The 53,522-nt window shown below is 64.8% G+C and overlaps 2 protein-coding genes across 2 annotated transcripts; one reads left to right on the top strand and one right to left on the bottom strand.

The window, feature by feature from the left end:
* Positions 1-5,262: 5,262 nt before the first annotated feature.
* On the top strand, positions 5,263-31,605 carry POLR2A (RNA polymerase II subunit A). The gene is made up of 29 exons (XM_074982942.1): positions 5,263-5,516; positions 10,521-10,653; positions 11,908-12,044; positions 13,293-13,466; positions 13,537-13,818; positions 15,259-15,420; positions 15,927-16,147; positions 16,230-16,362; positions 16,540-16,664; positions 16,766-16,976; positions 17,903-18,112; positions 18,205-18,373; positions 19,108-19,202; positions 19,449-19,652; positions 20,235-20,457; positions 21,293-21,476; positions 21,932-22,103; positions 22,576-22,681; positions 22,796-23,001; positions 25,213-25,437; positions 25,641-25,887; positions 26,280-26,380; positions 26,700-26,804; positions 27,277-27,459; positions 27,890-28,093; positions 28,200-28,386; positions 29,298-29,411; positions 29,631-29,780; positions 29,861-31,605. The coding sequence occupies exons 1-29, from the start codon at positions 5,427-5,429 to the stop codon at positions 31,015-31,017; spliced, it is 5,910 nt and encodes a 1,969-aa protein (XP_074839043.1). The 5' UTR covers positions 5,263-5,426; the 3' UTR covers positions 31,018-31,605.
* Positions 31,606-40,794: 9,189 nt separating this feature from the next.
* On the bottom strand, positions 40,795-53,352 carry LOC142005718 (uncharacterized). The gene is made up of 3 exons (XM_074983062.1): positions 52,113-53,352; positions 45,420-45,782; positions 40,795-40,920 (listed from the first exon to the last, which is right to left on the bottom strand). The coding sequence occupies exons 1-3, from the start codon at positions 52,326-52,328 to the stop codon at positions 40,795-40,797; spliced, it is 705 nt and encodes a 234-aa protein (XP_074839163.1). The 5' UTR covers positions 52,329-53,352.
* Between the last annotated feature and the right edge of the window lie 170 nt (positions 53,353-53,522).

Below are 53,522 nucleotides of genomic sequence, written 5' to 3'. Positions count from 1 at the left end.
CTGCCCCCCGCCCACCCCAACAACCCCCCGCTACAGCCCAACAGCCTCCACCCCTGGTACAGCCCAACCACCCCAACAACCCCCCACTATAGCCCAAGTGCTACACCCCGCCCGCCCCAACAACCCCCTGCTACAGCCCAACCGCCCGAACAGCTGCACCCCGCCCCCGCACAACCGTGTCACCCCCCGCTACAGCCCGCCCGCCTCCACCCCTGCTACAGCCCGCCTGCCCCAACACCCCCCGCTACAGCCCAACTGCCCCAACAGCCCTCTGCAACAGCGCGCCCACCCCAACAACCCGCTACACCCTGCCCCGACGCTAGTCTGCCTCCACACCCTGCTACAGTACACCCATCCCAACAACCCCCTGCTATAGCGCACCCTCCCCAACAACCCGCTACACCGTGCCCCGACACTACAGTCCGCCCTGACACCGCGCTACAGCAGACCCACCCCAACAACCCCCTGCACCCTACCACAACGCTACAGTCTGCCTTGACACCTGACTACAGCCCAGCCACCCCAACAACCCCCTGCTACAGCCTACCCCCCAACAACCCCCTGCACCCTGCCATTACACTAGTCTGCCTCAACATCCCGCTACAGCCCAGCCACCCCAACAATCCCCTGCTACAGCCCACCCCACAACCCCCTACACCCTGCCCTGACGCTACAGTCTGCCTCTCGACACCCCACTGCAGCCCACCAGCCTGCTACAGCCCTCCCCACAACCACCCTCGCTACTACAGCTTGCCCCATGAGAGCCCCCTGCAACACCCCATTACAGCCTGCCCTGCAACAGCACTCCCCCCTACACACACTTCAGCCCACCCTGCAACTCTGCCCCATTACACCCTACTGGGCTCCTACAGCCTGCCCTACAACACCACCCCCCATAACCTGCTACACCCTGTCAGGCAGTTAGTTATACTCTGCCCCACTACAGACTGCCCCATAGCATCCTACCGGCCAGCTACACCCAACTCAATGACACCCTGGTAGGCCACTACACCTTGCCAGCCACTACACCCCACCCAGCAACACCTGCTGGGCCACTACACCCCACCACTTACTACACCTTGTCAGGCCGCAACAGCCCACTGCCCACTACAGTCTGCTGAGCCACTACACCCACTACACCCTGGCCACTGTGCCCCACTGGCTAGCAACACCCCACAGCTCCCCATCCCGCAACACCCAGCTGGCCTGCCACATCACCACCCTACAACACCCCACCATAACACCTTGGCGGGTCACTGCATCCTGCCCAGCAGCACCCCACTACTTCTGGGCCACTACAACCCACCCCATAACATTCCTGTGCTGGGCTAGATCCCCGCCCAGTGACACCCCACACAGCAACGCTCCCACCACTGGCCCCTACACCCTACCCCACATCATTCCTCCAGACAGCTACACCCGCAACCCGCAACCTCCCGCCGGCCCACGGCAGCCTGCCCCACAACACCATGCCAGTCCAGCTACACCCCACCTCATGACACTGCGGCAGTACAGCTACGTGCCACTGGTCCAGCTACACCCCACTCCATGACACACCACTCATCTGTTACACTCAGCCCTGAAGGTCCTGGCTCTGGGCCAAACCTTCCCCTGTCCTGTCCCACCCCGCTCCACTACACCCTGCCAATCTGTTACCCCCCACTCCACAACACCCCACCCTGCATTGCCCCTCAGGACCACTACACCCTGCCCTGCACACCCTGCCATTCTGGCTGCACCCCACTTTGGGAACCACACCCTGCTCGACTACATCCCACCGGGCCAGCTGTACTCTGCCCTGCAACACCCCACTCCATGCCCAGTTACACCCCTCCTCCCAACACCCCACCGATCCAGCTACACCCCGTCTCACAACACCCCACTTGGCCGCTACATTCCTTCCCTACAAAACCCTGCTGTTGTGGCTACACCCTGTCCCACAACACCCTGCTCCAGGGCCCAGCTACAATGCACCTCCCAACGTCCTGCCAGGTCAGTTTCACACTGGCCTGCAACAACCTGCCAGTCTGGCTACACCCCAGGCCACAACACCCCACTGGCCAGCTACACCCTGCTGCATGACACCCAAGTGTTCTGCTACACTTGGCCCCACAACACACCACTCCAGGCCTAACCACACCCTGTCCCATCACACCCACCTCTGCTACACCCTGTACGCTACACCTCACCACACAATGCCCCATGACACTCTGCTCCAGGCCTGTTTACACTGCTCCCTGCAACAATCCACTGGTCCAGCAACACCCTACCCCGCAACACCCCATTGGCCTGGCTACCCCCTGCTGCGCAACACACACGGGCCTGGCTCAAACACATACATGCCGACGTGAGCACACCCCCACCCGCCCACCCAGAGAGACCTAGAGCATGCCCAGACGTGGACAAGTGCAAAGGCTCACACATCTGTGATCTAGACCTACTTGTGTGCGCTTGCGTCCACACGACTGCAACACACACGGCCGTTTCTCACACACACAAAGAAGCACACTCGAAAAGGGCTAGCATTCTCCCACGGACGCCTTGCAGACAGGTTTTTTCCCCCGTCTCGCACACAGGCGGAGCTCTCTCTTCCACACACACCCCGGCCCAGAACTCACGCGCACACCACAGACCCGCTTCCCCCACACGGCCTCGCTCACTGGTGCACCCCCAAGTCTGACACAAACACAGGTCTAACGCACCCGGCCCTGGTGAGTGCGGTGCCACAGGCTAGGGTGGGGGTGACTCTGGCCGTGCCGCACAGCGCCTTGCACGAGGCCATCATGGTCTCTGACGTCATGGGGGCCCCCTGGAGGAGGCGGCAGGGAGGGGAGCTGAGTTAGGACCTTCTGTGTCTCCCATAGGCCAGCAGGAAACCCTGGGGACCTTCTGCCCCATGGACACACCTGGAGGGGACCTGGGTTCTCTCGCCAGCGCTGGGAGGGCAGTGGGGGCTGGTGGTTAGAGCAGGGGCTGGGAGCCAGGACGCCTGGGTTCTCTCCCTGGCACTGGGAGGGCAGTGGGGGCTGGTGGTTAGAGCAGGGGGCCGGGAGCCAGGACTCCTGGGTTCTTTCCCCAGCGCTGGGAGGGCAGTGGGGGCTGGTGGTTAGAGCAGGGGGTGGGAGCCAGGACTCCTGGGTTCTCTCCCCGGCACTGGGAGGACAGTGGGGGCTGGGATCCAGGACCCCAGGGGTCTCTCCCCTGAGGCTTTTTCTGAGGCAGGGGAGCCGGTGAGGCCGTCTGTTCAGCCTGGCCTCAGTTTGCAGGTGCGGGGAGTGGGTGACCGGTCGGGCAACAGGATCCTGGGCTGGAGGGAGCTTCGGGCTGACCGGCTGAGGCTCAGGCAGTCTGCAGGCCGAAGGTCTGGGGGCTGCGTGGGGGGAGGAGGGGAGACACACACATCCCCCACCCTGGAGAGGGCAGGCAGGCAGGCAAACCCCTGCTGTAGGGCTGATGGGGTGCAGGGCCCCCAAGCCAACCTGGCCCAGACCCCACCCTGCCGCTTGCTCAGCGGTCCCCCCCCCCACATCTTATCCACCAGGGCCGCCCAGTTCCCTGCTGTCCTCCCTGCCCCAGACCAGCCCCCGCACTGCCCCCCCTGCCCCAGACCAGCCCCCCACAGCTCCCCCTGCCCTCACTGGCCCCCCACTCCTCCCCCTGCCCCAGACCAGTCTGCCACTGCCCCCCCGACTGCTCCCCCCGCCCCAGGCCAGTCCCCTCCCTGTCCCCCCAAGTCCAGGCCAGTCTCCTCACTGCCCCCCCACTCCTCCCCCCACCACAGACCAGCCCCCTCACAAGCCCCCATCCCAGGCCAGCCCCCCACTGCTCCCCTGCCCAATGCCAGCCCTCCCACTGCCGCCCCCCATCCAGGCCAACCCCCCCACTGGTCCCCTGTCCCTCACTGCCCCCCCATATCCAGACCAGCCCCCCCACTGCCCCCCACTCCTCCCCCTGCCCCAGACCAGCCCCCATCCCAGGATAGCCCCCCACTGCTCCCCTGTCCCTCACTGCCCCCCCATATCCAAGCCAGCCCCTCCACTGCCCCCCACCCCACACCAGCCCCCCCACTGCTCCCATCCAGGCCAGCCCCCTACTGCTCCCCTGTCCCTCACTGCCCCCCCATATCCAGGCCAGCCCCTCCACTGCCCCCTGCCCCAGACCAACCTCCCACTGCCCCCCACTCCTCCCCCTGCCCCAGAGCAGCCCCCCACTGCGCCCCCATCCAGACCAGCCCCCCACTGCTCCCCCTGCCCCAGACCAGCCCCCCACTGCCCCCCACTCCTCCCCCCGCCCCAGACCAGCCCCCCCACTGCCCCCTGCCCCAGACCAGCCCCCCACTGCCCCCCACTCCTCCCCCTGCCCCAGACCAGCCCCCCCACTGCCCCCCACTCCTCCCCCTGCCCCAGACCAGCCCCCCCACTGCCCCCCGTCCAGACCAGCCCCCCCACTGCCCCCCACTCCTCCCCCTGCCCCAGACCAGCCCCCCCACTGCCCCCCACTCCTCCCCCCGCCCCAGACCAGCCCCCCACAGCTCCCCCGCCCCAGTCCAGCCCCCCCCGCCGGGCTCCAGGAGCAGGCCCGAGCCGCGGCCTTTCCCAGCGCCGCCCGCCCGGCCCCGGGGCGCCTCTGCCGGCCGGCGGCTCACGCCAGGCCCCGGCTCCGCAGGCCCCGCCCGGCTCTGCCTCCCCTCCCCCGCCCCCACCGCCCGGCGCGTTCGGCCATCTTCGGCTCTTTCCGGCGCGGCCCGCCGCCGCCGCTCATGCCTATGCACGACGCCTCATTTGCCTATTCATGAGCAGGAGGGAGGGGGAGGGGGAGCGGCCGAGGGGGCGAGTCGCTCGCCGTGAGGACCGTACCATTCTGCCAGGAATGGGGGGGGGACGGTTTCATATAAAGCCGGTGGGAGGCTTATGGATCGTCCCGCCCCGCTTCGCCACTTTCCCCTTCAGGTTCAACAGGCTTTAAAGAAACCCCCTTCGCGCCTCCGCCCCAACCTCTCACACGCGGGGCCGCCCGCAAAAACGGGCTCCCCCCTCCCCCGCCGCAGTTGGTTCGGTCCAACGGCCGGGGCGGGCCCCAGGCCATGGCCACGCCCCCTCGCCGTGCGTGCGGGCCCCTGCCGCCCGGCACGGTCCTCCCCGCGGCGGGGGTGGGCGGGGCTGGGGGGAAGCGAGGCTATATAAGGCGGTGCCCGGCCGCTCGCCTCTCAGTCGCGCCGGGGCGCGCGGAGGGGCTGGATCGGAGAGGGGGAGGGGCCGCGGCGGTGCGTCGCGGGGGCGCGCGCGAGCGAGGGCGCGCCTGTGACGTATAGGGGTCACCCCCCCGGTGCGAAAGAAAAAGGGGGGGGGGGGGCCGGTGAGGGAGGGGGAGACGGTTCCTGCCGCCGGAGGCCGCCGCCGGGGCGCGGCCGCGTCACGTGACCCGCCATGCACGGGGGGCCGCCCTCCGGGGACAGCGCGTGCCCGCTGCGCACCATCAAGCGCGTGCAGTTCGGCATCCTCAGCCCCGACGAGATGGTGCGTGCCCGGGGGCGAAGGCCGCGCGGGGGGGCCTGGGGGCGGGGCGTGCTTGGGGGTGCATTGCACGGGGGGGTGCATCGCACGCGTGTGCTTGGGGGTGCATTGCACGGGGGGTGCATCGCACGCGTGTGCTTGGGGGTGCATTGCACGGGGCACAGTTGCATGTGGGGGCGCATTGCACTAGGGCTGCATTGCACGGGGCACGGGTGTTTTTGCAGGTGCATTGCACGGGGGCACGTTGCACGGGGCACAGTTGCATTTGGAGGTGCGTTGCACTGGGGCACAGGTGAGTTTGGAGGTGCATTGCACAAGGGGGTGCGTTGCACGGGGCCCAGTAGCATGTCAGGCGGATTGCACTGGGGTTCCATTGCACAGGGTGCCGGTGAGTTTGGAGGTGCGTTGCACAAGAGGGTGCGTTGCACGGGGCCCGGTAGCATGTCAGGCGGATTGCACTGGGGTTCCATTGCACGGGGTGCCGGTGAGTTTGGAGGTGCGTTGCACAAGAGGGTGCGTTGCACGGGGCACTGTTGCGTGTGGGGCGGATTGCACTGGGATTGCATTGCACGGGGTGCGTATGAATTTGGAGGTGCGTTGCACAGGGCACGGTTGCATTTGGAGGTGCATTGCCATGGGGTGCATTGCACAGGGCGCAGGTGAGTTTGGAGTTGCGTCGCATAAGAGGGTGCGTTGCACGGGGCACCGTTGCGTTTGGAGGCACACTGCACCGGGGGTGCATTGTAGGGGGCGTGGATGGGTTTGGAGGTGTGTTGCACTAGGGGGCCCATTGCACGGGGCATGGGTGTGCTCGGAGGTGTGTCACGCTAGGGGGTCCGTTGCATGGGGTGTGGGTGAGTTTGGAGGTGTGTTCTGTGGGGTGCGGATGAGTTTAGAGATGTTGCACAGGGCACAGGTGTATGGTGGATGTGTTGCGTGAGCTGCAGGTGTGTTTGGAGGCGCATTGCTCTGCAGGTGCATTGCACGGTGTGTGGGTGTGTTTAGCAGTGTGTTGCACTAAGAGGTGACTAGCAAGGGTTGCGGGTGTGTTGCGTGGGGTACAGGTGTCTAGCCGTGGGTCAGGTTGCATTACACTAGCAGGTGCGTTGTACAGTGGAAGGGTGTTGTGTAACGTTGCCTACAGGTGTGATCACAGTGCATTGCACTAGAGGGTGCATGATGTGCTGGTGTGCCTTGCACTAGAAAGGGGATTGCCTGGCGTAACGGTGGCTAAGAGTTTGTTGAGGGGGTGTGGCGTTGTGGAAAGTGACTTGGGGTCTCTTGGGCGTGATCGGTGTGCGTTGCACAACGCTTAGTGATGTGTTGGTGTGGTGTTGCCTTTTGGGAAGCGCATCACACTGACCGGGGGTCGGGGGGGGTTGTGACCTGTTGCAGGAGGCAGTGGGTGGAGCCATGCACAGGGGGAGGGGCTCACCTGGGGCTCTTCTCCCTTGCAAGGGCAGGGTAGAGGTGGCAAGATTGCATTGTGGGTCAGCAACGCCCCTTGGCCGCTCCAGTTGTCCCACCCCCCCCTTTGTGACTTCGGCTGCCTTCCGTGGAGGCTGGAAATCTATTGGGGTGCGTTTCCAAGAGTGGTCCACGCATCCCAGTGCAAATAAAATTTATTCCGCCCTTGGAAGCCTTGCCGGGCGCTTAATCAAATTAAAACTCTGGTCAGGGGCAAAGACTGCCCTGACCCGAGTTTTCGGAAGCCCAGGTTGCAAACTGGGGGAATTGATGTAAGAGCTTCACGTCCAGCTTGGAAAATGGTATAGCTGGACTCGGCGTATCGTAAATCGATTTTGGGTGATGGGCGAAACTCTCCTAATACTTTCAGGCTTGGGCTCTGTTGATGGAACGCAGCCTTGCTGGGCAGAGGGTCTCCTGCTGAAAAAAGCCCGTGTGTAATGCTCAAAAGTTGATTTAAAAGAATTTGGTTTGTCAGGATCAGAAGTCCGGTGGCACCTTAGTGACTCAGGTTTACTGGAGCGTAATTTCTTATTTTTGCCCTTACAGGCTCCCCTTTTGCTAGGTTTTTCAGGTGTCTTATTTTGCAAAGAAGGAGAAAGAAATCGCCTGAATGGACAAGTCAGGTCCTGCTAGGACGGTTAGCAACCCCAGAATGAAGTCTTAAAATTAAGTACAAACCCAAACCAAAATCTCAATCTAACAGCTGCAAGAAGAATAAAGTAAATAGGGAAACAGGAAAGCAAATAGGATGTTAGGAATAATTAAAAAAGGGATAGACCGTGAGACGAAGCGTATCTTATTTTCCCTATATAAAACTATGGTGCTCCCACATCTTGAGTACTGCGTGCAGATGGGGTCTCCTGACCTCAAAAAAGATATACTGGCGTTAGAAAAGGTTCAGAAAAGGGCGACTAAAACGATGAAGGGTTTGCAACGGGTCCCAGATGAGGAGAGGCTGGAGAGACTGGGACTTTTTGGTTTAGAAAAGAGGAGTTTGAGGGGCGATATGATAGAGGTATATAAAATCGTGAATGATGTGGAGAAAGCGAATACAGAAAAGTTATTTATTTGTTCCCATAACAGTACTAGAGGACACCAAATGAAATTAATGGGTAGCAGGTTCAAAAGTAATAAAAGAAAGTTTTTCCTCACACAGCGCACAGTCGACCTGCGGAACTCCTTGCCGGAGGACGCTGTGAAGGCCAGGACTCTAACAGAGTTTAAAAAAGAGCTCGGTAATATTTGGAGGTTAGGTCCATAGATGGCCATTAGCAAGGGGTAAGGTATGGTGCCGAGCCTTTTGCCGATGGCAGGAGACAAATCACTTGATCGTTGTCTTCAGTTCACCACCTCTGGGGCACCTGGCACTGGCTACTGTCGGCAGACAGAATACTGGGCTAGATGGACCTTTGGTCTGACCCAGTATGGCCGTTTTTATGTTCTTAATGGTTTATGGTATTCTTTTGTATAATAATAGGACAATTTGGCTCTGAAAAAGTCAGTCGTTCCTTGGCGCTTAAACATTTTTATGAAAAAGGAACGTAAAACTAATTGGGCATGGCAAAAGATTTTCTGATCTTGCGGTTTTATAAATTAGTAATTTTTGCCGAAAAGTGTTGAGGAATAAAAATAACGTTGCCGGGGTATTTTTCAGGGGAAGAGGGCTTTAGCAGCTTTCGATCGCAAATCTGCTTCATATAAGGAACGATACTGGGGTGCTGGGTCCTCGTAGCTTCAGTATCAGGTTGATTTTTGTGAACCTGACTTGCGTCAACGCAATTCGAATCGACTGTTTCGGGACGAGTTGCTTGAAAGCTGTGCTATCATGAATGAACTGTAAATACTAATACACGCAAAGTTCCTAGCTAATTTTCGGACGCGCACAATTTCAGTCTAAGTACGTGAGTATTTTTGGTATGTGGAGAATTTCAATCGAAGTACCTTGGTATTTTTGAGAGAGGCAATTTCAGTCCAACTATCGTGAGTATTTTTGGTGTACACAGAATTTCAATCGAAGTATCTCAGTATTTTTCAGATACAATTTCAATCGAACTACCTGAGTGTTTTGGTAGACGCACAGTTTCAACCGAAGTTCCTGAGTGTTTTATAGACACTCACAATTTCAATCTAAGTGCTTTAAGCTGTTTGACACACACGCAATTTTTGTCTAAGTTCCTGGGTACAATTTCAATCAAAGTACATGAGTACTTTTGATATACGCACAAAATTTCAATCCTGGTATCTGAGTGTTTTAGCGCACACACAATTTCAGCCTAAGCACCCGGCTATTTTGATACACACACAATTTCAGTTTAAGTACCCAGGTATTTTTTTTTGGGTACACATATAATTTCAGTCTAAAAACCTGTGAGTGTTTTTGGTACACACACAATTTCAGTCAAAAACCCAGGTATTTTTTGGCACATGCATAATTTCAGTCTAAGCACCCAGGTATTTTTTTGGTACGCTCATAATTGCAGTGTAAGAACCTGGGTATTTTTTTTTCCTATGCTCATAATTTCAGTGTAAGGACCCGGGTATTTTTTTTGGTACATGCATAATTTCAGTCTAAGAAGCTGAGTGTTTTTTTTGTGTACACACAATTTTGGTCTAAGAACCCGGCTATTGTTGTTTTTGGTACACACATTATTTCGGTCTAAGAACCCCGGTATGTTTTTGGTAGAGTCATAATTTCAGTCAAAGCACCCAGGTATTTTTTTGGTACGCTCATAATTTCAGTCTAAGAACCCGGGGTTTTTTTGGTACACACATAATTTCAGTCTAAGAGCACAGGTATTTTTTTTTTGTACACTCATAATTTCAGTTTAAGAACCTGGGTATTTCTATTTGGTGTACACATAATATCAGTCAAAGAACCCGGGTATTGTTTTTTTTGGTGTACACGCAATTTGTCTAAGAACCCGAGTATTTTTTTTGGAACATTCATAATTTCAGTCGGAGTACCCGGGTATTTTTTTTGGTACATGCACAATTTCAGCCTAAGCACCTGAGCATCTTTGGTACAGGTACAATTTCATAGCTAATATTTTAGCAGGAAAATTACCGCCGGCACCAGCTTTTTTCCGTGGCACACCTATTCCCTCCAGTGTTGAACGGGCTGCAGTGGGCAAAACGCTTCTGTAAGTGGTGTGGAAGTTACCCGCTTTCTGCCTCCGCCAGAGCGGCTTCGTGTGGCTTTCCGAGAGGGCCCTGGAACAGCTGTGGTGCGTGAGGGCCCCCGGCAGGGTTAGCGCAGGGAACTCATCCCGGTTTGGGGCTGAGCGGAGGGAGAGGATCTGAGGACACAGCAACATCTGCGGAACTCGGTGCTGCAGGAAACTGGCTGAGCCTCAGTTGCACAAGCTGGGAAATGGGCGCATTGTTTGGGGGCACTGCTGGAATTTAAGAAACTAGCCTGCTGGGGCAGTGCAGCCATAAGCCCCTGTGGGCATGTCACCTGGCGGCCATCTTGAGGCCTGCCTCAGTTTACCCCCTTGTCCCTCACTGACCCTTGGTCTGCTTTGCCCCCCTTGCTAGAAACGGATGTCGGTGACAGAGGGGGGGATCAAGTACCCCGAGACAACGGAAGGGGGCCGCCCCAAGTTGGGCGGCTTGATGGACCCCCGGCAGGGAGTGATTGAGAAGACAGGCCGGTGCCAGACGTGTGCAGGTGAGAAGGGAAAGGATCTGCTGGGGGCCGAGACCCTGGGGTGGGGTTGGGGGGACTCTGGGCTGCCTAGAGGGGCCAGGCCCTGCCCCATTCCCTGCCCCTGAGCCGGCCAGTCCTGCCCTGGGCCAGGGGGAGCCGGCGCCCCTAGAGGGGCCAGGCCCTGCCCCATTCCCTGCCCCTGAGCCAGCCAGTCCTGCCCTGGGCCGGGGGGAGCCGGCGCCCCTAGAGGGGCCAGGCCCTGCCCCATTCCCTGCCCCTGAGCCGGGGGAGCCGGCGCCCCTAGAGGGGCCAGGCCCTGCCCCATTCCCTGCCCCTGAGCCGGGGGAGCCGGCGCCCCTAGAGGGGCCAGGCCCTGCCCCATTCCCTGCCCCTGAGCCAGCCAGTCCTGCCCTGGGCCGGGGGGAGCTGGCGCCGCTAGAGGGGCCAGGCCCTGCCCTATTCCCACCCCCTGAGCCAGCCAGTCCTGCCCTGGGCTGGGGGGAGCTGGCGCCGGCGCCCCTAGAGGGGCCAGGCCCTGCCCCTGAGCCAGCCAGTCCTGCCCTGGGCCGGGGGGAGCCGGCGCCCCTAGAGGGGCCAGGCCCTGCCCCATTCCCTGCCCCTGAGCCAGCCAGTCCTGCCCTGGGCCGGGGGGAGCCGGCGCCCCTAGAGGGGCCAGGCCCTGCCCCATTCCCTGCCCCTGAGCCGGCCAGTCCTGCCCTGGGCTGGGGGGAGCCGGCGCCCCTGGAGGGGCCAGGCCCTGCCCCATTCCCTGCCCCTCAGCCAGCCAGTCCTGCCCTGGGCCGGGGGAGCCGGCACCCCTGGAGGGGCCAGGCCCTGCCCCATTCCCTGCCCCTGAGCCGGCCAGTCCTGCCCTGGGCCGGGGGGAGCCGGCGCCCCTGGAGGGGCCAGGCCCTGCCCCATTCCCTGCCCCTGAGCCGGCCAGTCCTGCCCTGGGCCGGGGGGAGCCGGCGCCCCTGGAGGGGCCAGGCCCTGCCCCATTCCCTGCCCCTGAGCCGGCCAGTCCTGCCCTGGGCCGGGGGGAGCCGGCGCCCCTGGAGGGGCCAGGCCCTGCCCCATTCCCTGCCCCTGAGCCGGCCAGTCCTGCCCTGGGCCGGGGGGAGCCGGCGCCCCTGGAGGGGCCAGGCCCTGCCCCATTCCCTGCCCCTGAGCCGGCCAGTCCTGCCCTGGGCTGGGGGGAGCCGGCGCCCCTGGAGGGGCCAGGCCCTGCCCCGGCCCCGGCCCCATGCGGCAGGCTCAGGGCGGCTCTCCCCGCAGGGAACATGACGGAGTGCCCGGGGCACTTTGGGCACATCGAGCTGGCCAAACCCGTCTTCCACGTGGGCTTCCTGGGCAAGACCATGAAAGTTCTGCGTTGCGTCTGCTTCTTCTGCTCCAAGCTGCTGGTGGACGCGGTGAGCTGGGCCTGGGCCTGGGGTGCAGGGGGTAAGGGCGGCTGGGGCTGGGCGGGAGCTGCAGAGGGGGTAAGGGAGGCCAGGCCAAGCTTGGGCTACAGGGCGGAGCTACAGTACAGTGGGGGCGTGGCCATATGTGGGGGGCGTGGCCACAGCAAATGTGGGGGGGGAAAGAGTGGGTCTGTGTCCCCCCTTCCCAGTATTCTCTGTCCAGGGCGGAGCTGCATTAAAGCTGGGGGGCGTGGCCATATCAGGGGGCGTGGCCATATCAGGGGGCGTGGCCACAGCTGACCTGGGGCAATGGTGGGCCTGGGTCCCCCCTTCTGTATCCAGGGCGGAGCTTTATTAAAGGTGGGGGGCGTGGCCATATCAGGGGGCGTGGCCACAGCTGACCTGGGGCAAGGGTGTGCCTGGGTCCCCTGCTTCTGTATTCAGGGCGGAGCTTTATTAAAGGTGGGGGGTGTGGCCATATCAGGGGGCGTGGCCACAGCTGACCTGGGGCAATGGTGGGCCTGGGTCCCCCCTTCTGTATCCAGGGCGGAGCTTTATTAAAGGTGGGGGGCGTGGCCTTATCAGGGGGCGTGGCCACAGCTGACCTGGGGCAATGGTGGGCCTGGGTCCCCCCTTCTGTATCCAGGGTGGAGCTTTATTAAAGGTGGGGGGCGTGGCCTTATCAGGGGGCGTGGCCACAGCTGACCTGGGGCAATGGTGAGCCTGGGTCCCCCCTTCTGTATCCAGGGGGGAGCTTTATTAAAGGTGGGGGGCGTGGCCATATCAGGGGGCGTGGCCACAGCTGACCTGGGGCAATGGTGGGCCTGGGTCCCCCCTTCTGTATCCAGGGCGGAGCTTTATTAAAGGTGGGGGGCGTGGCCATATCAGGGGGCGTGGCCACAGCTGACCTGGGGCAATGGTGGGCCTGGGTCCCCCCTTCTGTATCCAGGGCGGAGCTTTATTAAAGGTGGGGGGCGTGGCCATATCAGGGGGCGTGGCCACAGCTGACCTGGGGCAATGGTGGGCCTGGGTCCCCCCTTCTGTATCCAGGGCGGAGCTTTATTAAAGGTGGGGGCCGTGGCCATATCAGGGGGCGTGGCCACAGCTGACCTGGGGCAATGGTGGGCCTGGGTCCCCCCTTCTGTATCCAGGGCGGAGCTTTATTAAAGGTGGGGGGCGTGGCCGCAGCTGCCCTGAAGGGGGGGAGGGAGGGCCTGGCTGCCCCCCTTAGCTCACCGCCTGCCCCCCGCCCCGCAGAACAACCCCAAGATCAAGGACATCCTGGGGAAGTCGAAGGGGCAGCCCAAGAAGCGCCTGACCCACGTCTACGACCTGTGCAAGGGGAAGAACATCTGCGAGGGCGGGGAGGAGATGGACCACAAGTTCGGGGTGGAGCAGCCCGAGGGGGACGAGGACCTGACCAAGGAGAAGGTAAGGGGGGCGGGCCGGGCGGGGGGCCGGGCCGGGCCGGGCCTGAGCTGACCGGGGCTCCCCGCCGCAGGGCCACGGGGGCTGCGGGCGTTACCAGCCCCGCATCCGGCGCACGGGGCTGGAGCTCTACGCCGAGTGGAAGCACGTCAACGAGGACTCGCAGGAGAAGAAAATCCTGCTCAGCCCCGAGCGGGTGCACGAGATTTTCAAGCGCATCTCGGACGAGGAGTGTTTCATCCTCGGCATGGACCCCAAGTTCGCCCGGCCCGAGTGGATGATCTGCACCGTCCTGCCCGTCCCGCCCCTCTCCGTCCGGCCCGCTGTGGTCATGCAGGGCTCCGCCCGCAACCAGGTGGGGCTCGCGGGGGGGCAGGACGCCTGGGGTCTCTCCCCGGCAGCGGGGTTGGTGGGTAGAGCAGGGGTGGGAGCCAGGACTCCTGGGTTCTCTCCCCGGTGCTGGGAGGGCAGTGGGGGCTGGCGGTTATAGCAGGGGCTGGGAGCCAGGACTCCTGGGTTCTCTCCCCGGCGCTGGGAGGGCAGTGGGGGCTGGCGGTTATAGCAGGGGCTGGGAGCCAAGACTCCTGGGTTCTCTCCCTGGCGCTGGGAGGGCAGTGGGGGCTGGTGGTTAGAGCAGGGGCTGGGAGCCAGGACTCCTGGGTTCTCTCCCTGACGCTGGGAGGGCAGTGGGGGCTGGTGGTTAGAGCAGGGGCTGGGAGCCAGGACTCCTGGGTTCTCTCCCCGGTGCTGGGAGGGCAGTGGGGGCTGGTGGTTAGAGCAGGGGGGTGGGAGCCAGGACTCCTGGGTTCTCTCCCGGGTGCTGGGAGGGCAGTGGGGGCTGGTGGTTAGAGCAGGGGCCGGGAGCCAGGACTCCTGGGTTCTCTCCCTGGTGCTGGGAGGGCAGTGGGGGCTGGTGGTTAGAGCAGGGGCCGGGAGCCAGGACTCCTGGGTTCTCTCCCTGGTGCTGGGAGGGCAGTGGGGGCTGGTGGGTAGAGCAGGGGGTGGGAGCCAGGACTCCTGGGTTCTCTCCCCGGCGCTGGGAGGGCAGTGGGGGCTGGTGGTTAGAGCAGGGGGGTGGGAGCCAGGACTCCTGGGTTCTCTCCCCGGTGCTGGGAGGGCAGTGGGGGCTGGTGGTTAGAGCAGGGGCTGGGAGCCAGGACTCCTGGGTTCTCTCCCTGGTGCTGGGAGGGCAGTGGGGGCTGGTGGTTAGAGCAGGGGGTGGGAGCCAGGACTCCTGGGTTCTCTCCCTGGCGCTGGGAGGGCAGTGGGGGCTGGTGGTTAGAGCAGGGGCCGGGAGCCAGGACTCCTGGGTTCTCTCCCTGGTGCTGGGAGGGCAGTGGGGGCTGGTGGGTAGAGCAGGGGGTGGGAGCCAGGACTCCTGGGTTCTCTCCCTGGCGCTGGGAGGGCAGTGGGGGCTGGTGGGTAGAGCAGGGGGTGGGAGCCAGGACTCCTGGGTTCTCTCCCTGGTGCTGGGAGGGCAGTGGGGGCTGGTGGGTAGAGCAGGGGGTGGGAGCCAGGACTCCTGGGTTCTCTCCCTGGTGCTGGGAGGGCAGTGGGGGCTGGCGGTTATAGCAGGGGGGCCGGGAGCCAGGACTCCTGGGTTCTCTCCCTGGTGCTGGGAGGGCAGTGGGGGCTGGCGGTTATAGCAGGGGGGCTGGGAGCCAGGACTCCTGGGTTCTCTCCCTGGTGCTGGGAGGGCAGTGGGGGCTGGTGGGTAGAGCAGGGGGCGGGGGGCCAGGACTCCTGGATTCCCCCGGGAGTGACAGCCCCCCCCGTCTCCGGCTGCCCCCCGCAGGATGACCTGACCCACAAGCTGGCGGATGTGGTGAAGATCAACAACCAGCTGCGGCGGAACGAGCAGAACGGGGCGGCCGCCCACGTCATCGCCGAGGACGTGAAGCTGCTTCAGTTCCACGTGGCCACCATGGTGGACAACGAGCTGCCCGGCCTGCCCCGGGTGAGCGCCGCCTCGGCAGCACGGCATGCTGGGAAGGGCCCTTCTCCCCTGGCGTGCTCCCCCACCCCCCATGCCAGGGCAGGTCCTCCCTGGGGGCTAGATCGGTGCCTCCAGTGCAGCAGTGCATGCTGGGATACGGGTGGGCCACTTGGGCTCCTGGTGTCATGTTGCATGCTGGGAGAAGCAACTGGGGCCTGTCCCTGGTGGGCTCTAGGGGCAGTGATGCATGCTGGGAGTTGTAGTCCGTGGCTGGCCGGGGGGGGTTTCCATGTTGCATGCTGGGAGTTGTAGTCCCTGGCTGGGCTGGGGGGGGTTTACATGTTGCATGCTGGGAGTTGTAGTCCCTGGCTGGCCGGGGGGGGTGTCCATGTTGCATTCTGGGAGTTGTAGTCCCTGGCTGGGTTTGTGGCATGCTGGGATTTGTAGTCCTTGGTTCTGCGCCTGGCTGGCCGGGGCGTGGGGTCCCCCCCTAACGCCCCTCCCCTCTCCTCCTCCCCTCCCCGCAGGCCATGCAGAAGTCGGGGCGGCCCCTCAAGTCCCTGAAGCAGCGGCTGAAGGGGAAGGAGGGGCGCGTGCGGGGGAACCTGATGGGCAAGCGGGTGGACTTCTCGGCCCGGACGGTCATCACCCCGGACCCCAACCTCTCCATCGACCAGGTGGGGGTGCCCCGTTCCATTGCCGCCAACATGACCTTCGCCGAGATCGTCACGCCCTTCAACATCGACAGGTGGGGGGGGCGCCGCTGCCCGGCGGGGGGGGTCTGGGGGCAATTGTGCCCCCCCCCCCGCAGCTAATCCTCTCCCCCCCAGGCTGCAGGAGCTGGTGCGCCGCGGTAACAGCCAGTACCCGGGAGCCAAGTACATCATCCGGGACAACGGGGACCGGATCGACCTGCGGTTCCACCCCAAGCCCAGCGACCTCCACCTGCAGATCGGCTACAAGGTGAGGGGCTGCCCCCTTGCCCCCCCGTGGCAGAGCTGGGGGGGATCCCGGTGCCGGCCGGGGAGGGGGGTTACAACCGAGGGAGCGTTCGGGAGGCTGCCGATGGGGGGTGGGGGCTGGGCTCTGTGGGGCTGCCCCCCCCCCCCCCCCCCGGCTCACCCCTGCTCCCCCACCCAGGTGGAACGCCACATGTGCGACGGCGACATCGTCATTTTCAACCGCCAGCCCACTCTGCACAAGATGTCCATGATGGGCCACCGGGTCCGAATCCTGCCCTGGTCCACCTTCCGCCTCAACCTCAGGTGAGGGGCCGGGGCTGGTGCTTCCCCCCGCCGCCGGGGGTCGGGTCCCAGCACCCCCGGATCTGTCACATGGGCTCTGTCCTCTCCCCCCCTCACCGCAGCGTCACCACCCCCTACAACGCCGACTTCGACGGGGACGAGATGAACCTCCACCTGCCCCAGTCGCTGGAGACCCGGGCCGAGATCCAGGAGCTGGCCATGGTGCCCCGCATGATCGTCACCCCCCAGTCCAACCGGCCTGTCATGGGGATCGTCCAGGACACGCTCACGGCCGTCCGGAAGTTCACCAAGCGGGACGTCTTCCTGGAGAGGGTGAGCCGGAGCTGGGACGGGGCCTCAGGAGGTCGGCGGGTCCGGCCCCCTGCCCAGAGCAGGAGCAACCCAGCTCCACCTCTAGGGCTGGAGATCCCCCCCACCGCTCTGGGGACCCCGCCCCAGTGCCTCACCGCCCTCCTGGGGGGAGACTTTTTCCTCCTCTCCGACCCCCACCTCCCCCACCGCGACGTGAGCCCATCACTCCTCGTCCTGCCCCCCGGCACCCCCGAGAACAGCCCCTTCCCGGCCTCGTCAGAGCCCCTGCAGGGAGGTGAAGGCGGCCATCAAACCCCCTCGCTCTTCTCTTTTGCCAACTCACCACGCCCCAGTCCCTCGGCCTCTCCTCGCCGGCCACCTGCTCCAGCCCCCGGCGCATTTTGGTTGCCCTTCGCCGGCCCCTCTCCAACGCCCCCACGTCCCTTCCGCACTGGGGGGCCCAGAACCGGACACAACCCTCCAGCGCCGAGGAGAGGGGACCAACCACTTCTCCAGCGCTGCTGGAAATGCTCCTCCGGACGCAGCCCCATGCGCCGGTCGCCTTCTCGGCTACAGGGCCCCACTGGGGGCTCCTCTCCGGCCCCTCACCCACCGCGACCCCCAGGGCCTTCTCTGCCGCCCGGCTCCTTAGCCCTGGTGCCCCTGCACCTTCCCGCTGGGCGTGGGGGGGAGCTCAGGGGACAAGCCCCCAGCGGAGCCCTGTGGGGGTCCAGAATTGGTACCCTGTCAAAGATCCTCCCTGTTCTGGGTCTGAAACCGGTGTCCCCCAAGAGGAGGGGCGCGTCCCTGGGCCTCACTGGGGAAGGAGGGGGGGTCTCTCGCTGCGGGGGGTTGGGGGCATGTTGGCCGAGGGGTCTGGAGATGCGGTGGGGCTGTTAGAGGGTCCGGCTGGGTAGTGGGTATTTCTCACCCCCGGCTCCCGGCAGGGCGAGGTGATGAACCTGCTCATGTTCCTGTCCACCTGGGACGGGAAGGTGCCCCAGCCGGCCATCCTGAAGCCGCGCCCGCTGTGGACCGGCAAACAGATCTTCTCGCTCATCATCCCCGGCCACATCAACTGCATCCGCACCCACAGCACCCACCCCGACGACGAGGACAGCGGCCCCTACAAGCACATCTCGCCCGGCGACACCAAGGTACCGGGGGCGCGCGCGTGCGTCCGTCCGTCTCTCTCTCTCTCTCTCTCTCCCCACACCGGCCTGACCGCCGCCTCTGCCTCCGCCGCCAGGTCATCGTGGAGAACGGGGAGCTGATCATGGGGATCCTCTGCAAGAAGTCGCTGGGCACCTCGGCCGGCTCCCTCGTGCACATCTCGTACCTGGAGATGGGTCATGACACCACCCGGCTTTTCTACAGCAACATCCAGACAGTCATCAACAACTGGCTGCTCATCGAGGGTGAGGCCCCCTGCTCCAACCCCAGCCCCCACTGCCCTCCCAGTGCAGGGAGAGAACCCAGGAGTCCTGGCTCCCGCCCCCTGCTCCAACCCCAGCCCCCACTGCCCTCCCAGCGCTGGGGAGAGAACCCAGGAGTCCTGGCTCCCACCCCCTGCTCCAACCCCAGCCCCCACTGCCCTCCCAGTGCTGGGGAGAGAACCCAGGAGTCCTGGCTCCCACCCCCTGCTCTAACCACCAGCCCCCACTGCCCTCCCAGCGCTGGGGAGAGAACCCAGGAGTCCTGGCTCCCACCCCCTCCTCCAACCCCAGCCCCCACTGCCCTCCCAGTGCTGGGGAGAGAACCCAGGAGTCCTGGCTCCCACCCCCTGCTCTGACCACCAGCCCCCACTGCCCTCCCAGCGCTGGGGAGAGAACCCAGGAGTCCTGACTCCCACCCCCTGCTCTGATCACCAGCCCCCACTGCCCTCCCAGCGCCGGGGAGAGAACCCAGGAGTCCTGGCTCCCACCCCCTGCTCTAACCACCAGCCCCCACTGCCCTCCCAGCGCTGGGGAGAGAACCCAGGAGTCCTGGCTCCCACCCCCTGCTCTAACCACCAGCCCCCACTGCCCTCCCAGCGCCGGGGAGAGAACCCAGGAGTCCGGGTTCGTGGCCCTGTTCTGCTGCTGCCCTGAGCCTGTGGGGAGCAGCGCCCCCACCCCCCGCGGCCTGGCTCTGACCCCACCCGTGTCCCCAGGCCACACGATCGGCATCGGGGACTCCATTGCCGACGCCAAAACCTACCAGGACATCCAGAACACCATCAAGAAAGCCAAGCAGGACGTCATTGAGGTGCCGAGCCGGGGGGGCAGAGGAGAGGTCCTGGGGGGGCCGGGTGGTGCGTCTGGGGGGTCGTGAAGCACCAGCAGTGGGGCTGGGGGCAAGTGTCAGGGCTGGCAGTGGGTCGGGGGGGGGCCAGGCGCAGGGTGTGCGGGGGAGTGGGGGAGCTGGCAGGGGCTGGAGGGCAGGAGCCAGGTGTGGGGCTGGGCCGCGAGGCCCTGCCCCGGCTCACCCCCGCCCCGCCCCACGGCGCGGCAGGTGATCGAGAAGGCGCACAACAACGAGCTGGAGCCGACGCCGGGGAACACGCTGCGGCAGACCTTCGAGAACCAGGTGAACCGGATCCTGAACGACGCGCGCGACAAGACCGGCTCCTCCGCCCAGAAGTCGCTCTCCGAGTACAACAACTTCAAGTCCATGGTGGTGTCGGGGGCCAAGGGCTCCAAGATCAACATATCCCAGGTGGGCTCTGCCCCCGGGTGTGGGGTGTGTGGGAGGGGCCTGGCTGGGCTCGGCCCCCGGGCGTGGGGTGTGTGGGAGGGGCCTGGCTGGGCTCCGCCCCCAGGCGTGGGGTGTGTGGGAGGGGCCTGGGTGGGCTCCGCTCTCTGGAGTGGGGTGTGTGGGAGGGGCCTGGCTGGGCTGGGCTCTGCCCTCTGGATCCTGGGAAGGGCCTGGCTGGGCTCTGCCCCGGGAGTGGGGAGTGGGGGTCAGGCTGGGCTTCACTCCGCCCCCTGGAGTGTGGGAGGGGCCTGGCTGGGCTCAGCTCCGCCCCCTGGAGCAGGGAGCACCCATCATGGTCTTGGCCTTTGCCAGGTCCACCCCCCAGAGCGCCAGTTGCACACCCTTCCTGGCTGGAGAGGGCCGCCCAGCCCCGCCCCCCGCTGGTGGTGGTTCACCTCCTCCCTAGGGGCTGTGGGGCTGGGCGTGGGGGCAGCAGAGCCCCCAGCGGACTTGGGAGCCGGATGCCCAGTGCCCCCCGGGAGCAGGTGTGGGGGACAGGAACGGGCTCTGCCCCCCGGCGCTCAGGTGTGCTCTGCCCCCCAGGTCATTGCGGTGGTGGGGCAGCAGAACGTGGAGGGGAAGCGCATCCCCTTCGGCTTCAAGCACCGCACGCTGCCCCACTTCATCAAGGACGACTACGGCCCCGAGAGCCGCGGCTTCGTGGAGAACTCTTACCTGGCCGGGCTGACGCCCACCGAGTTCTTCTTCCACGCCATGGGCGGGCGTGAGGGCCTCATCGACACGGCCGTCAAAACGGCCGAGACGGGTCAGTGGGGAGCATGGGGTCCCCGCGTCACCGGCCGCCGCGCCCCAGAGGTGGGCGCATGTCGGGGCCAGGCAAGGGGTCCCCGCGTCACCGGCCGCCCTGCCCCAGAGGTGGGCGCATGTCGGGGCCAGGCGAGGGGTCCCCGCGTCACCGGCCGCCCCGCCCCAGAGGTGGGTGCATCTCGGTGCGGGGTCCCCATCACCGGCCGGCGTGCCCCAGAGGTGGGCGCATATCGGGGCCAGGCAAGGGGTCCCTGTGTCACCGGCCGCCCCGCCCCAGAGGTGGGCGCATGTCGGGGCCAGGCGAGGGGTCCCCATGTCACCAGCCGCCGCGCCCCAGAGGTGGGCGCATCTCGGTGCGGGGTCCCCGTCACCGGCCGCCCTGCCCCAGAGGTGGGCGCATGTCGGGGCCAGGCGAGGGGTCCCCGCGTCACCGGCCGCCCTGCCCCAGAGGTGGGCGCATGTCGAGGCCAGGCGAGGGGTCCCCGTGTCACCGGCCGCCCTGCCCCAGAGGTGGACGCATGTCGGGGCCAGGCGAGGGGTCCCCCATCACCAGCCACCCTGCCCCAGAGGTGGGCACATCTCGGCGCCGGGCGAGGGGTCCTCCACCGTCAGCTGCCCAGCTCCGACTCCACCTCGGTTTTCTTTCCCTCCCTCGCTCCCTGCGGGGAGGACGCCCCCCCAGGTTCCCACACTGTCGTCTTCTGTATTGGGAACAAAACGGGCCCTTGCGGGTGACACGGCCGGTGCCGGTGGGGGCCCCGTGTTGCTGTGGGGTGCAGTGTCTCAGGGATCCCGCAGGCGGGGGCCCTGACTGTGCCTTCCCCGCCCCCCAGGCTACATCCAGCGGCGTCTGATTAAGTCTATGGAGTCGGTGATGGTGAAGTACGATGCCACGGTGCGAAACTCCATCAACCAGGTGGTGCAGCTGCGCTACGGGGAGGACGGGCTGGCCGGAGAGAGCGTCGAGTTCCAGAACCTGGCCACTCTCAAACCCTCCAACAAGGCTTTCGAGAAGAAGTGAGTGACCCCCCCCCCCCCAGAGGTGGGCGCATCTCAGCGCCGGGCGAGGGGTCCCCGTGTCCTCAGCCGCCCCTCCCCAGAGGTGGGCGCATCTCGGCACCGGGCGAGGGGTCCCCGTGTCCCCGGCCTGCCCCAGAGGTGGGCACATCTCGGCACCGGGCGAGGGGTCCCTGTGTCACCGTCCACTCTGCCCCAGAGGTGGGCACATCTCGGCCCCGGGCGAGGGGTCCCCGTGTCACTGGCCGCCTCTCCCCAGAGGTGGGCACATCTCGGCCCCGGGCGAGGGGTCCGCGTGTCCCTGGCCGCCCTGCCCCAGAGGTGGGCGCGTTTCAGTGTGGAGAAGCTCGTTTGGGCTGGGGGTGTAAGCAGTTCACAGCTGTGTTGAATGGGAGATCCCCCCCCTTCCCCAAAGCTCTCTCAGCTGGGCCCCCCCCACCCCCCGAATCGTGCAGGTTCAAGTTCGACTACACCAACGAGCGGGCGCTGCGGCGCACCCTGCAGGAGGAGATGGTGAAGGACATCCTGAGCAACGCCCACATCCAGAACGAGCTGGAGCGGGAATTCGAGAAGATGCGCGAGGACAGGGAGGTGCTGAGGGTCATTTTCCCCACCGGGGACAGCAAGGTGAGCAGTGTGGGGCAGACCCCCAGAGTCCTGGTACCCAGCCCCCACTGCCCTCCCAGCGCTGGGGAGAGAACCCAGGAGTCCTGGCTCCCAGCCCCCTGCTCTAACCACCAGCCCCCACTGCCCTCCCAGCGCCGGGGAGAGAACCCAGGAGTCCTGGCTCCCGGCCCCCTGCTCTAGCCACCAGCCCCCACTGCCCTCCTAGTGCCGGGGAGAGAACCCAGGAGTCCTGGCTCCCGGCCCCTGCTCTAACCACCAGCCCCTACTGCCCTCCCAGCGCTGGGGAGAGAACCCAGGAGTCCTGGCTCCCGCCCCCTGCTCTACCCACCAGCCCCCACTGCCCTCCCAGCGCCGGGGAGAGAACCCAGGAGTCCTGGCTCCTGGCCCCACCACCTGACCCGCTGTCCCTGCTCCCTCAGGGCCCTGGGGGTCAGGGGTGGGGTCTGTCCTGAGCCATGCGCCCTCTCTGCAGGTGGTGTTACCCTGTAACTTGCTTCGTATGATCTGGAACGCCCAGAAGATCTTCCACATCAACACCCGCCTGCCCTCTGACTTGCACCCCATCAAGGTGGTGGAAGGTGAGGCAGCGTTGCCCCTCGGCCTGCTGGGATAGCCGGGGGTTTTGGTGGGGGCGGTATCTCTGGGGGCAGGGCGACCCAGGGCCTGTCTGACCCCCCGCCCGTCCACCCCAGGCGTGAAGGAGCTCAGCAAGCGGCTGGTGATCGTCAACGGGGACGACCCGCTGAGCCGGCAGGCCCAGGAAAACGCCACCCTCCTCTTCAACATCCACCTGCGCTCCACCCTCTGCAGCCGCCGCATGGTGGAGGAATTCCGCCTCAGCGGCGAGGCCTTCGACTGGCTGCTGGGAGAGATCGAGTCCAAGTTCAACCAGGCCATCGTGAGTGGTGGGGGGGGGCTGTGGGGCCCGGCGGGGAGCGGCTGTCCCAGGGGAATGGTTGAAAACCAGGTCCCGACCGGGGCGTGCGTCTGTCAGGTGAACCAGCAGTTCCTTGGCCGGCCGGAAGTTACGTGAGCAAAGTTGGGTTCTGCAGCTTCTAATCCCGTACGTTCCTCGCCCAGACGGGAGGTTACGGAAACCCGTCTCAGCCCGTCCCCCCAGGGTCTTCCAGCCGCGTCCCCAGGTCAACGTGTGTTATGGGGTTCTGGGGTCCCCCAAGCTCCGCACCCCGTCCGCAGGCAGGAGAGTCTCTCACTCAGCAGGAGAACAGCGGGTTTATTAGCCGACAGGACACAGCATCGTTCAGAGGAGTCAGTACAGCAGGCAGAGACAGCCAGTCCAACCCATGTTGGGGAGAGGAGGCCCCGAGGGGCCCCCAGAGCTGGGGCCTGGGCCCCTCCTTTGTCTCTCTCTCCCAGCCCAGACTCACTGCTTCCAACTCCCAGTTCCAATTCAAACCCCTCAGGCTCCACCTCCTCCTTTGTCTGCAGCCCAGAGGTGTCACCTGGTCGTCAGGGTTACCCTCAGCAGGAGCGACACACACACACACACACACACACACACACACACACACACACACACACACACACACACACACACACACACACACACACACACACACACACACACACACACACACACACACACACACACACAGAGACAGACAGACAGGTATCCCCCACTCCATCACAACGTGTCCCTCAGATCTGACCCCAAACCCCACGCCAGATCCACCCAGGTTCTTCCAGCCCCAAAGGGACCAGCCCTGTCCCCAGGTTAACGTATCTCTCAGATCTGACCCAAACCCCACGCCAGATCCACCCAGGTTCTTCCAGCCCCAAAGGGACCAGCCACGTCCCCAGGTCAACGTATCCCTCAGATCTGACCCCAAACCCCACGCCAGATCCACCCAGCTTCTTCCAGCCCCAAAGGGACCAGCCACGTCCCCAGGTCAACGTATCCCTCAGATCTGACCCAAACCCCACGCCAGATCCACCCAGGTTCTTCCAGCCCCCAACGGGACCAGCCCCATCCCCAGGTTAACGTGTACCTCAGATGTGACCCAAACCCCACGCCTCGCCAGTCCTTTATAATCCAACATCAAAGAGTTTAGTAAGAAATAACAGGCTGAGAGAGAACTTAATGCAGCTAAGGAGACGGGCGGCAGAAAAGGCCCTGGGGGTCGCGGTGGGTGAGAGGCCGGAGAGGAGCCCCCAGTGGGGCCTTGTAGCCGAGAAGGCGACCGGCACATGGGGCTGCGTCCGGAGGAGCATTTCCAGCAGCGCTAGAGAAGTAGTTGGTCCCCTTCCCTCAGCACTGGGGAGGCCCCGGCTGGAGGGTTGTGTCCGGTTCTGGGCCCCCCAGTGCAGAAGGGACGTGGGTGCGTTGGAGAGGGGCCGGCGGAGGGCAACCAAAATGCGCCGGGGGCTGGAGCAGGTGGCCGGTGAGGAGAGGCCGAGGGACTGGGGCGTGGTGAGTTAGCAGAAGAGAAGAGCGAGGGGGGTTTGCTGGCAGCCTTCACCTCCCTGCAGGGGCTCTGACGAGGCCGGGGGGAGGCTGTTCTCGGGGGTGCCGGGGGGCAGGACGAGGAGCGATGGGCTCACGTCGCGGTGGGGGAGGTGGAGGTCGGAGATGAGGAAAAACTCTCCCCCCAGGAGGGCGGTGAGGCACTGGGGCGGGTTCCCCAGAGCGGTGGGGGAGATCTCCAGCCCTAGAGGTGGAGTCAGGTTGGTCCTGCTTTGGGCAGGGGCCGGACCCGCCGACCTCCTGAGGTCCTGTCCAGTCCTAGGAGTCTACGCCCGCTATAGTCGACGCGAACACCTCACGAGGTCGCCTTCCACGGCGCTTCTTGGTTACGTTCGCAGCTCCCTGACGAGCCCGCAGGTGCAATTTCACCTCCCCACAGGGTACGGGCGTAGGAGGAGCAGAAACCAGTCCAGCCGCTCGCCCCTTTTCAGTGAATGGCTCGATCGGTTTCCTCGCTGGGGAAACTGAGGCGCGCTACCGCAGGGAAGCGGAGGGCGCATGCGGCAGAATTCCCTGCAAAGTTAGGGTCGTGAAAACGATGGTGGAAGAGGGTGAGCACGTGGTACCGTCGTGCAGAGGTGGGAGGGGTCTCCGGCCCTGGCTCTGACGCCGTCCCGCCCGCAGGCGCACCCGGGGGAGATGGTGGGAGCCCTGGCGGCCCAGTCGCTGGGCGAGCCCGCCACCCAGATGACCCTCAACACCTTCCACTACGCCGGCGTCTCGGCCAAGAACGTCACGCTGGGCGTCCCTCGGCTGAAGGAGCTGATCAACATCTCGAAGAAGCCCAAGACCCCCTCTCTCACCGTCTTCCTGCTGGGGCAGTCGGCCCGGGACGCCGAGCGGGCCAAGGTAAGCCCCTGGGGGGGGGCGAGGGGGGGGTCCCCGGTTCTAATTCAAACCAACCAGGCTCCTCCGTTCTGTTTCCTGGAGGGGAAAGGGCTCCCCTGGTCGCTGCTGCTGGGCCTGGGGAAACTGAGGCACGTTACTGCGGGGAAGTACAGGACACGCGCCGGAAGCGGGGGATAAAACTCCCACCCCGTCTCTCCCCCCAGGATATCCTGTGCCGGCTGGAACACACCACCCTGCGCAAGGTGACGGCCAACACGGCCATCTACTACGACCCCAACCCGCAGAGCACGGTGGTGGCGGAGGACCAGGAGTGGGTCAACGTCTACTACGAGATGCCCGACTTCGACGTCAGCCGCATCTCGCCCTGGCTGCTGCGGGTGGAGCTGGACCGCAAGCACATGACGGACCGCAAGCTCACCATGGAGCAGATCGCTGAGAAGATCAATGCGGGTACCGGGCCGGGGGGGGCCCCGAGTTTTCCCTACCCACGCCTGGGGGGCCTGAGATGTTCCTTACATCCCCTAGTTTCTCCTTTGAGGCACTGACCCAATCCACACTCATGCTCCAGGGCTGCGACCTACAGGGGTCAGGAAGGATTAGTGCAAAACAAGCCGACAGATGAGGGGGTTTTCGTCTCTGAGTCCACCCCACAGCGGGAGATAGGTTATGGGGCGGTGAGTGAGCAGGGCTTCCCAGTTGCTGGGCCTGGCCTGCTTTCAGCCAGGGTCGGGATGGGGAAGGAGATCCCCACCTCAGGTCAGGTCAGGAGGGATTTCTCTGCTGGTGGGGCACGGAGTGGGGGGGGCCTCGGGGGTGACTGACTGCTCCCCTCTCCGGCCCAGGCTTCGGTGATGACCTCAACTGCATCTTCAACGACGACAACGCGGAGAAGCTGGTGCTGCGCATCCGTATCATGAACAACGACGAGAACAAGATGCAGGAGGTGGGTGCCTGGGTCTGCCTTGAGGGCTAGAGCGGGTGCAGGTCGCATCTGCGGCTAACCATAGAGGTGCTGGAGGACTGACTGACTGATGGGCTGCTAATATTTGTTTCCACTATAGAGACTATGGCAAAATGAATGCTAGAAAGGCTGTTTTTAAGGGCTTCTTGGTCTTTAACCATAGCGATGTTGGAGGACTGATTCCGGGGGTGTGGGAGGTAGTTGGAGACGGACTTAACCAGCAGGGGCTGCTCTGGCCTGTCTTCGTTCCTCTTGTCTGCTCCCGGCTGTGCTCAGCTGTAACGGTTTCCATTTCCTGCAGGAGGAGGAGGTGGTGGACAAGATGGACGACGACGTCTTCTTGCGTTGCATCGAGTCCAACATGCTGACGGACATGACGCTGCAGGGGATCGAGCAGATCAGTAAGGTGAGGAGCGAGGGGTCCCCGTGTCACTAGCCGCCCCGCCCCAGAGCTGGGCGCATCTGGGCGCCGGGCGAGGGGTCCCCGTGTCCCCGGCTGCCCCGCCCCAGAGGTGGGCGCGTCTCAGCGCTGCGAGAGGAGGCCCCGTGTCTCCGGCTGCCCCACCCCAGAGGTGGGCGCTTCTGGCAAAGGGCGAAGGGTCCCCGTGTCCCCGGCTGCCCCGCCCCAGAGGTGGGCGCATCTCGGCACTGCGAGAGGAGGCCCCGTGTCCCCGGCTGCCCCGCCCCAGAGGTGGGCGCTTCCGGCGCCGGGCGAAGGGTCCCCATGTCCCTGGCTGCCCCGCCCCAGAGGTGAGCGCATCTCAGCGCCGGGCGAGGGGTCCTCGTGTCCCCGGCTGCCCCACCCCAGAGGTGGGCGCGTCTCGGCGCTGCGAGAGGAGCCGGGCGCGGTGCTGAGCTGAGCTGTCCTGCCCCCCCAGGTGTACATGCACCTGCCGCAGACGGACAACAAGAAGAAAATCATCATCACGGAGGACGGGGAGTTCAAGGCGCTGCAGGAATGGATCCTGGAGACGGACGGGGTCAGCCTCATGCGCGTGCTGAGCGAGAAGGACGTGGACCCCGTGCGCACCACCTCCAACGACATCGTGGAGATCTTCACCGTGAGTCGGGGCGCCTGGGTCCTGTCCCGCTCGGCCGCCGGGGGCTGGGGGTTAGAGCAGGGACTGGGCGCCCGGACTCCTGGGTCCGCTCTGGGAGGCAGTGGGGGCTGGTGGCTAGAAGGGGGTGGGAGCCTGGACTCCTGGGTCCGCTCTGGGAGGCAGTGGGGGCTGGTGGCTGGAGGGGGGTGGGAGCCCGGACTCCTGGGTCCGCTCTGGGAGGCAGTGGGGGCTGGCGGGGGGTGGGCGCCCGGACTCCTGGGTCCGCTCTGGGAGGCAGTGGGGGCTGGTGGCTGGCGGGGGGTGGGCGCCCGGACTCCTGGGTCCGCTCTGGGAGGCAGTGGGGGCTGGTGGCTGGCGGGGGGTGGGCGCCCGGACTCCTGGGTCCGCTCTGGGAGGCGGGGCGCCTGCTCACGGGGTGCCGGTGCCCCAGGTGCTGGGGATTGAGGCGGTGCGCAAGGCCCTGGAGCGGGAGCTCTATCACGTCATCTCCTTCGACGGCTCCTACGTCAACTACCGGCACCTGGCGCTGCTGTGTGACACCATGACCTGCCGCGGCCACCTCATGGCCATCACCCGGCACGGCGTCAACCGCCAGGACACCGGGCCCCTCATGAAGTGCTCCTTCGAGGAGACGGTGAGTGGGGGCTGGCCGGCCGCTGCCCCCCGGCCTACCGCGGGGTGGGGGGATCCCTGGGGTCCTGCCCGGGACGCGCCCCCTGACCCCCGGCGCCCCCCTGCAGGTGGACGTGCTGATGGAGGCGGCGGCCCACGGGGAGAGCGACCCCATGAAGGGGGTCTCGGAGAACATCATGCTGGGTCAGCTGGCGCCCGCCGGCACCGGCTGCTTCGACCTGCTGCTGGACGCCGAGAAGTGCAAATACGGCATGGAGATCCCCAGCAACATCCCGGGGCTGGGCGTGGGCGTCCGTGAGTACCGGGCCGGACGCCTGGGTTCTCGCCCCGGCGCTGGGAGGGCAGTGGGGGCTGGTGGTTAGATGGGGGGGGAGCCAGGACTCCTGGGTTCTCGCCCCGGCGCTGGGAGGGCAGTGGGGGCTGGTGGTTAGAGCAGGGGGCTGGGAGCCAGGACTCCTGGGTTCTCTCCCCGGCGCTGGGAGGGCAGTGGGGGCTGGTGGGTGGAGCAGGGGGTGGGGGCCAGGACTCCTGGGTTCTCGCCCCGGCGCTGGGAGGGCAGTGGGGGCTGGTGGGTAGAGCAGGGGGTGGGAGCCAGGACTCCTGGGTTCTCTCCCCGGCGCTGGGAGGGCAGTGGGGGCTGGTGGTTAGAGCAGGGGGCTGGGAGCCAGGACTCCTGGGTTCTCTCCCCGGCGCTGGGAGGGCAGTGGGGGCTGGTGGGTGGAGCAGGGGGTGGGGGCCAGGACTCCTGGGTTCTCTCTCTGGCGCTGGGAGGGCAGTGGGGGCTGGTGGTTAGAGCAGGGGGCTGGGAGCCAGGACTCCTGGGTTCTCTCCCTGGTGCTGGGAGGGCAGTGGGGGCTGGTGGGTAGAGCAGGGGCCAGGAGCCAGGACTCCTGGGTTCTCTCCCTGCTGCTGGGAGGGCAGTGGGGGCTGGTGGTTAGAGCAGGGGGTGGGAGCCCGGACTCCTGGGTTCTCTCCCCGGCGCTGGGAGGGCAGTGGGGGCTGGTGGTTAGAGCAGGGGCAGGGAGCCAGGACTCCTGGGTTCTCATCCGAGGGTTGCTCCTTGTCTGTGCCTATGCTGGTGTGGGGTGCGGGAGGACGGTGGTGGGTGCAGGTGCCCCTCGTGGGGGGCAGCCCTGAGCCCCCTGGTGTAACTGACTTTGGGGCTCCTTCCCCCCCAGCCCTGACGCTCTTCTCTCTCCCCACAGCCACCGGCATGTTCTTCGGATCCGCCCCCAGCCCCATGGGGGGGATGTCGCCGGCCATGACCCCCTGGAACCAGGGGGCCACCCCGGCCTACGGTGCCTGGTCCCCGAGCGTCGGTGCGTGGGGGGAGTGTCGGGGGGCGGGGGTAACGCTGGGTCTCCCTCGGCCTGGGGGTGTCCCCGGGGAGGGGGTGGGGGCCCCCCGGAGGGGCAGAGCTGTACTCCTGGCGGGGGGTGAAAGTGCCCCCGATCTGAGGCACGCCGTGGGGTGGAGGTTGTCTCCTGTGGGCCCCACTTCTCCCCCCATAACCTGCCCCCCCTTTGCTCTCCCCCCAGGCAGCGGCATGACCCCCGGGGCGGCCGGTTTCTCCCCCAGCGCCGCCTCCGACGCCAGCGGCTTCAGCCCCGGCTACTCCCCAGCCTGGTCCCCCACCCCTGGCTCGCCCGGCTCCCCAGGGCCTTCCAGCCCCTACGTCCCCTCGCCAGGTGAGTGTCTGGGCTTGGCCCCCCGTCCCCCAGCGCCCCCCGTCCCCTCTAACGGCCCCCTTTCTTCCTGCCCCCCGCAGGTGGGGCCATGTCCCCCAGCTATTCTCCGACGTCGCCGGCGTACGAGCCCCGATCGCCCGGCGGCTACACCCCCCAGAGCCCCAGCTACAGCCCGACGTCCCCCTCCTACAGCCCGACGTCCCCCTCCTACTCCCCGACCAGCCCAAACTACAGCCCCACCTCTCCCAGCTACAGCCCCACCTCTCCCAGCTACAGCCCGACCAGCCCCAGCTACAGTCCCACCTCTCCTAGCTACAGCCCGACCAGCCCCAGCTACAGCCCAACGTCGCCAAGCTACAGTCCGACCAGTCCTAGTTATAGCCCAACTTCGCCAAGTTACAGCCCGACCAGCCCTAGTTACAGCCCGACTTCGCCTAGCTACAGCCCCACTAGCCCAAGCTACAGCCCGACTTCGCCTAGTTACAGTCCCACCTCTCCTAGCTACAGCCCGACTTCGCCTAGCTACAGTCCCACCTCTCCTAGCTACAGCCCAACCAGCCCCAACTACAGCCCGACATCTCCCAACTACACCCCGACCAGCCCCAGCTACAGTCCGACATCTCCCAGCTACAGTCCCACCAGCCCCAACTACACACCGACTTCACCAAACTACAGCCCCACCTCTCCCAGCTACAGCCCAACCAGTCCCAGTTACAGCCCGACTTCGCCTAGCTACTCACCTTCCAGCCCCCGTTACACCCCACAGTCGCCCACCTACACCCCCAGTTCTCCCAGCTACAGCCCCAGCAGCCCCAGTTACAGCCCGACCAGCCCCAAATATACCCCGACCAGCCCCTCCTACAGCCCCAGCTCGCCGGAGTACACCCCGACTTCTCCAAAATACAGTCCCACCTCTCCGAAGTATAGTCCCACCTCTCCGAAGTACAGCCCCACCTCACCAACCTACAGCCCCACCACCCCCAAGTACAGCCCCACTTCCCCAACCTACTCTCCGACCTCCCCTGTCTACACCCCCACTTCTCCCAAATACAGCCCAACCAGCCCCACCTACAGCCCCACCTCGCCCAAGTACAGCCCAACCAGTCCCACCTACAGCCCCACTTCACCCAAGGGCTCGACTTACTCCCCCACGTCGCCGGGCTACAGCCCCACCTCGCCAACCTACAGCCTCACCAGCCCAGCCATCAGCCCCGACGACAGCGACGAGGACAACTGAGCCGGCGGCCAGCAGGAGGGCCTGCCCAGGGCCTCGTCTCGCAATCTGGGGCGCGTGATCTCTGGGGTGTGGGGGCTGACCCCTGGAGTTCTTTAATGGCCAATCCGGGGAAGGGGACGGATCCCTGAACCCCCCAAAGATGGTGGAATGGCTGCCCATTTTTGATTCTTGTAGATACATTTAGACTACCTAGCGGGTGGGACGGGTGATGCGGGGACCCCCTCCAACTGCAAGGGCAAGAGGCCTGTCCCCTTACCTTAGTTTGAAGCCTTTCCTCCCTGCGCTCGGAGCTGTACGTCGCCAGGCGCCGGTTTCTCGGACCCCCACGGCTGCGTTCTAGGGGGACAAGCTCGTCCGAAGGGAACTTGGAGTCGTGGGGACGCGAGAGTGTTTTTAACCACTGCAGGACCCCCCCCCCAGCGCTGCCGGGTGTGATTTCTCCCGGCTTTTACCGAGACGTTGCCGTGGGGCTGGCGGTATGTATGTTGGGGGAGGGCGGTAACCCCCCCGTTTGGATTTCTTTTGGTGCCGGTTGGCAAAATTAAATGTACCTGGGTGAACGGGAAATAAAGGTTTTACTAATTTTCATCAGTGTGTGTGTGTGGGAATCAAACCAACGGGGCCGGGGAGACAGCTGGGGAAAGAACCCAGGAGTCCTGGCTCCCCGTGCCCCTGCTCTAACCACCAGGCCCCACTGCCTCACCCAGAGCCAAGGAGTCCTGGTTCCCCCCCACTCCCCCCCGACAAGGTGAGGCGGGATGGAAGGGCATGTGTGCCTCGGTTTCCCTGGGTGTGGGGGGGGTCAAATCCAGTGGCAGCCAGTAAAAAATTTTGGCTCTGCCTCACTGCTGCTCTAACCAGTAGGCTGCCTGACTTCAGCCCCATGGAGACTGGGGGGTGTGAAGGAGTTCCCTGGGGGGTGGGGAGAGGGTGGTTTTAGCTCTGTGTCCAGAGCTCCCCTGGCTGCAGCCCTCTCCCCCGTGCCTGGGGCTTTGTGTGGGCTGCTGCCTCCTGTGTGTCTTAGCCCCTGTACTGCCTGCAGGGGATTGCCCACTGCCCAGGGACCAATCAGCAGGAGGGGGAAAGCTTGCAGGGGCAGGTTCGGAGCCCGGACTCCTGGGTCCTTCCCACCCACAACCACTCACCGTACCCCACTGCACCACCCAGAGCCAGGCAGAGAACCCAGGAGTCCTGGCTCCGACCCCCACTGCCCTCCCACCACCAGGGAGAGAACCCAGGAGTCCTGGGGCTGAGCCCCTGCCCTCCTCCCTCACTTTTAAGCATATGGGGAATGAGACACGTGTGCCTCAGTTTCCCCAGCGGGTCAGAACTTGGCTCACTGTGCTGGCCCTTTAAAAGGAAAAGGAGGTGGAGGCTTGTGTTGGCCGGGAATTGAACCCGAGTCAACTGCTTGGAGGGCAGCAAGGGCTGGTGGGGGGGGGCCTCCCCAGTGCTGGGGGGCTAATGTTACTTGAGTTTTCGTCACAGCCACCCTTCCCCAGAGCTGGGCGCATCTCGGCCCCGGGCGAGGGGTCCCCGTGTCACTGGCCACACCCGTCCCCCAGAGGTGGGTGCATCTCGGCGCTGTGCGAGGGGTCCCTGTGTCACGAGCCGCCCCACCCCAGAGGTGGGCGCATCTCGGCGCGGGGCGAGGGGTCCCTGTGTCACCGACCACCCCGCCCCAGAGGTGGGTGCATCAGAAACTCCCCGCAGAAGCCAGCTGTCTGTCAAGCAGACGAATTGTTTCCCTCGTGCAAGCTGAGTGGGGGGGGTCCTTAAAACTGTCATCTGTCCTCTCCTTGAGGAAATGGGCGAGTGTGAAAAAGTGTGCAAAATCATCCGCAAGTGAGCGCAGTGGAACGCTCCCCCGGCAGCCAGCTGTCGGTGCAGAAGAGGAATTCTTTCCCTCGCTCAAGACAAATGAGGGCCCCATGTGCTCCTCTTGTGTCAAATTCTGAGCCAAGCCTGTGCAAAGTGAAATCCCCGTGCGACGTTGTGTGCTCACGAGAGCTGGACAGGTTTCAGGTTAGGCATTGTTTTATGCACACCGGGAACTGTCTGACCTCGGTCTTGGTGCCTCATGGGCCCCAGGGTGGGATATATGGGGCACCCTGGGGTGCCCTCCCCAGTGTTTCTGGTGCACGAGGAGGGCTCACACATTGCACGATAGTGTTGCACAATGGTCTACGGTGCTGGTGGGGGAAGGAGTTTGTCGCAGTGGTGGTGTAACGGTGAGCAGAGCTGCCTGGTGAGTGGGGTTTGATTCCTGGCTGATACCAGCGCTTGCGGGGGGGGCGGTGTGCACATGATTATTGTTTACCCCATAGGGTCCTGCCCCCCACCCTGCTAGCCCTATAGCTCATTCCCCCTGCCCCCCCAGACCTGCTGGTGCCCCTCACTCCTGCCCAACAGCCCCTGGCCCCACACTCCTGACCCAAATTCTGGGAGGGCCCCCTAGAATTCCTCTGCACCAGGCAGTGTGGGGTAGAGGGGAGCTCAGGGAGTAACACACATAGGACCACCCACAAGTGACACCCACAGATGAGCAGTAGTAACACAGGCAGTAACACACCCACACAGTGCTGTGCCCCCATAGTAACACATACACAGGACCCTCCCTGCACAGTTCTGTTACAGACCCTGCTGCACAACACCCCCCCACACACAGTTACATGACCCCCACCACCCCTACAAAGCCCAGCCCCTCTACACACCCACACAGTCACACAAACACACACTAGCAGTTGCACTGGCAGTGATGCGCACACACTAACACACAATTACACATCCAGCTATGCAACCTGCCCACTGTTACACAACCCCCCCAACCACTACAGCCCCCACAGCACAGCCTGGGATACACCCACACACAGTCACACAAGCAGTAGCACGGCCAGGAAGGGATACACACAGTGACACCCATTTACACGCCCTGCTACACAACGCCCCCCACCCTTACATAACCCCCAACCACTCTAAACCCCGCCACACACACACACACCAGCAGTAGCACGGGCAGTGAGGCACACACAGAGTAACACACGGTTACACACCCTGCTACGCAACCCCCCCCCCCCCACCGTTACATAAGGCCCCAGCCTCTACCAACCCCGCTCCGTAGCACACAAAGTCACACAAAGACACACACACACACACACCGGGGCCTGTTTCCCGTGGCTCGCCCCGCCCACCCCGCCCCGCCCGGCCCGGCCGGAGCGAGGGGCCGCGGGCGGTCCATGGGGCGCAGGCGGCGGCGGGGGGCTGCGGGCGGGCGGGCGCCGGGGCCCGGGGCGGCGGCGGTGGCGGCGGGGGTCGCGCTCGGCCTGGCCGGGCTGGGGCTGCTGCTGGCGGCGTGTGCCTGGGCGCGGGGCCCCCCGCGGGTGAGTGAGCGGGACCCCCCCGGACCCCCAGCGCAACCCGGACCCCCCGCATCCGCCCCCGGACACCCAGCGCAACCCGGGACCCCCACATCCGCCCCCCGGACTCCCAGCGCCCCCCGGACCCCCCGCATCCGTCCCCTGGACCCCCAGCGCAATCCGGTCCCCCCGCATCCAGTCCCCGGCTCCGCCCGCCGGGACCCCCGGGCCCCCCGCATCCGCCCCCGGACTCCCAGCGGCCCCCGGGCCCCCCGCATCCGCCCCCGGACTCCCAGCGGCCCCCGGACCCCCCGCATCCGTCCCCTGGACCCCCAGCGCAATCCGGGCCCCCCGCATCCAGTCCCCGGCTCCGCCCGCCGGGACCCCCGGACCCCCCGCATCCGCCCCCGGACTCCCAGCGGCCCCCGGGCCCCCCGCATCCGGTCCCCGGACCCCCAGCGCCCCCCGGGACCCCCAGCGCAACCTGCATCCGCCCCCGCACCCCAGCGCCCCCCGGGACCCCCGCATCCGCCCCCCGGGCCCCCGGCTCCGCCCCCGGACCCCCAGCGCCCCCCGGGACCCCGGTATCCGCCCCCGGACCCCCGGCTCCGCCCCCGGACCCCCAGCGCCCCCCGGATCCGCCCCCCAGACCCCCAGCGCCCCCCGGGACCCCAAGCGCAACCTGGGTCTACCCCCGGACCCCCAGCGCCCCTGGGAACCCCGGGTCCGCCCCCGAACCCCCAGACCGGGACCCCCAGCGCCCCGCTTATCCGACCCGGCCCCCCCAGCCCCAGGTCCGCCCCTGGCCCAGCGCCCCCCCACTCTCCTCCCCCCGGGGGGTGACCGGAAACCCTCAGCGCCCCCCCAGCGCCGCCCCCCGGCGATTGTCGGGACCCAGGAGACCCTCCCCCCGCGAGACCCCCCGCGTGCTCCCGAGCCCCCCAGCGCCCCCCCCCCGCACCCCGCGGCCGGGAGCACGTCGTGGGGGAGGGGGCTCACCCTGCTACACAAGCCCCGCCGCTACACACACACCCTGCTACACAACCCCCGCTGCTACACAACCCCCACTGCTACACACACACCTTGCTACACAACCTCTGCTGCTACACCCCCCCCACCGCTACACACACACCCTGCTACACAATCCTCGCTACTACACAACCCCCACCCCTAAACACACACCCTGCTACACAACCCCCGCTGCTACACAACCCCCACCGCTACACACACACCCTGCTACACAACCCCCGCTGCTACACACACACCTTGCTACACAACCCTCGCCACTACACAACCCCCACTGCTAAACACACACCCTGCTACACAACCCCCGCTGCTACACAACCCCCATCGCTCCACACAAACCCTGCTACACAACCCCCACTGCTACACACACACCCTGCTACACAACCCTTGCTGCTACACAACCCCCACCCCTAAACACACACCCTGCTACACAACCTTTGCTGCTACACAATCCCCACCCCTAAACTCACACCCTGCTACACAACCCCCACTGCTACACAACCCCCACAGCTCCACACACACCCTGCTACACAACCCTCGCTGCTACACAACCCTCGCCGCTACACAACTCCCCACAGCTCCACACACATCCTGCTACACAACCCCCACCACTCCACACACACCCTGCTACACAACCCTCGCCGCTACACAACCCCCACTGCTACACACACACCTTGCTACACAACCCTTGCTGCTACACAACCCCCCACTGCTCCACACACACCCTGCTACACAACCCTTGCTGCTACACAACCCTCGCCGCTACACAACCCCCCACAGCTCCACACACACCCTGCTACACAACCCTCGCTGCTACACAACCCCCACCCGAAACACACACCCTGCTACACAACCCTTGCTGCTACACAACCCCCCACCGCTCCACACACACCCTGCTACACAACCCCCGCTGCTACACAACCCCCACCGCTCCACACACACCCTGCTACACAACCCTCGCTGCTACACAACCCCCACCCCTAAACACACACCCTGCTACACAACCCCCACAGCTCCACACACACCTTGCTACACAACCCTCGCCGCTACACAACCCCCCACCGCTCCACACACACCCTGCTACACAACCCTCGCCGCTACACAACCCCCAGTGCTACACACACACCTTGCTACACAACCCTCGCTGCTACACAACCCCCACCCCGAAACACACACCCTGCTACACAACCCTTGCTGCTACACAACCCCCCACCGCTCCACACACACCCTGCTACACAACCCTCGCCGCTACACAACCCCCACTGCTACACACACACCTTGTTACACAACCCCCGCTGCTACACAACCTCCCTCCACACGCACCCTGCGCTGCTACACAACCCTCGCCGCTACACAACCCCCGCTGCTACACAACCCCCACCGCTCCACACACACCCTGCTACACAACCCCCACTGCTACACACACACCCTGCTACACAACCCTCGCTGCTACACAACCCCCACCCCTAAACACACACCCTGCTACACAACCCCCACTGCTACACAACCCCCACAGCTCCACACACACCTTGCTACACAACCCTCGCCGCTACACAACCCTCGCCGCTACACAACCCCCCACAGCTCCACACACACCCTGCTACACAACCCCCACCGCTCCACACACACCCTGCTACACAACCCTCGCCGCTACACAACCCCCACTGCTACACACACACCTTGCTACACAACCCTCGCTGCTACACAACCCCCACCCCTAAACACACACCATGCTACACAACCTTTGCTGCTACACAACCCCCACCGCTACACACACACCCTACTACACAACCCCCGCTGCTATACAACCCTCGCCGCTACACAACCCCCACCGCTCCACACACACCCTGATACACAACCCCCACTGCTACACACACACCGTGCTACACAACCCCCGCTACTATATAACCCTCGCTGCTACACAACCCTCACCGCTCCACACACACCCTGCTACACAACCCCCGTTGCTATACAACCCTCGCTGCTACACAACCCTTGCTGCTACCCAACCCCCACTGCTCCACACACACCCTACTCCACAACCCCCACCGCTCCACACGCACCCTGCTACACAACCGCCACCCCTAAACACACACCCTGCTACACAACCCTTGCTGCTACACAACCCCCACCCCTAAACACACACCCTGCTACACAACCCATGCTGCTACACAACCCCCACCGCTACACACACACCCTGCAACACAACCCCTGCTGCTATACAACCCTCACCGCTACACAACCCCCACCGCTCCACACACACCCTGATACACAACCCTCACTGCTACACAACCCGCACCGCTCCACCCACACCATGCTACACAACCCCCACCCCTAAACACACACCCTGCTACACAACCCCCGCTGCTGTACAACCCCCTCCGCTACACACACACCCTTCTATACAACCCTCATTGCTACACAACCCCCACTGCTACACACACACCCTGCTACACAACCCTCGCTGCTACACAACCCCCACCGCTCCACACACACCCTGCTGCACAACCCCCACCGCTACGCAACCCCTACTGCACATCCCAGCTACACACACACCCTACTACACAACCCCCACTGCTACACAACCCAGCTACACAACCCCCACCGCTACACAACCCCCAGCGCTACACACACCCTGCTACACAACCCCTGCTGCTACACAACCCCCACTACACAACCCAGCTACACATGCACCCTGCAACACAACCCCCACCGCTACACAACCCCTACTGCTCCACACACACCCTGCTACACAACCTCCACCTATACACAACCCCCACCACTACACACACACCCTACTACACAAACCCCTGGCTACACAACCCCCACCACTACACAGCCCGGCTACACACACACCCTACTACACAACCCAGGTACATGCACCCTGGTACGCACCCCCCCATGGCTACACACACACCCTGCTATACAACCCAGCTACAAACACACTGTTACACAACCCCCACTACACAACCCAGATACACACACACCCTTCTACACAATCCCTATGCTACATACACTCCCTGCTACACAACCAAGCTACACACAAAATCTGCGACACACACCCTCCTACACTACGCCCGTGGCTACACAGCCTACGACCTCTAGACCCCACACACTGATCCAGCCCCTGTTACACACACACACACACACACCCCTGCTACACAACTGCTACACACACTCTGCTACACAGTCCTGCTACGCAACCTCCACCACTACACATACCTGTCAGTACACACCCTGATACACACTGCTTCATGGCCAAACATCCTGCCACACTACGCCCCGGACCACTACACACCCCGATACACACAACCTGCTACACAACCCGGCTCAATGCCCCCACTGCACAGCCCTTCTACACACACACCCTGCTACACAACCCTGCCACACAAAGTGCAACACAACCCCAGTACACAAACCCCACAACTCCCACAACCATACATGTCAACGCTACACACACACACCCCCGCTACACAACCCTGCATGCTGTGCTGCCCCCCACTACCCACCCTCACTACACAACCTGCTCCACACACACTCTACTACAGGACCCAGCCACACCACTACACAACGCCCACTGCAACACACACCGTCCCCCAGTACACAACACCATTACACAACCCATGCCACACTTCCATCCTGCTCCACAGCCCGCTCCCCACACACACCTGTTCACACCCTGCTACACAACCCCACCACACAAACCGCTACACAACCCCACTGGGTAACCTGCTGCACAAACTGCTAAACACCAACACTCTAGACACACACTGTCACACAGCCCACAACACACACCCCGCGCACACAAACTGTTCCACAATCCCCGCCCTACTACACACACACGCGCGCTTCACTACACAACCTGATATGCAGCAAGCTACACAACCCCCCTTCTCAGCTTTGCAGACAGCCCGGCCCCACCCTGTACTACGTGCAACTACACAACCCTCTTCTACACAACCTGCTTCACACCCCATCGCACCACACACACAACACAGGCCAGAACGCCTCTGCATCCACTGCTACACACAGTGTTCAACCCTCACCTGCTCAACACCCCCTGCTACACACACACCACACTACACAACCGCCCCTCACACCAGAACACAACCCTTCCCTACACCCCGACATGCCCAACTCTGCAAACACCCGGCCTGGCACACCCAGTGCCCCCCCACTGCCTTGCAAACACACACACACACACACACACACACACACACTTCTTGTGCAAACACACAACACTGTAACACACAACAGCAGGCAAACAGCCGCACACACACACCACGCTATAAATTTTTCTAGACCTTGATTGGATCTGTGTCGTTTCCCCAAAATTCCCAACCCCACCCTGGGGGGCTTTCCGGGTGGAAGGGCCTGGACCCCGCATGCCTCAGTTTCCCTGTGTGTTGGGGTGGGCCCTGCTGAGTTCCTGCCTCACAGCGTCCCCAGCCTGGAGATAGGTGCGCCCAGCTCTGGGGCAGGGCAGCCGGCGACACGGGGACCCCTCACCCGGCGCCGAGATGCGCCCAGCTCTGGGGCGGGGCAGCCGGCGACACGGGGACCCCTCACCCGGCGCCGAGATGCGCCCAGCTCTGGGGCGGGGCAGCTGGAGACACGGGGACCCCCCGCCCAGAACCGAGATGCGCCCAGCTCTGGGGCGGGGCAGCTGGTGACATGGGGACCTGACACCTGGCACTCAGATGCGCCCACCTCTGGGGCGAGGTGGCCGGAGACACAGGGACCCCTCGCCCAGAACTGAGATGCGCCCAGCTCTGGGGCGGGACGGCCGGCGACACGGGGACCCCTCACCCAGAACTGAGATGCGCCCAGCTCTGGGGCAGGGCGGCTGGTGACATGGGGACCTGACACCTGGCACTCAGATGCGCCCAGCTCTGGGGCGGGGCAGCTGGCGACACGGGGACCTGACACCTGGCACTCAGATGCGCCCAGCTCTGGGGCGGGGCAGCCGGAGACACGGGGACCTGACACCTGGCACTCAGATGCGCCCAGCTCTGGGGCGGGGCGGCTGGTGACATGGGGACCTGACACCTGGCACTCAGATGCGCCCAGCTCTGGGGCAGGGCGGCTGGCGACACGGGGACCTGACACCTGGCACTCAGATGCGCCCAGCTCTGGGGCGGGGCAGCCGGAGACACAGGGACCTGACACCTGGCACTCAGATGCGCCCAGCTCTGGGGGTGCGCGCTGGGAGTGCCCCTTCCGGTGCTGTGGCTCTGACCCCGGTGTGTCTCTCTCACCAGGAGCTGCCGGAGGAGGCGCCGGGCGCGGCGGAGCTGGTACGTATGGGGCTCCGTCTCCCCCTCGCTCGGCTTCCCTCTGCCCCAGGCTTCTTCCTTCTCTCGTCTCTCTCGGCCCGGCGCTGCCCCACGCGTGGTCAAGGCCCTTGGCGCGCCCGGCCCCCTCCGGCGTGGGGCCGTCGGCCGCTGCTCATCCTCCTCCGTTCTGCACATCCCCGTCCTCTCGCTCCCTCCGGCAGCGCCGGCTCGGCGTGGGGCTCGCTCTGCTTTCGGGGTGCGCTCGGCAGGGCGGCCCTGGCCGGCCTTCTCGGCTTCCCTTGGCTTCGTCCTCCCTCCCGGCGTTCGGCCCCTTGGGCTTCCCGTCCTTCCTCCTCCTCCTCCTCCTCCTCCTCTTCCCGGCGTTCGGCCCCTTGGGCTTCCCGTCCTTCCTCCTCCTCCTCCTCCTCCTCTTCCCGGCGTTCGGCCCCTTGGGCTTCCCGTCCTTCCTCCTCCTCCTCCTCCTCCTCCTCTTCCCGGCGTTCGGCCCCTTGGGCTTCCCTTCCTTCCTCCTCCTCCTCCTCCTCCCGGCGTTCGGTCCCTTGGGCTTCCCTTCCTTCCTCCTCCTCCTCCTCCTCCTCCCGGCGTTCGGCCCCTTGGGCTTCCCGTCCTTCCTCCTCCTCCTCCTCCTCCTCCTCCCGGCGTTCGGTCCCTTGGGCTTCCCTTCCTTCCTCCTCCTCCTCCTCCTCCTCCTCCCGGCGTTCGGCCCCTTGGGCTTCCCGTCCTTCCTCCTCCTCCTCCTCCTCCTCCTCCCGGCGTTCGGTCCCTTGGGCCTTCCCTTCCTTCCTCCTCCTCCTCCTCCTCCTCCTCCCGGCGTTCGGCCCCTTGGGCTTCCCGTCCTTCCTCCTCCTCCTCCTCCTCCCGGCGTTCGGCCCCTTGGGCTTCCCGTCCTTCCTCCTCCTCCTCCTCCTCCTCCTCCCGGCGTTCGGTCCCTTGGGCTTCCCTTCCTTCCTCCTCCTCCTCCTCCTCCTCCTCCCGGCGTTCGGCCCCTTGGGCTTCCCGTCCTTCCTCTCCTCCTCCTCCTCCTCCTCTTCCCGGCGTTCGGCCCTTGGGCTTCCCATTCCTTCCTCCTCCTCCTCCTCCTCCTCCCGGCGTTCGGCCCCTTGGCTTCCCTTCCTTCCTCCTCCTCCTCCTCCTCTTCCCGGCGTTCGGTCCCTTGGGCTTCCCTTCCTTCCTCTTCCTCCTCCTCCTCCTGGCGTTCGGCCCCTTGGGCTTCCCTTCCTTCCTCCTCCTCCTCCTCCTCCCGGCGTTCGGCCCCTTGGGCTTCCCGTCCTTCCTCCTCCTCCTCCTCCTCCTCCTCCCGGCGTTCGGTCCCTTGGGCTTCCCTTCCTTCCTCCTCCTCCTCCTCCTCTTCCTCCTCCTCCTCCCGGCGTTCGGCCCCTTGGGCTTCCCTTCCTTCCTCCTCCTCCTCCTCCTCCTCCCGGCGTTCGGCCCCTTGGGCTTCCCTTCCTTCCTCCTCCTCCTCCTCCTCCTCCCGGCGTTCGGTCCCTTGGGCTTCCCGTCCTTCCTCCTCCTCCTCCTCCTCTTCCCGGCGTTCGGCCCCTTGGGCTTCCCTTCCTTCCTCCTCCTCCTCCTCCTCCTCCCGGCGTTCGGTCCCTTGGGCTTCCCGTCCTTCCTCCTCCTCCTCCTCTTCCCGGCGTTCGGTCCCTTGGGCTTCCCGTCCTTCCTCCTCCTCCTCCTCCTCCTGGCGTTCGTCCCTTGGGCTTCCCTTCCTTCCTCCTCCTCCTCCTCCTCCTCCCGGCGTTCGGCCCCTTGGGCTTCCCTTCCTTCCTCCTCCTCCTCCTCCTCCTCTTCCCGGCGTTCAGCCCCTTGGGCTTCCCGTCCTTCCTCCTCCTCCTCCTCCTCCTCTTCCCGGCGTTCAGCCCCTTGGGCTTCCCGTCCTTCCTCCTCCTCCTCCTCCTCCTCTTCCCGGCGTTCAGCCCCCTTGGGCTTCCCTTCCTTCCTCCTCCTCCTCCTCCTCCTCCTCCCGGCGTTCGGCCCCTTGGCTTCCCTTCCTTCCTCCTCCTCCTCCTCTCCTCCTCCCGGCGTTCGGCCCCTTGGGCTTCCCTTCCTTCCTCCTCCTCCTCCTCCTCCTCCTCCCGGCGTTCGGCCCCTTGGGCTTCCCTTCCTTCCTCCTCCTCCTCCTCCTCCTCCCGGCGTTCGGCCCCTTGGGCTTCCCGTCCTTCCTCCTCCTCCTCCTCCTCCTCCTCTTCCCGGCGTTCGGCCCCTTGGGCTTCCCGTCCTTCCTCCTCCTCCTCCTCCTCCTCCTCCTCCCGGCGTTCGGCCCCTTGGGCTTCCCTTCCTTCCTCCTCCTCCTCCTCCTCCTCCCGGCGTTCGGCCCCTTGGGCTTCCCGTCCTTCCTCCTCCTCCTCCTCCTCCTCCTCTTCCCGGCGTTCGGCCCCTTGGGCTTCCCTTCCTTCCTCCTCCTCCTCCTCCTCCTCTTCCCGGCGTTCGGCACCTTGGGCTTCCCGTCCTTCCTCCTCCTCCTCCTCCTCCCGGCGTTCGGCCCCTTGGGCTTCCCGTCCTTCTCCTCCTCCTCCTCCTCCCGGCGTTCGGCCCCTTGGGCTTCCCGTCCTTCCTCCTCCTCCTCCTCCTCTTCCCGGCGTTCGGCCCCTTGGGCTTCCCGTCCTTCCTCCTCCTCCTCCTCCTCCTGGCGTTCGGCCCCTTGGGCTTCCCGTCCTTCCTCCTCCTCCTCCTCCTCCTCCTCCTCCCGGCGTTCGGTCCCTTGGGCTTCCCGTCCTTCCTCCTCCTCCTCCTCCTCCTCCCGGCGTTCGGCCCCTTGGGCTTCCCTTCCTTCCTCCTCCTCCTCCTCCTCCTCCTCCTCCCGGCGTTCGGCCCCTTGGGCTTCCCGTCCTTCCTCCTCCTCCTCCTCCTCCTCCTCCTCCCGGCGTTCGGCCCCTTGGGCTTCCCTTCCTTCCTCCTCCTCCTCCTCCTCCTCCTCCTCCCGGCGTTCGCCCCTTGGGCTTCCCGTCCTTCCTCCTCCTCCTCCTCCTCCTCCTCCCGGCGTTCGGCCCCTTGGGCTTCCCTTCCTTCCTCCTCCTCCTCCTCCTCCTCCGGCGTTCGGTCCTTGGGCTTCCCGTCCTTCCTCCTCCTCCTCCTCCTCCTCCTCCTCCCGGCGTTCGGCCCCTTGGGCTTCCCGTCCTTCCTCCTCCTCCTCCTCCTCCTCCTCCTCCCGGCGTTCGGCCCCTTGGGCTTCCCGTCCTTCCTCCTCCTCCTCCTCCTCCCGGCGTTCAGCCCCTTGGGCTTCCCGTCCTTCCTCCTCCTCCTCCTCCTCCCGGCGTTCGGCCCCTTGGGCTTCCCTTCCTTCCTCCTCCTCCTCCTCCTCCTCCTCTTCCCGGCGTTCGGCCCCTTGGGCTTCCCGTCCTTCCTCCTCCTCCTCCTCCTCCTCTTCCCGGCGTTCGGCCCCTTGGGCTTCCCGTCCTTCCTCCTCCTCCTCCTCCTCCTCCTCCCGGCGTTCGGCCCCTTGGGCTTCCCTTCCTTCCTCCTCCTCCTCCTCCTCCTCCTCCCGGCGTTCGGCCCCTTGGGCTTCCCTTCCTTCCTCCTCCTCCTCCTCCTCCTCCTCCTCCCGGCGTTCGGTCCCTTGGGCTTCCCTTCCTTCCTCCTCCTCCTCCTCCTCTTCCCGGCGTTCGGCCCCTTGGGCTTCCCGTCCTTCCTCCTCCTCCTCCTCCTCCTCCTCCTGGCGTTTGGCCCTTGGGCTTCCCTTCCTTCCTCCTCCTCCTCCTCCTCTTCCCGGCATTCGGTCCCTTGGGCTTCCCGTCCTTCCTCCTCCTCCTCCTCCTCCTCTTCCCGGCGTTCGGTCCCTTGGGCTTCCCGTCCTTCCTCCTCCTCCTCCTCCTCCTCTTCCCGGCGTTCGGTCCCTTGGGCTTCCCTCCTTCCTCCTCCTCTCCTCCTCCTCCTCCGGCGTTCGGCCCCTTGGGCTTCCCGTCCTTCCTCCTCCTCCTCCTCCTCTTCCCGGCGTTCGGCCCCTTGGGCTTCCCTTCCTTCCTCCTCCTCCTCCTCCTCTTCCCGGCATTCGGTCCCTTGGCTTCCCTTCCTTCCTCCTCCTCCTCCTCCTCCTCCCGGCGTTCGGTCCCTTGGGCTTCCCGTCCTTCCTCCTCCTCCTCCTCCTCCTCTTCCCGGCGTTCGGTCCCTTGGGCTTCCCTTCCTTCCTCTCCTCCTCCTCCTCCTCCTCCCGGCGTTCGGCCCCTTGGGCTTCCCGTCCTTCCTTCCTCCTCCTCCCCTCCTCCTCTTCCCGGCGTTCGGCCCCTTGGGCCTTCCCTTCCTTCCTCCTCCTCCTCCTCCTCTTCCCGGCATTCGGTCCCTTGGGCTTCCCGTCCTTCCTCCTCCTCCTCCTCCTCCTCCCGGCGTTCGGCCCCTGGGCTTCCCATCCTTCCTCCTCCTCCTCCTCCTCTTCCCGGCGTTCGGCCCCTTGGGCTTCCCTTCCTTCCTCCTCCTCCTCCTCCTCCTCCCGGCGTTCGGCCCCTTGGGCTTCCCATCCTTCCTCCTCCTCCTCCTCCTCTTCCCGGCATTCGGTCCCTTGGGCTTCCCTTCCTTCCTCCTCCTCCTCCTCCTCCTCCTCCCGGCATTCGGCCCCTTGGGCTTCCCTTCCTTCCTCCTCCTCCTCCTCCTCCTCCTCCTCCCGGCATTCGGTCCCTTGGGCTTCCCTTCCTTCCTCCTCCTCCTCCTCCTCCTCCTCCCGGCGTTCGGCCCCTTGGGCTTCCCGTCCTTCCTCCTCCTCCTCCTCCTCCCGGCATTCGGCCCCTTGGGCTTCCCTTCCTTCCTCCTCCTCCTCCTCCTCCTCCTCCCGGCATTCGGCCCCTTGGGCTTCCCTTCCTTCCTCCTCCTCCTCCTCCTCCCGGCGTTCGGCCCCTTGGGCTTCCCGTCCTTCCTCCTCCTCCTCCTCCTCCCGGCGTTCGGCCCCTTGGGCTTCCCTTCCTTCCTCCTCCTCCTCCTCCTCCTCCCGGCGTTCGGCCCCTTGGGCTTCCCGTCCTTCCTCCTCCTCCTCCTCCTCCTCCTCCCGGCGTTCGGCCCCTTGGGCTTCCCTTCCTTCCTCCTCCTCCTCCTCCTCCTCCCGGCGTTCGGCCCCTTGGGCTTCCCGTCCTTCCTCCTCCTCCTCCTCCTCCTCCTCCCGGCGTTCGGCCCCTTGGGCTTCCCTTCCTTCCTCCTCCTCCTTCTCCTCCTCCCGGCGTTCGGCCCCTTGGGCTTCCCGTCCTTCCTCCTCCTCCTCCTCCTCCTCTTCCCGGCGTTCGGCCCCTTGGGCTTCCCTTCCTTCCTCCTCCTCCTTCTCCTCCTCCCGGCGTTCGGCCCCTTGGGCTTCCCGTCCTTCTCCTCCTCCTCCTCCTCCTCCTCCCGGCGTTCGGCCCCTTGGGCTTCCCTTCCTTCCTCCTCCTCCTTCTCCTCCTCCCGGCGTTCGGCCCCTTGGGCTTCCCTTCCTTCCTCTCCTCCTCCTCCTCCTCCCGGCGTTCGGACCCCTTGGGCTTCCCTTCCTTCCTCCTCCTCCTCCTCCTCCTCCCGGCGTTCGGCCCCTTGGGCTTCCCGTCCTTCCTCCTCCTCCTCCTCCTCCCGGCGTTCGGCCCCTTGGGCTTCCCTTCCTTCCTCCTCCTCCTCTTCCTCCTCCCGGCGTTCGGCCCCTTGGGCTTCCCTTCCTTCCTCCTCCTCCTCCTCCTCTTCCCGGCATTCGGTCCCTTGGGCTTCCCGTCCTTCCTCCTCCTCCTCCTCCTCCGGCATTCGGCCCCTTGGGCTTCCCTTCCTTCCTCCTCCTCCTCCTCCTCCCGGCGTTCGGGCCCCTTGGGCTTCCTTCCTTCCTCCTCCTCCTCCTCCTCCTCTTCCCGGCGTTCGGCCCCTTGGGCTTCCCTTCCTTCCTCCTCCTCCTCCTCCTCCTCTTCCCGGCGTTCGGTCCCTTGGGGGCTTCCCTTCCTTCCTCCTCCTCCTCCTCCTCCTCTTCCCGGCGTTCGAGTCCCTTGGGCTTCCCTTCCTTCCTCCTCCTCCTCCTCCTCTTCCCGGCGTTCAGGCCCCTTGGGCTTCCCTTCCTTCCTCCTCCTCCTCCTCCTCTTCCCGGCGTTCGGCCCCTTGGGCTTCCCGTCCCTTCCTCCTCCTCCTCCTCCTCCCGGCTTCAGCCCCTTGGGCTTCCCTTCCTTCCTCCTCCTCCTCCTCCTCCCGGCGTTCGGCCCCTTGGGCTTCCCTTCCTTCCTCCTCCTCCTCTTCCTCCTCCCGGTGTTCGGCCCCTTGGGCTTCCCTTCCTTCCTCCTCCTCCTCCTCCTCTTCCCGGCATTTGGTCCCTTGGGCTTCCCGTCTTCCTCCTCCTCCTCCTCCTCCCGGCATTCGGCCCCTTGGGCTTCCCTTCCTTCCTCCTCCTCCTCCTCTCCCGGCGTTCGGCCCCTTGGGCTTCCCTTCCTTCCTCCTCCTCCTCCTCCTCCTCCTCCCGGCGTTCGGCCCCTTGGGCTTCCCTTCCTTCCTCCTCCTCCTTCTCCTCCCGGCGTTCGGTCCCTTGGGCTTCCCGTCCTTCCTCCTCCTCCTCCTCCTCCCGGCATTCGGCCCCTTGGCTTCCCTTCCTTCCTCCTCCTCCTCCTCTTCCCGGCGTTCGGCCCCCTTGGGCTTCCCTTCCTTCCTCCTCCTCCTCCTCCTCCTCCTCCCGGCGTTCGGCCCCTTGGGCTTCCCTTCCTTCCTCCTCCTCCTCCCTCCTCCTCCTCCCGGCGTTCGGCCCCTTGGGCTTCCCTTCCTTCCTCCTCCTCCTCCTCCTCCCGGCGTTCGGCCCCTTGGGCTTCCCATCCTTCCTCCTCCTCCTCCTCCTCCTCCGGCGTTCGGCCCCCTTGGGCTTCCCGTCCTTCCTCCTCCTCCTCCTCCTCCCGGCGTTCGGTCCCTTGGGCTTCCCTTCCCTTCCTCCTCCTCCTCCTCCTCCTCCCGGCGTTCGGCCCCTTGGGCTTCCCGTCCTTCCTCCTCCTCCTCCTCCCTCCTCCCGGCGTTCGGCCCCTTGGGCTTCCCGGTCCTTCCTCCCCTCCTCCTCCTCCTCCCGGCATTCGGCCCCTTGGGCTTCCCTTCCTTCCTCCTCCTCCTCCTCCTCCCGGCGTTCGGCCCCTTGGGCTTCCCTTCCTTCCTCCTCCTCCTCCTCCTCTCCCGGCGTTCGGCCCCTTGGCTTCCCTTCCTTCCTCCTCCTCCTCCTCCTCCCGGCATTCGGCCCCTTGGGCTTCCCTTCCTTTCCTCCTCCTCCTCCTCCTCCCGGCGTTCGGCCCCTTGGGCTTCCCTTCCTTCCTCCTCCTCCTCCTCCTCCTCCTCCCGGCGTTCGGCCCCTTGGGCTTCCCATCCTTCCTCCTCCTCCTCCTCCTCCTCCCGGCGTTCGGCCCCTTGGGCTTCCCGTCCTTCCTCCTCCTCCTCCTCCTCCTCCTCTTCCCGGCATTCGGCCCCTTGGGCTTCCCTTCCTTCCTCCTCCTCCTCCTCCTCCTCCCGGCGTTCGGCCCCTTGGGCTTCCCGTCCTTCCTCCTCCTCCTCCTCCTCCTCCTCTCCCGGCTTTCGGCCCCTTGGGCTTCCCTTCCTTCCTCCTCTCCTCCTCCTCCTCCTCCCGGCGTTCGGCCCCTTGGGCTTCCCTTCCTTCCTCTCCTCCTCCTCCTCCTCCTCCCGGCCGTTTCGGGTCCCCTTGGGCTTCCCTTCCTTCCTCCTCCTCCTCCTCCTCCTCCCGGCGTTCGGCCCCTTGGGCTTCCCTTCCTTCCTCCTCCTCCTCCTCCTCCTCCGGCATTCGGCCCCTTGGGCTTCCCGTCCTTCCTCCTCCTCCTCTCTCCTCTCCCGGCATTCGGTCCCCTTGGGCTTCCCTTCCTTCCTCCTCCTCCTCCTCCTCCCGGCGTTCGGCCCCTTGGGCTTCCCTTCCTTCCTCCTCCTCCTCCTCCTCCTCTCTCCGGCATTCGGCCCCTTGGGCTTCCCTTCCTTCCTCCTCCCTCCTCCTCCTCCCGGCGTTCGGCCCTTGGGCTTCCCTTCCTTCCTCCTCCTCCTCCTCCTCCTCCCGGCGTTCGGCCCCTTGGGCTTCCCTTCCTTCCTCCTCCTCCTCCTCCTCCCGGCGTTCGGCCCCCTTGGGCTTCCCTTCCTTCTCCTCCTCCTCCTCCTCCTCTTCCCGGCGTTCGGTCCCCTTGGGCTTCCCTCCTTCCTCCTCCTCTCCTCTCCTCCTCCTCCTCCGGCGTTCGGCCCCTTGGCTTCCCTTCCTTCCTCCTCCTCCTCCTCCTCTTCCCGGCGTTCGGCCCCTTGGGCTTCCCCTTCCTTCCTCCTCCTCCTCCTCCTCCTCCCGGCGTTCGGCCCCTTGGGCTTCCTTCCTTCCTCCTCCTCCTCCTCCTCCCGGCGTTCGGACCCCTTGGGCTTCCCCTTCCTTCCTCCTCCTCCTCCTCCTCCTCCTCCCGGCGTTCGGCCCCTTGGGCTTCCCTTCCTTCCTCCTCCTCCTCCTCCTCCTCCCGGCATTCGGTCCCCTTGGGCTTCCCTTCCTTCCTCCTCCTCCTCCTCCTCCTCCCGGCGATTCGGGCCCCTTGGGCTTCCCTTCCTTCCTCCTCCTCCTCCTCCTCCCGGCGTTCGGCCCCTTGGGCTTCCCTTCCTTCCTCCTCCTCCTCCTCCTCCTCCGGCGTTCGGCCCCTTGGGCTTCCCGTCCTTCCTCCTCCTCCTCCTCCTCCTCCCGGCGTTCGGCCCCTTGGGCTTCCCGTCCTTCCTCCTCCTCCTCCTCTTCCCGGCGTTCTTTGTTTCCCTGCTTCCTTCCTCCTCCTCCTCCTCCTCCCGGCGTTCGGTCCCCTTGGGCTTCCCTTCCTTCCTCCTCCTCCTCCTCTTCCCGGCGTTCGGAGCCCTTGGGCTTCCCTTCCTCCTCCTCCTCCTCCTCCTCCTCCTCCCGGCGTTCGGCCCCTTGGGCGTTCCCGTCCTTCCTCCTCCTCCTCCTCCTCCCGGCGTCGGCCCCTTGGGCTTCCCTTCCTTCCTCCTCCTCCTCCTCTTCCCGGCGTTCGGCCCCCTTGGGCTTCCCGTCCTCCTCCTCCTCCTCCTCCTCCTCCGGCGTTCGGCCCCTTGGGCTTCCCGTCCTTCCCTCCTCCTCCTCCTCCTCCCGGCGTTCGGCCCTTGGGCTTCCCCTTCCTTCCTCCTCCTCCTCCTCCTCCTCCTCCCGGCGTTCGGCCCCTTGGGCTTCCCTTCCTTCCTCCTCCTCCTCCTCCTCCTCTTCCCGGCGTTCGGTCCCTTGGGCTTTCCCGTCCTTCCTCCTCCTCCTCCTCCTCCTCCCGGCGTTCGGCCCCTTGGGCTTCCCTTCCTTCCTCCTCCTCCTCCTCCTCCTCCCAGCGTTCGGCCCCTTGGGCTTCCCGTCCTTCCTCCTCCTCCTCCTCTTCCCGGCCCGGCGTTCGGCCCTTGGGCTTCCCCCTTCCTTCCTCCTCCTCCTCCTCCTCCTCCTCCTCCGGCGTTCGGCCCCCTTGGGCTTCCCGTCCTTCCTCCTCCTCCTCCTCCTCCTCCCGGCGTTCGGGCCCCTTGGGCTTCCTCCTTCCTCCTCCTCCTCCTCCTCCTCCTCCGGCATTCGGTCCCTTGGGCTTCCGCTTCCCTTCCTTCCTCCTCCTCCTCCTCCTCTTCCCGGCGTTCGGGTCCCTTGGGCTTCCCGTCCTTCCTCCTCCTCCTCCTCCTCCTCCCGGCATTCGGTCCCTTGGGCTTCCCGTCCTTCCTCCTCCTCCTCCTCCTCTTCCCGGCGTTCGGTCCCTTGGCTTCCCGTCCTTCCTCCTCCTCCTCCTCTTCCCGGCGTTCGGCCCCCTTGGGCTTCTCCTTCCTTCCTCCTCCTCCTCCTCCTCCTCCCGGCATTCGGTCCCTTGGGGCTTCCCTTCCTTCCTCTCCTCCTCCTCCTCCTCCCGGCATTCGGTCCCTTGGGCTTCCCTTCCTTCCTCCTCCTCCTCCTCCTCCCGGCATTCGGTCCCTTGGGCTTCCCTTCCTTCCTCCTCCTCCTCCTCCTCCTCCCGGCGTTCGGCCCCTTGGGCTTCCCGTCCTTCCTCCTCCTCCTCCTCTTCCCGGCGTTCAGTCCCTTGGGCTTCCCTTCCTTCCTCCTCCTCCTCCTCCTCCTCCCGGCATTCGGTCCCTTGGGCTTCCCGTCCTTCCTCCTCCTCCTCCTCTTCCCGGCGTTCGGTCCCTTGGGCTTCCCTTCCTTCCTCCCTCCTCCTCCTCCTCTTCCCGGCGTTCGGCCCCCTTGGGCTTCCCTTCCTTCCTCCTCCTCCTCCTCCTCCTCCTCTCCCGGCGTTCGGTTCCCTTGGGCTTCCTTCCTTCCTCCTCCTCCTTCTCCTCCTCCCGGCGTTCGGCCCCCTTGGGCTTCCCTTCCCTTCCTCCTCCTCCTCCTCCTCCTCTTCCCGGCGTTCGGATCCCTTGGGCTTCCCTTCCTTCCTCCTCCCTCCTCCTCCTCCTCCCGGCGTTCGGTCCCTTGGGCTTCCCTTCCTTCCTCCTCCTCCTCCTCCTCCTCCCGGCGTTCGGCCCCTGGGCTTCCCGTCCTTCCTCCTCCTCCTCCTCCTCTTCCCGGCGTTCGGTCCCTTGGGCTTCCCGTCCTTCCCTCCTCCTCCTCCTCCTCCCGGCGTTCGGTCCCTTGGGCTTCCCGTCCTTTCCTCCTCCTCCTCCTCCTCTTCCCGGCGTTCGGTCCCTTGGGCTTCCCGTCCTTCCTCCTCCTCCTCCTCCCCGGCGTTCGGTCCCTTGGGCTTCCCCTTCCTTCCTCCTCCTCCTCCTCCTCCCGGCGTTCGGTTCCCTTGGGCTTCCCTTCCTTCCTCCTCCTCCTCCTCCTCCCGGCGTTCGGTCCCTTGGGCTTCCCTTCCTTCCTCCTCCTCCTCCTCCTCCCGGCGTTCGGTCCCTTGGCTTCCCTTCCTTCCTCCTCCTCCTCCTCCTCCCGGCATTCGGCCCCTTGGGCTTCCCTTCCTTCCTCCTCCTCCTCCTCCTCCCGGCGTTCGGTCCCTTGGGCTTCCCTTCCTTCCTCCTCCTCCTCCTCCTCCCGGCGTTCGGGTCCCTTGGGCTTCCCTTCCTTCCTCCTCCTCCTCCTCCTCCTCCCGGCGTTTCGGTCCCTTGGGCTTTCCCTTCCTTCCTCCTCCTCCTCCTCCTCCCGGCGTTCGGCCCCTTGGCTTCCCTTCCTTCCTCCTCCTCCTCCTCCTCCTCCTCCCGGCGTTCGGCCCCTTGGGCTTCCCTTCCTTCCTCCTCCTCCTCCTCCTCTCCTCCCGGCGTTCGGCCCCTTGGGCTTCCCTTCCTTCCTCCTCCTCCTCCTCCTCTCCTCCTCCCGGCGTTCGGTCCCTTGGGCTTCCCTTCCTTCCTCCTCCTCCTCCTCCTCCTCCCGGCATTCGGCCCCTTGGGCTTCCCTTCCTCTCCTCCTCCTCCTCCTCCTCTCCCGGCATTCGGCCCCTTGGGCTTCCCGTCCTTCCTCCTCCTCCTCCTCCTCCCGGCGTTCGGCCCCTTGGGCTTCCCGGTCTTCCTCCTCCTCCTCCTCCTCCTCCCGGCGTTCGGGTCCCTTGGGCTTCCCTTCCTTCCTCCTCCTCCTCCTCCTCCCGGCGTTCGGCCCCTTGCTCTTCCCTTCTTTCTCATTCTTTCGAGCCTTCCTCCTTTTGGGCTTTGTTCTTTCTTCCCTCTTTTCGTTTCTTCTCTCCTTTTCATTCATTTGTTCTTTCGTCCCTTGTTTCTCTCCTCTTCTTCGTTCCCGTGTGGCTGGTTCCTCCGGTCCTTCCTTCATTTTCTCCTTCTCGCTTTCCCCTCTTTCTTTTGTTTCGTATCGTTTGTTCTCTTCTTCTTGTCTTCGTTCAGTCCTTCATTCGCTCGTCGATTCTTCGCCTTCTTCGTTCATTCGTTCCTTGGCTCGTTGCTTCGTTCGTTCTTCTTTCATTTGTTCATTCTCTTGTTCGCATCGTTTGTGTTCTTTCCTTCTTTTCATTCATTATTTCTTCTTCATTTCTTCTTTCACTCAGACTTTCCTTCCTTCCTTCACTGCTTCGTCCTTTCTTGCACTCCTTTGTTCTTGCGTTCTTCTTCCTTTCCTTTTCTTTTGTTTTCAAGCGTGTGGGTGTTTCTCACAGTCCTCCCTTCGCTGCGTCCTTCTCCCTTTCCCTCTTTCTTTATTCTTTCCTTCGTTTTTTCTCCTCTCTTTCACTTGCTCTTTCATTGATTCATTCGTTTGTTCACTGATTCGTTCTTTTCTTCTTTCTTTCGTTGACGCTTTCGTTCATTCGGTTGTTCCTTCTTTCACTCGTACTTTCTTTCGTCCTTTTCTTCTGTCACTCTCTGCTCTTTACTCCTTTCCTTCTTTCTTTTATTCCTTTCTTTTTCCATTCTTTCTGGTTTTCATGGGTTTCTTTGTCCTTTCATTCATTCGTTCTTTCCTTCTTTCTTTCACTGATTCGCTCGTGCGTTCGTTTTGCGCATTCTTCCCTTCTTCCCTTCCCTCTTTCTTTCAGGCTTTTTTATTCCTTCCTTCATTCTTCCGATTATTTATTTTTTTATTATTATTTTTTTGTTCATTCGTTCTTTCTCCCTTTCGTTCATTCTTCCTTCGGTGGTTCGTTCTTTCCTTCGTTTGTTCATTCATTAAAGGGGTTTTCTCCTTCCTTTTCTTCTTTCTCTCTCTCACTCACCCACCTCCGGCCCCCCCAGTGGATGCTGGCACAGACGGGGGCCCCCTTGAGGGATACGGGCCCCTAACAGAGCTGGGGTACCTTCCCGCCCCTCCCCACATGCCTTCCCCCTATCAGGGTCCTTGTGCAGGGGAAGCGGGGTGGGACCCAATCATTAACCCCTTCCTCCATGCACTGTGCCCCACCCAGCTGGCGCCCCCTGGTGCCCACAGATCCCGGGCCTGGTTCCGGCAACACCTCGACCGAGAGGAGGCGCCGAGGCAGAGGAGATCGGGTGAGCGATGCCCCAGGGGCTGAAC

The sequence above is a fragment of the Carettochelys insculpta genome, chromosome 34 (assembly GCF_033958435.1).
Source record: "Carettochelys insculpta isolate YL-2023 chromosome 34, ASM3395843v1, whole genome shotgun sequence".
Taxonomy (NCBI): domain Eukaryota; kingdom Metazoa; phylum Chordata; order Testudines; family Carettochelyidae; genus Carettochelys; species Carettochelys insculpta.
Note: the sequence above shows the minus strand (reverse complement) of the source record. Positions and strands in the feature narration are given on the sequence as shown.

Excerpts from the sequence above, each read along its gene's own strand:
- POLR2A (XM_074982942.1), top strand. The coding sequence starts at position 5,427 with ATGCACGGGGGGCCGCCCTCCGGGGACAGCGCGTGCCCGCTGCGCACC. Across the intron at positions 5,517-10,520 it reads TCCTCAGCCCCGACGAGATG|AAACGGATGTCGGTGACAGA; the intron begins GTGCGTGCCCGG and ends CCCCCTTGCTAG. Across the intron at positions 12,045-13,292 it reads CCAAGCTGCTGGTGGACGCG|AACAACCCCAAGATCAAGGA; the intron begins GTGAGCTGGGCC and ends CCCGCCCCGCAG.
- LOC142005718 (XM_074983062.1), bottom strand. The coding sequence starts at position 52,328 with ATGAAGGAAGGACCGGAGGAACCAGCCACACGGGAACGAAGAAGAGGA. Across the intron at positions 45,783-52,112 it reads GGAGGAAGGAAGGGAAGCCC|CGGGAGGAGGAGGAGGAGGA; the intron begins AAGGGACCCGAA and ends GGGGCCGAACGC. Across the intron at positions 40,921-45,419 it reads AGGAGGAGGAAGGAAGGGAA|AGCGAGCCCCACGCCGAGCC; the intron begins GCCCAAGGGGCC and ends CCCCGAAAGCAG.